The following is a 72,089-nucleotide window of genomic DNA, read 5'->3' as shown; positions in this document are numbered from 1 at the left end:
ACCTTGGTTATAATGGTCAAAACGAGAGAGAGAGAGAGAGAACAATGAATGTAAGAGAAGATATACAGAAAAATTGTGGGATCTGATTGGATATAATTAGATAAATAGTGTTATTCTCTTTTATATACCAATAAATACCTGTCTAACATCTAACTCAATCTGAAAAAATAATAACAATGAAATTCACATGTTAGAATAGAAACAACACAAAAATTTCTAAATATACGAGGAACTAGGTGTTTAAATGTTAGAAACAAAAAACAAGGAAACAACCCACTTTAAAGAAACATACTATATACAAAATAATTAGAGGAAAAATAGTCAAATATGTGGAATAAAGTTAATGGAATTCACCTTTACTAATTACTATAAGCATACCTACATTGATATATAAGATGCAAATTGTGTTTATGTATAAACTAAAAAGAAGTTCATGGAGAAGATAAAATAGAATCTAATCCATTAACGAGGAGAATAGATCAGAGAATAGTGTAGCTAGTAACATTCTATAGTTCCACGTGATCTATTATTCTCGTCCTGGTAAATAAAGTTATGTTATGTGGACACATTGCTTGCCTCTAATTTATTATCTATTTATTTTCCATGCAGTGTAAGATTTGCACTTTCAAGAAGAAGAAATGAATGAAGTATAGTGTACTAGTGCCGCAAGTTTTGTGGGTCAAACTCGTTTGCCAAAGAGAAAAAAAAAAAAAAAACAAATGAGAGGCAAATAACCAAGAGTACCCAAAAAAAATCTAATTGTAATATTATTGTCTTCTTGTTTAGTGAAAAATAGAAAAAAGATTGGTCTACACATTTACCCAGTGTATCAGGAATCACCCCCATTTTTGGAAAACAAATCACTCTCCCTTAGACTTTTGAGATTTGAACGAAATCAAATGATACTTCTACAAACTCAGTGTGCACACCTAATTTAATTTTACAGTTTCTACTTTTTCTTCGTCTTTCTTTCCATCTTGCATGTTCTTGTGGTATGCTTAGTCAATTAACCACATTGGAATATATGATATATCTTTGTATATATATATATAGCACCCAAGCATAAAGCCAATTTCATTCATCTTCCTCATTTCTCCACGTATTACAAAATTAGTGTTATTACTCTAGAATAAGGAGAAAATTTATTCTTCCAGGTTAGTGTGAATTTTAATTAACATGCATTATTGACTATTATTGTTAGATGAATAAATGGGTCGTTATAACAAATCATTCTATCCAATAAACTACATATATGTTTGTATTTTGTTAAAAAAAAAATTGTCATGTTATAAATATTTTTAGTTGTGTAGTAGTTTTAATTTACTCTTGATTAGATGTATATAATAATATTGTTGACCATTTTTTGTTCCAAAAAGAAATCTAAAGATAATTCAAAAATCAACCCTTAGAATAAAGCCCCTTTTCTCTATTGATTCCTTCGACATTTTCATCAAGACATATCTAACGAGATATAGTAGATATGGAATTTCATTTGATGATTCTCTTTGTTAAATATTTCTTTCAAGTTAGGTTTGTGGTTGACTAAGTCACAAGGAGAGAAATCTAATGACAAGTCGAAATTTATCGACCCAATTAAGAGCTCTTGTCGTAGATGACAACATGATCAACCGAAAGATTCATCAAAAGATGTTGAATGGTTTGGGAGTGGAATGCATGGGAGTAGCAAATGGAAAAGAAGCTGTAGATGTTCATTGTTATGGTCAAAGCTTTGACCTCATTCTTATGGACAAGGATATGCCCATCATGAATGGCATTGAGGTAATAAGCTAAGCTATTATTATAAGCTCATATTTTAAATTTAGACTCTATATATGTTCATAATATTTAGAAAATTAAAATAAAATGTTTTTATTGAAAGAATAATAAAAAAGCTTAAGCTTTTGATGCATTAACTAGTGCATTGGTTTAAATTTATTTATACAGTAGGTTAATTATGAAGTTCATACCATAAGTTGCATTAGTCTCTTAACTATAGGTCTAGGACAATTTAAATAATGGAAATGAGAAAAACAAAATCTTGCTCAAAAGATCTTTAATTTATGCTCCTTCAAAGGTTGTTCAACGCAAGAAGAGATAGAGTTGAGAGACTACTAAATTTTTGGTTCCTATAAAATTTCAGTTTAATTTTTTATTTTGGTCTAGTAATTTTTTTTAAAAAATTATTTTAGTTATTGTGAAGTGTTAACATAATAGTTTAAATACTGGTATGTTATGTATTTTTATATTGATTAACAAAGCAGTAGCAACAGAAACTAAAACTAAAGTCTTAAAACTAAAACTTTTTAAACTTTATTGGACTAAAATAATTTTTTTTTTGGTAGAAACAAGAACCTTATTTATTTAAGCCAAGTTGATGAGATGACTAGCTAGTTTCCTAGGATAGGTTTACTATTTATGAAAAGACTAAGGATAAGGTTCAATATAATGTTAGAGAAGTAATTTCTAAAGAAAATTTCTGAAGTAAAGAATAAAATTGAATGAAGAGTGAAAATTGTAGTTATTTTTTTTTATTAAATACGCATTGCATATGATATTTTTATTTTTTTTATTCTATTGTAAAAATTACAATCTTTACTTTTTACCTAATTTAATTTTTCACCATAACATAATTTTTTCTAGCATGTTGTGTAATGAGATTGTCACGTTGCTTTTACATTTATAGGCAACAAAAAAGCTTCGGTCAATGGGCATTTGCAGCATGATTGTTGGTGTGTCATCACGTTCAATGGAAGTGGAAATAAGAGAATTTATGGAAGCTGGCTTAAATGATTACCATGAGAAACCATTGACAACTGCTAAGCTTGCTTCCATTATTCATCATATCATCAACACCAAATAAATTATATATATATATATATCTTTTACTTGAAATGTGAATAATTTCAGGCATATGTATCCTATGTCATATGCAAAAAATTTGTCCGTTCCATTATTGGTCTTCTATAGTTACAATGATCATTTTATTTTTGGAAAGTTCTTAAATGATCCTTTTATTTGATAACTTTTCTTACAGCAGTACAATGTATTATATTTGATATCACTTATATTTTTGACATTCTTTAAATAGTTAAATACTGAATAATTCTCAAAGATTAAAAAAATGCGTCAAAAACTCTCAATGAGCACAATATTACATAAAAAATGTCCAAAACATAAAAAAAAGAAAAAAGGACTATCATAAATTATTGAAGAGAATACCTCCTGTTCATACTCTGGTTTGCAACTTAGTCAGGCCCAAAAACAGAAAGTCCAATCTATTAAGGTTTATACCTATCTCATTGTTATACCTGACTTGTTTAAATCGACCTCTATGCAAAATTTTAACTGCTTCTACAAATGTTTTCATATATTTAAATATAAAATCTTAACAACCTCTAGATAAAAAGAAGAGATAACTACCTACCAAAAAAGGAAGGAAGGTTATAAGAGTGGTCACTAAGCCACATTCCAACTATAAAAATACGCCTTCAAAAATCAGGTATTTCTCAACCCATAGCTCATAAATATGCATTAAACCTTTGCTAATTTAAGTATCAGAGTCCCTTGCAGGTACCATCCCCCATCCTCACTCAAAGACATCGGATGGCCTTGCCACACCAGAGGAGATGTCGAACCCAACACCTTAAGGAGTCTGGATTTCACGTTCAGCCCCAAATCGTCATTTTCAGATAATCCCCAGAACATTGGCACCGTTGTTGGGGACCTAGAGTTTAACACCCAACTATGGCTGATGATTACCTAGAAGATGGACACACAACATCAGAATCGAAAATTCAAGATGAACAAATTAATAATGATCAGCAATTGTCATCCCTCTCCCATCAAGAGATAGAGAAACTGATGAAGGAAGAGATAGAAACAATCCAGGAAACGGAGATTAGGATTTGAGATCCATAGACTTGGAACGTTAAGAGATAAAGAAGCAACAAAATTAATAGGTTTTTTCCACATGGACAACAAGGTCGACTGGAGTAGTTCGAGATCGAGTTGGAGTGACAACGCAAGTCTGAACGAGCTCTACGAAGAGAGCTATGACAATGTAGGGAGTTGGAAGAAAAATTAGAGAAATTGGAATCCGATCTCAAGGGTAGGAGATCTTGAGCTGATTGAAAAACCACAACTTTGGAAAGTGAAGATCAATTCTTAGAAAAAATCATGTGGGCTAAAGTCCTTAAAAACTTTAAAAGCTCAGACATGGACCTCTATGATAGAACGACCGACCCACGACACTACTTAAACAATTTCAAAACTTGCATGTATCTGGCTGATGCCTTTGACGCAACTCTGTGTAAAGCCTTTCCGACCACATTGGCCAAAGTGACGATAAAGTGGTTTGATAGCCTCCCACCAAGGTCGGTCACTTGTTTTGACAACTTGGCCAAGAACTTCCTCACTCAATTCTCCATTCAAAAAGATAAATCTAAGCATGCTCCAAGCCTCTTGGGTGTCAAACAAGAGGTCGAAGAGTCCTTTAGGTCCTACATAAAAAGGTTCAATAAAGAATGTTTGGAGATTCAGAACTTACCCACTGAAGCAACTATCATAGGGCTCGTTAATGTCCTCAGAGAAGGTCCTTTCTTATAGTCATATCAAAAAGACACCCGACTTCTTTATACAATATTCAAGAACGAGTTGAAAAATACATCAATCTGGAAGAAGCTATTCATATTATGAAACCTCAGCAAGATCGTCAAAATAACTACTAACTCAAGCACAAATAAAAAGACCACAAAAGAAAATGGGAGTGCGAAGATTGGGAAACACAATCAAATCCCATAAAGCACCCTAAATCGACATGTTCACATTATCATAAAAGGACCTGTTGAAGGTAGAACAACTAAGTCATTTTGGAAAAGACATTTCAAAGAAGTCTACCAGGTCGAAAAAGGCTGTAATGAACTCAATCTTCCCACTAAAATTTTTGCACAAGAAGATATCAAAGTTATCGCTATTAGCTATGATGATTCATTGGTGATAATAATATTATTAACCAATGTCAAACTCCAAAAAAGATATTGGTAGACTAAGGGAGTTCTACAGACATCTTCAAATTTGCCTTCGACAAGAAGAAAATGGCTTAAAGATGTACCTGAACACTCTATTCAGATTAGAAGAAACACCAATCCAACCGCTTGGGTACATGAGCCTTTATACCATCTTCGGTAAAAGTTTTAGAGCCCATACCGTCAGTGTTGACTACATCGTGGTAGACACCCTATCTACTTACAATCCATCAATAGGTCGGACAATATTAAACCGACTAGCTGTAGTAATGTCCCCTTCTCTTCTATGCATGAAGTTTCTAACAAAGGAGGGAATAGCTACCATTCATGGAGATCAATAGTTGGAGCATAAATGTTACAATAAAAGTATTAACTTCAGAAGCAGCCTCACAGAAAAAAAGTCAACACGTTAGAGCTCGAATAGAGGCCACAGGCACATCAGACAATTTTCCAACCTACAAATGGGGAACCATCTTTCCACATATCCACGACATTGAATCAATAACCCTAACATGGACAAATGAAGAAAGCCTAAGGATCAGACTCTATAATGATGTTGAAACCTCCAAGCTTACAGAGAAAATCCGACCCCGTCTCCAAGATACAACTTTAAAAAGAAGATTCCAAGAAAAAAGTGTCCATGATATACAATAAGAAAGTCATACGACGAAGCTTCTAAAATGGCGACCTCGCCTTGATTTGAAATGACATCTGGCCAAAATCAGGCGAAGGAAAGCTGGCAACAAAATGGAAGGATCCCAACAAAGTTACTTGGGAAAGAACTACCACAAAATATCTAACTTGCTCGAAACAATCTACCTAGATCATACCATGTCTACAACTAAAGAAATACGACAGCTAGAAAGCAAACCGTACTCCTTGATGCACTCTTTTCCCGACTTCAAGGCTTTACTAAAAGATTTTTAACGAGGCATCAAAATAAGGACTAGGAGTTCCACTTGTAAAAAGCTCCTAGTATCAACTGACCATCTATTGTAATTGCTTTCAAAGATTAATAAATCAAGTCACCTACATTTCTACAAGTTTTTATTGAATCTGACTTACATGACTTGAATTCGTGCTCGAAAAAGTGCGAAAATAGCTACACCAACTTTGACAGTCGAGGCTATGAAGCGACAAGGTTTGAGTTCAAGGATAAATTGTATAAATGAATTAAAGAGAAATCTAAATCGTAAAAACAATCCTATAATCCACAATTTGTCAAAAAATGAGTTAAGAAGAAATCAAAAATGACAAATTAAAAGTTGAAGCATGTATTGTAAGATGATAAAGCCCTAAAATGGGTAAAAGAAAACACAACAAGAAAAATAATCATCAAGCTAAACAACTCATACAAAAATGAGTTAGAAAGGAAAGAAAGAATTGTAAAAATGATTTAAACAAAATTGAAACATAAAAACAATCCTCTAATTAAAATACCTTGTATCAATAAAGATAATGAAGTCAAAAAGGACAAATTAAAAAGTATGCAGTAAAAAGAAACAAGTTATGAGGTCCTCCACAAACTACACTAGAAGTCAGAAGCGTGCGAGTTTCAAAAGGAAGCACAACACTTAGCAAAATTAAAGCTAACAAAGCTATTCAACAATGGATGTAACATAGAAGAGTGCAAACAAAAGCATGCTAAGAAAAGCAATGTGACTTAGTACAATTAAAGTCAAAATCTCCCAACAAAGGGCACAAATATCCAAAATATTACAATCTTTATTCAAAAGTCCACAACTCGGGGAACATACACAAAAGGAAAAAATAAAGGAAAAGCAACAAAAACATCAGAAGGAACGACCTCGAATGAAGGGTCGATAGTCGCAACATTCGAAAAGACCTCGGGAGTTCTGTCTTCAGACTCAGGAGCACCTTCTTCAGTAGCATCAGAGGTATGAGGATCCACGATTTGGCCATCCACCACGACCTTGTCTGTGTCGATCAAAGAAATGACCAAGTCAGGCACCAACACTCAAACCTGAGCCTTCAAATTTTCTATTGTAATCCAATCCCTTTTCAAAGCCTACTCAAGTTGCTCATAATCCTCTCTCATCCTCTCCAAGTCTTCAACTTCATGTCTTCATCGTAAAGTCGTACTTTCTCCCATTCAACTTTCTTTCGAGTCTCGAATTTAGCATCTCGGGCCTCGCCACTTCAGAATGCATATATATAAAAGAAACAAACCACAATCTATAAAAAGTCTACCTAGTTCAATTCAGACAAAAATTGGATTTTTTAAGAAGCAATGCTTTAGTAGGAAGATGATTGGGAGCTCGACCTTGAAATTCTTAAAACATATCAACCATTGTCACCTTTTCTCTAATAAAATCCTACAAGTCATAACGAATGATCTCAAGTTTAGAGTTCCAATAAAGATGGAACGTGTACTCGAACTTCTCGTTCAACCAAAGGTGATGACATAGCAACACTTACGACGATGACAACAACGACGTCACTGTACCAAAGGCGGCACCACCATCTCTGACGGGGTAGGAACCCCACAACACAACTAGCCACAACCAGAGAAAATCTAAAAGAGAAAGGGACAGAAATCATTTTTCCTATAAGGAATTATTTTTTCCAACGTCCGTTCATATTCAAAACATTGGCATCATATCAACATCAATAAGACAGAAATAACAAGTAGTAACGAAAAGGATGCGAGACTAACCTGGAAAATAGAGGATGAAGTGAAAAATGCTTGACGAAATCCGAAGCAATGATAATGAAGATGAAGGAGTAAATAATATCAAAAGTTTTTCAAAAAGGCAAAGAAGAAGAAGAGTGAGAAGAAACAGGCTATAAATAAATAGCTAGTATGGGGCAAAAAATTCATCTCACTTTGATTTGAAGGATGGACACAATTACCAAAGGAACTTAAAAAGCGCGCGAACAACTAAAGCAACACACATATCAATCACGTCAAAGTTTTCAACTTCTTGGAGCTACAAATCACGTTGAGAATACGACTTCAACCTTGAAGGCTCCAACTTCAACCAACCGACTTGTATAAATCAAAATGACTCAGGATAGATACTCGAACAACTATTCGACTCAGTGAAATGACGACTTGTTGGCTTAAACGATAAGATTCTTGCTCGAGATCCGAGTTTTCAAAATCCGACATCGAGTAAGAGCACTGCTCATACCCTGACCCGCAACTCAGCCAGGCCAAAAAACAGAAATCCAAATCTACTAAGGTCCACACCCATCTCATTATCATGCCCGACTTGTTCTACCGACCTTTGTGCAGAATCTTAAATACTCCTACAAATGTGCCCATATATTTAAATATGAGATCTTAACAACTCTTAGATAAAAAGGAAAGATAACTACCCACCAGAAGAGGATGGGAGATTATGAGAGTGGTCACTAAGTCACCATTTCAACTATATAAATACCCCCACAGAACTCAGGTATTTCTCAACCCATAGCTCATAAACCTGCATTAAATATTTGCTAACTTAAATATCGAAGTCTCTTACAGATATTATTTCCCATCTTTACTCAAAGACGTTAGATGACCTTACTACACCAGAGGAGATATCTAACCCAACACCTTAAAAAATCTGAACCTTACATTCAGATCCAAATCGCCAGTTTTAGGTAATTTTCGGACACCTTCCTAAAAGAAAAAACTCAAAAGCAAAGCAACTTTGAGACGTGATTCCAAAAATGAAATATGTCCCCTCTTCCCTGTAGAAAAATTGGATTCTCATGGGATATAATTTTTTTATAATTGAGTAAGTCTCAATTAGAAACGAATATTGGAACAAATATTACAATAGCAATTGAAAGAACAAAAAAATCAAGCCATACCATCGTCAAATTTTTCATAATTTATATTTTCTTTTCTTTCCGATCAATATTATTATTCTTATCTTGTTACTTCTACTATCCTATCAATGGATATGCATGTCCCTTAATATCTATTTACTCTTCCTCAATTGTCACATCAGCTTTGTAAGTAGCTATTCTTATTAGCGTCTCCTATATACTTCTTCTTCTTTCTTTTTTTTTTTAACACACAAAAAGGATAACATTTGTATGTATTTCTTAACTGTATTATAAACACACAATGAATAAGTGTCTATCTATACATATAAGGGAAAAAAAAGAGTAGATGCTAGCCAACATGTTAATGTTAATGTTAATGTTATGCAAAATAAGGGGGAAAAAACGAAAAACTAAAGAGAGATCTCTTATCATATTGATGAATGAATGTATACATAGAGGGTCACGAAATAGAGGAAGATCCTAAGTTCAAAGGAATTTATTTGAAGTCGCAATAAGTAGTAGTTCAAAAGAATATTAGCATCTATCCATTTTTTTCTTTTTGGTCAACAATATAAACATCTGCCTAATGTGTGTATATGTTTGGATGATGTTCCCATGTGCATGAACTTTTGTTGTCTGGGCTCTTTTTCAAAAAATTCTAAGGAACTAATATTAATTCAGCTAATTAATTCGAAAGAAATGAATATAAAAATATCCGAAATTAAAAACAATAAAAATCTAAAATTTAAGTAGAAAAAGATTGAAAAGTGAAATAAAAAAACAAATTTAGAGTTTAGAATTTAATATTTAAAGTTTAGAATTTAGGATTAGAGTTTAAAATTTAGGATTTAAGATTTAGGACTTAAAATTTAAGATATAGAGTTTAGAATTTAGAATGGACGGCGATAATAAGGTGGTGGCTAGTGGTAGTTGGAGGCGATGGTGGCTAGCTAGTTAAAGTTGTGATGTTGAGAAGAAGAAAGAAGAAATGAAAAGGATTAAAAACGTAATTTTTAAAAAATATTAAGTAGGTTTATTTAGTTAAAGTCCAATAATTTATTATTAGGTAAAATTAGTAGATTATTTTGCAAGATTCTAAAAAGAATCGATTATTGAACCGATAGAGTTATAAGTTTAAAACTTTAAAGACTCAATCAAAATTTAATTATAGTTGAATCAAATATAATAAAATAATATATTTTTTAAAAGTAACTTTTTATGTTTAGTATTTTAAATTGGTTAATCACTAAAAAAAGTGTACAAATTCAATTCGGTCAATAAACCAATTTTTTGACCAATTTGTTACCAACTAATTTTTTATCTGAACCGTACTTATCTAGCGACTTTTTTCGTTAATTAATTGAATCATTTGATTCGGTCCGATTTTTAAAATTATGCTTTTTTTTTAATGGTTCCCTAATAGATTTAGTCTTTTACTTTATCCATCTAATTATATTTTTATGTGTCATGTTTTTAATATAAATAAATTGCAGTGTAGATTTGAATTTTATAAAATAACAAGTAAATCATACCAGATTTAAAAGTTTTACTCTTCAACTTAAATGAAAATAAATTACACAAAGTAAGAGGATTTAAGATGAATACATAAATTTCCTCTATCCAATAATGCAATTTTAAGCTTGTTTTATGGTTTCTTTTTGTTGTTAAATCGTACCATAGTGTCCTCATAACAAGATTTTTCAAAAGTTTTGAATCTTACATCTAATGGGTGAGAAAACGACAATAGAAGGTCTAAGTGACAATAGAAGGGAGAGAGAGGGAGAGAGTGTGTGTGTGTGAAATACATTAAATTTACCGACGCGCTTAAATTACCAGTAACTGTGAAACACATTAAAAAAGCCGAAAATATCCCTGATATATATATAATATATGTGAGCCATTGAGAAAAATCTTAGTCGTCACATATTCAAAGCTTCGGTGCTTCACTGCTTTAGAGACAGAGAGTCTCTTCTCCTCTCCGCTCCACTCCTCGTCAAACCCTCAGCCCCTTCTGTCTCCTTCCCAAACACCGCTGACTGCCAGCCGCCACCTCCCACCCACTCGATCCCTCAGCACCGCCTCCCACCACCTGAGTGGCTCGGTCGCTCACTGCATGTCTCGAGCTCACCGTCGCGGCCACGTCGTCTTCTTCTCCTCGTCGCGTCATCGCCGGTCGTTGTCTTCTCCTCGTCGCGGCAGAGAAACGTTTTTCCTCGTCATGTCGTCGCCGATCATCATATTCTCCTCGTCATGGCAGAGCAACGTCTTCTCCTCGTCGCCAATTATCGCATCTTCACCGTTCGTCCGCCAAATCGCTGGTCTTCGCTAGTCTGCCCCTCTTCTCCTCGAGTAAGTCAGCTCTGTGACTTCTGAATTTATGTTTCTGAATTAGGTTGATCTGATTCAAGAATTTCTAAATTTAGATTTCTGAATTAGGGTAGTTAGATTCTGATTTCTGAATTTCTGATTCTAATTTTTAATTGATAATTCTGAGTTAAGTTAATGTGATTCTGAATGGATATTCTTGATTTATATTTCTGAGTAAATTTTGGGTTAATCTGGAATTAGGTTAATGAGATCCTGATTCTGAATTTCTAACTTTTAATTTATATTTTTGGATTAGGTTGATGTGATTCTGATTTCTTATTCTGATTTATATTTCTGAGTCAATTTTGAGTTAATCTGGAGTTAGGTTAGTGAGATTTTGATTTCTGATTTCTAATTTAGTTATAATTTATATTTCCGAGTCAATTTTGAGTTAATCTGGAGTTAGATTAAATTGGTAGAAATCGAATGGCGCAAAATTTCCCACTTTGCAAGCGATTGTTAGGAATTTTTTGGCGATTCCCATATCTATACAGTTGCTTCTGAGTCTTCATTTAGTACTGGTGGTCGATTTGTTATACCACATTGTAGTGGGTTCGTCCAGATACGTTAGAGGATTTAATATGTAATCAAGATTGGCTTTGAAATGAGCTTGGAACTACAACTAACATAGAGTTTGAGTGCCACACAATTAATAGCATTGAAGCAGATGTTGATGTAAGAAAATTACTAAATTATATACAATACTATTTTTTTCATATTATTGACTTATTCTTGATTTATTTTACGATTTTAACTTTTAATTATATTCTTTTTTATGTAGGATTCAAACAAATCAGAATCTACCATCACTATCTTTATATCATGAAAAAAGGCTTGAGGATTCTACAATGTGATGAGTTATGTTTTGTAGTTTTCGGATATGTTTGATACTTTGGTTGTTTTATGGATATGTTTGATATTGTTTGTTGTTGTTAATGTCTTTGTTGTTGTTAATGTCGTTATGTCTTTGGAGACAAGGAACATGTTGTTAATGTCTTTGTTATTGTTAATGCCTTGGAGACAAAGAACATGATGATTGATATGGTTTTTTTTTTATTTTTTTCAATTGTTTTCAATTTTTTATTTTTTAAAATCCGCAGATATTCGTAGAGTTCTCGATCCTTGACGGATACGGAATTCCCATTACCTGTGACGGGGACGAAATGGGGACGAAAACTGGATATGAAGGTGGGGGCGGAGGACATGTTCCCACCCCTGTCAATACCTATTATCATGTCTATAACATTGTTTTATTAATGTATTATTATCAACGCCTACCTAGACCGTCGGTAATATCATAGCATTAGCATAATTTATTAAAAAATCAAATAAATTTTAAATTAAGTTTATCAACTGTTAAGCCGTAAATAATTGCTAACGTTAATTTTATTATAAATTTTTTATTTATTGAAATTTACCAATGACAAAATCATAGGTAATTAAATATTTAAATTAATTTAAAAGAGAAAAAAACTGTATATATTACCGACGATCAAACCATGAGTAAACAGGTGACAAATTTAATTGTTTAGCAACAGCACAGGCGTCGGTAATACTACGTGTTGATAATGTTAGCGCGCGCGAGTCAAGTGGAGCCATTTAAGTCGCATGTAAATTTTAGTAAAATAAATTTAAAATTTTAAAAATATATCATAGATAACTATTTATTCATTAATGAACCTCTCTGATCATTCTATGCTGCCTATGAGCGAAAGCATTCACCATTTATAAGAATAATGGATATTTTGATTATTTTCTAATTTAGTTCAGATATTTAAATATTTAGATATAGAAGTCTATATTCAAGACTTTAAGAAATAAGATTTTAATTTTTTAATGCTTTGAGAAAATAATCTTCGTTAAAGCATGCACATATGTTAATTAATATCTTTAAAATATCATATTTTAAACTTCTGTTTTTCACTCAAGTACAAGATAATATAATCCATTTATGGCATAAGTTTCACTTATACTAGCATCATTGTACTTCCATCATAAAAAGATGCCAAAAACTAAATTGTAGTAGACTATAGAATCTTACTTAGCTTCATACCAAATGCTGCGAATTAATAATTAATATTCCACTATACTAAACCAAGTAATAATAATATAAATTTATTTATATGTTTACAACCAAAGTCTACATTGACACATTGAGCATTTTGTTCAATTATTTTTGTTAGGCATAAACGATTACCTAGCTAATTAATAGACATTGATTACGTAACATCTGGTAAATTAAAAAAATTAAAATGTGAACTTTTATTCTTTATTTGAAGGAAAAAACAAAAAGATGGACATGAACACATGTTCCTCGTGTTTATTATTGTTGTATTATTGTACGACACAGATATACTAAGATATAGATAGATCGAATTCTACACATAGGGTTTAAGAAGAAAAGTTATATTTTTAAAATTGGAAAAACACCCGTTCTTACGCCTGAACTTTATAAACACTTATAAAAATACTCATCAAACAAAAAAATTGATGTTATACTCGTTAAAAATAGGTTTCGTGCGACACAAATACTAAAATTTTAATTTTTATTGACTTTCTAATAAAATTTTTAAATTACTTTTATCCTTTATCTTCAACTTCAACTTTGCCACTATCTTTTTCTTCAAATTCCAAAGTTTCACAACCCTCACCACCACTAACTTAATCCGATCCCTTATTACCACTGTCTCTTCTCTCCTTCTTCATTGCCACTACTCACCGTCACCACCACCAACAATGCCATCATCACTTCTTAAAGGAACTTGTAAAAGACAACGAGTTTGTTGTGCTAAAAAATAAGATTTATGTAGCGAACAGTTTAGAGGAAGACGAAAAAAATAGCAGCAGAAAGCCACCCAATGAGAAGAATCAAAGTTTTGGAATCGTCGTAGTAGAAAGCGTAGTACAACTGGATTGATGATTGCAAGGACAATGCCACGGTTTTGAGGGAAGTTCTTGACACAAGTAACAAGAGAGTTGGTGTTGGTGAAGAAAGATCGAGAGAGGGGAGGCAGTGATAATCAGGTGGTGAGAGTTATGAAAATTTGGGATTTGGAGAAGAGATGGTGGTAGAATTGAGGATGAAGATAAAATATGAGAATAATTTAAAAATTTTATTAAAAAGTTAACAAAAAATTAAGATTTAAGTATTTTTGTCACACGAAACCTATTTTTCATGAGTATAATATTAGTTTCCTTATTTAATGGACACTTTTGTCACCATCGCAAAATTTATGGGTTTAAATAGTTGTTTTTCTTTAAAAATTTATTCAAAAGAGTTTAGTAATAAAAGTTTTATTTGGAGTAAATGTTCTTTTCAATTTTTAACCATTTGTTCGAAGAACAAAACGTCATATATATCCACAAGTTAAAAAATTTTTAGTCGATCTCTAACTATCCAAGTAATTGATCTAAACATCCTTTGTTATTAGTCTAAATGATTTTTGTAAATGGTAACCTGCTAATGTGTCAAAAACCTCCTAAATTAATACCAAAAGTTATTTAAACCAATATTTTAAATAATTAAAAATCAATTAAAATTTTTCAAATTATAAAAAGACACTTTATTTGTAAAGCAATAGCCATAGGAATCGAAAATAGTATTTACTCTTATATTTTGCTTAATTTTACTTTAGTTGTTAAAGAAAACGAAAGCGAAATATTAATAAAATGACCCAAAAATATACTTTGCAATATATTGTCCCATGCTTTGCAAAAAAAAAAAATGCCCTAAAAGTTTATTTAAGATTAGAATCAACCCATTTTGGAAAAACTAATTAGACTTTGTTAGATATGAGATTTTGAACAAAATCTTTTTTTTTTTTTCCTTTTTATTAGGATCCATTGCAAATAATAGATATCTACTTAGTATATGATCCATACGTATTGTCTATTGGATTTGGAGATAGAGGTATCAAATCCAAAGTTAGTGTCACGTGTACACTCTCAAACAATATCTTGAATATCACTAACATAGTATATATATTACGTACCAATTATGTGTCTTTGTTTCTTTTTTTATGTCTAGTCTATTATTAAAAATAAAAACAATAAAGGTGATTTGATAGGGAGAAGAAGTAGTAGCTAGTAGTGATTTGAAGATCCCAGTTGCAATTATTTGCAAGCTAAGGTAGTGATCATGGATTCTCATAAACTAACGGCGCTTGTTGTTGATGATGATAGGATGGTTCGAATTATCCATGGAAAGATGTTGAACAGTGTTGGGGTGAAAAATCAAGTTGTGCAAAATGGTAAAGAAGCCATTAACGTTCATCTCTCTGGTCAAACCTTTGACCTAATTCTAATGGACCTGGATATGCCTATCATGAATGGCATCGAGGTAATTAATTATTTATTTACATTTAATTAATTATTTAATTTGTGTTTTTTTAATAATGAGATTATTTTATTTTGATTGATATATTATTAGGCAATAAAAGAACTTCGATCAATGGGAATTTGTAGCACCATTGCTGGTGTTTCAGCACGGTCAATGGAATCACATATTCAAGAATTTATGGAAGCAGGATTAGATGAATACTTAGAGAAGCCTCTTAATATTGCTAAGCTTACTTCATTCATTCACAAATTCTATGTTACAAATTAAACTCTATTTTAGTTATATAGTTGCATTGTTGGATAATTCATGAAATTGAGGATGTGCTATTCACTAAGCTATATTGTTAGTTGGTTCTTATTGTTTTATTTTTTAATTGTTTGGGCTTTGCATTATTTAGGTCTTATATATTTCTCTTTTTATTTTTATATATTCTCATGAAGATTTTGGAGTTTAGGTGTTTCAAGTTTCTGTGAATTGGTGTATTCTGTATTATAAAATATTTAGAAGATAATAAAAATTAATCTAAAATTATTTTATTTTGTATTTATTATTTTCAGTTGTAATAAATATAGTATAGGAAAAATTTTAAATATACCGAGAATATTGGTACTCCAATTGTTTTAACTGTTGATTTCAATATATATTTTTATAATTCAGATCAACGGTTAAAACAATTGAAATATACTTGAAACTCTTCTTATAGTATAATATTATATGTAATAAATATAAAATTATAAGTATTAGATTAAATAAAATAATTTTTAATTATTATCTTTCTAGCACGTATGTATTATATATACTAGGCATAAATGTTTTGGTAAAAATGTGATAATATATAAAGGAAAGAAGCGAAAGAGAAATTTGATGTTATTTTGGACTTTTTTCTCTTAAGAATGAGGTAGAGTGATATCCAATCATTTAAATAAATAATTAAAAAATAACTTGTTTTAAATTGTAAAAAAAAAAAGAACATTTTAGACAAATTTATGCCAAATCAGGTTATACGAATCGTGCACAGATCTTTACTATTTTCTGGTTATACGAATGTTGATTTTGATGTTCAGGAGTTTACATATATATAGAAATAAATATTTTGTTTTGGATCTGGTTCTTTATATTTGAGATATACTAACTATTAAGTATTTATTGAAAATAAAAATTCTATCTATAATAAGATTTTCGTATGCCACTATTATATATATAATTTCCAAAAACAATAGAAACATTTCATTGGGGAGGGAATATACCTTTGACGATTTTATCTCTTTTTTTATTATTATTATAAATTCAAAATTTAGAAAATCTTCCTTTACCATCTTACATAATCTCACAACATATACATCTTTTATAATAAATACTATTTTAATATCAGTATTTTTTAATAATTAAATAAGAACTCTCTTTATTTTATTAATTGAAAAATAATTTAAATACACAATTAATTTTAATGAAAAATATATTTTTTATACAAATATTAAGAGTATTTAATAATGTATGAATAGTATTTTTCTTGCACGTAGCATGTTCGAAAACTATAGACTATAGTAGTAACTAATTTAATAGGTAAAGAATAATTTCAATGATTCAAAGCAAGATATTATATATGGAATCAGAATACGATGTCTCTTATGATAGTTAAGATTGGGGACTCAATAAAAACCTTGCATGTCCTCTTCATAGAGAAGAAACTATCATTATGGTGTGTCTATGTATTTGGCAACACTTAGAAGTATATTTCAAATTAAAATCGCACATTTTTATTATTTTACAACACTTTAATTTAAAATAAAATAAAAAAATATAATAAAACTAAAAAGTGTTGTCAAATAGCTAGTAAAAAATGTTATATTAATTTTAGAGTGATAATTAAGAGTTCTAATTCATCTTCTCTTAATTATCCATCTAAGTGATATTATAGTCATTATTAATGATAGTCATCATAAAATTAAGAAAAAATTCCACTCCCCTCTCCTGTGAGATATTAAAATGACACTCCTCTCCCCTCTATTTTGTAAATGTACATTTTTCTCTCTTCTAACTTTTAAAAAACCTCATCTTTAATTCATTTTAAACTTTTTGTGTTAACTTTATCCATTTTTTAGGAAAAAATAAATTATTTTTTGAAAAAAAATCCATTAACAAAAGTTTTATTTTTTATCATTAAATTTTACTTACTAAAATATCTTTTAATAAATTATTTTTTATTGATTGAATTGTATTTTTATTAAAATACTTTTAAAAAAATTAATAATTAAATTATTTTTTTTCTAAGATATCTATCCTTCAATAATTTTTTAATTATTAAATTATGATTTTACCAAAATTTTTATGAACAATTACTTTTATATTTTACTATTAATTTTTTAATATCAATATATATTATTTTAACATTAAATAAAAAATTTTACCACTGTTAATATATATAACAATTAATATATATTGATATTGAAAAATAATCTTACTAAAATTTTTTATTTAATGTTAAAATAATATATATAGATATCGAAAAATTAATAGTAAAATATAAAAAAATCGTTAACGAAAATTTTGGTAAAATTATAATTTAATAATTAAAAAATTATTGAAGAATATTTTAGGAAAAAAATAATATAATTATTAAATTTTTTAAAAATTAGAAGGGAGGAAAATATATATTTATAAAATAGAGAAGAAGGAAGTGTCATTTTAATATCTTGCAGGGGAGGAGAGTGAAATATTCTTAATTTTTTAAAAATTAATCGCATAATTATTATTAATAGAATGATGCAGATATGTTCATGCATGAGTTTTTATATGGGGCCACCAGTTTTATTAGATCAGTACAATATGATTACTTTATCAACCAAAATAAAAGGATGATATAGTAATGTTGCTAATTTTAACACGGTTTAGGGAATTATGGATTGAAAATCTTGGAGTACATTGTTTTGGTAGAATAAGGCAATCAACAATTTAAGAGAGTTCAGGACGTGGATGCTGCATAACCACACGCAAATTTAACATTACTTTAATTACTTTTTCATTCTACTTTTTTTTTTTTTGGTCATTACAAACACACTCACACACACAAACCTAGTTACCACTGCTAGGTAAACATCTTTAAAAAAAAAACATAAAATCCGCTTCGGATTAAATTACCAAAGAAAAAAACTGATCCAAGTGAACAAAAATAGGCCAGCCCACATAAAATCCTGTTGAGTAAAAATAACGCCCAAGAAAAAAAAGGATGAGGGTCTGAAAAAAATAACGCAAGTTGGCACAGATGGATGAGAGTCTGTGTCCCTTAACCATCTCTCCCGGGTTCGATACTCACTGGAGGATGGGAATGGAGCTTGCTTGTTTGGGAGGGTCGCCCACTTTGTGTGCCTCTCCCTGCAGTACCCGAGGGATTAGTCATTGGGCTTCCGGCCTGATGGATACCCTGGTGTAAACAAAAAAAAAAAATAACGCCCAAGCAAGACATAGTGGGGCGAATTCCAAATACTAAAACAGTAAAACTTCAGTAGTTGACCAAAATATACGGTAGTCATATTTTAATAGCATGACCACGTCCCAAAAAAAAAAAATCAAAAGCCTAAATAAATAAATAAAATATGACATTTGAATGGTTCTTTCATTCCTTTGTGTTTGCTAGATGAACTTTTAATATGACAAACATAGGAATTCTTGATCTATTTATTCTCTATTTAGCCCTACCTTTAAAAATTTTGAGTCCAAATGGATGACCACACTAATTCCATATTATTAATTAGGCAACTAAAATAATTAATTTGAATTGGTCTAATAATTACTTTATTAATTAGTCTATTTAAATAAGTTTTAGAGATTCAAATTTTGCCTTATACATATAGCAATTGATTGACTAATAACAAATTTTTAAATTCTGGTAGATTAGAAGATACTATAAAAAACTTAAAAAAAAATAACTAAAAGATATTATATAATATTCTTTTATTGTAATTAAAATATTTTTAAATTAAACATTTTTTTTATTTTTTTCCTTTCTATATGTCCTACTTTACTATCTCTTATTCGTCTTTATATATTGTATTTTATCAATCAAACAATTAAGATATGTTACAAATTATTTTATAATTACAATTGATACAAATTATTTTTTCTACGATTAAAGAGTTTTTTCTTTCTATTATATTTTACTAAATGAAATTTGTTCTTTATATATTAATGCAAAAAGGAATGGTTTTGTAGAGAGGTAGAGGTGGATGTGATGGTGATAATATAGTGGATATACGTTTCGGTTCACATGTAAAATTGCTAATTTTAGAAATCAGTATTGAAACAAAAATTCGATTGAGAACCGTTTAGTAGAACCAAACTGAGACTCGATCAGTTTTTTTAAAACCATACCAAACAACGTTTTGAAATATAAAAAAAAAAAATTTGTAAGCAAGAGAATTCTAATATCAACATTGACAGCTAGAGAGTAAAGTTTCAAAAATAAATTTCAAACAATGGCAATAATGACAGTTCATACGGGTGGTTTGGAGAGTGAAGTAAAGAGGGAGAAAGTTGGAATAAAAACTCACGGCAAAACTTCTACTTTGTAAGAGGCAATTGGTGGTTCATATTGTTGATAGTGTGGTTCTTCATAGGCACATGATTATATGAAAAACTCTTGTCAAAAGCTTGAGAAAAGAGTAGGAGATGATGCGAGAGTTGAGAAAATCAGGACTAGATTAGTGTTAGGTCTTGGTTTTTTCTTGAGAAGTCTATACCAAAAAAGATATTTTTTTTGTTACCATATTATTTTATAATTTTTTTGGCTAGACCAAAAAATACCAAATCTTTCACCAATATAAGATGAGAGAGGGTAGAACCACCTTAAGAAGAGTTTAGAGAAAAGTTTTATAATTTTCTCTAGCAAGCTAAAATGCATATTCTGTTCTTCGAATGGTTTCAAGCATATAGCATCAAACATAACATAGATTATCCTTTTAAACATGACCAATATATCTCGTTCTATAAATATCATATCAACTTGAAAAATATAGGATGGAGATTTAGTCAAATCTAAATTTTTTTAACAGAAAAATTCATCCTTATAAATACCTTAGACGCAAAGCATAACTCCGTTATGGCTTCACCTTTTAAAACAGAAAAATTTGAATGAACCCGTTGAGCCTAAAGACATAAAATATTATGAAAACAGGTCAACTATACAAACAAATATCTTCAAACATTAGGGTAAAAATTTAGTTCTCAAAATTTTAGCATACAAGAAGCCTCAACATCAAAATCTCTAGAAAAACCTTTATTTAAACTTTTAGAATTAACCACAAAGCCAAACAAACATCATGGTAAAATTTAGAAGATTAAAATTAACATTATTTATATAGTTTCTAGAGTGTTTGAGAATATTCTAAATAATTCTGGAACGTTTTAGAATGTTCTAGAAGGTCTTGGAATACCCTAAAAGGTTCTAGGAGACTCTGAAAAGTTATAGAGTATTCTAGAAGAATGTGGATGTATATAAAAATATGAAGAGTAGTTTGAAATAATCTAGAAGTATTTAGAAAGTTGTGGTAAGATAGATATTTGTAATGAAGGTTCTGGATAATTAATATGGACTGTGATTAGATTTAATCCTAACCATCTATTAAGAAAGTGGATGGCTATAAATAAAAAGTGAAAGTTAGAGTGTGAGTCATTTGTAACAAAGACTTTATTACTCAAGTTTTCTTTCCACCGAAATTTCATTTCTCTTGTGTTCTGTTATGTTCTTAACTTTCTTGCTAAATATTGAGAGTTAGGCTGACTTAGTCTTAGCTCAAGAGGTTGAATAAGTTCGAGTTCCGACACAATAGCGTTGGAGTGTGTCCAAGACCGTAACACAAAACCTCAAATCCACTATATTAAAACAAGAATAAGGAGCATCGGAAGTGTTACAAAAAATTGATCATCTTCTTAGCCAAATGACTATCCTTAAAACTTTCAAAACCACAAAATCATCCACAAGAGTCACTAAACAATCAGCAAAAACAGCTATTAATATCATTCATAAAGAGTCACAAGATTCTAAAGAAAGTCTAGATTCACCTAGAATCAATCCTATCATGACAATTTTCATTATAAAATGGAAAGACCTTACAAAACCTTTTTTCTAATCTTACATTACTACACCTGATCTAGCTCTCGAAGATAGAGAACTAGACTTCAACAGTTTCAATGCCAACAATATTTATAAATGGAACAAAAACGGTAAAACTGAGTATAATATTAAGCATATATTACAACATATGACCATAATTTGTACAACTTATCAAACTACCTATGAAAATTTCGAAGAAGCAATTGTAAATGTTATTGTTTTCGGTTTCTCAGAAAAATTCGAAAGATGGTGGGATAATTATCTCATAGAAGATGAAAAATCTTCAATCCTTTCAGCTATCAAAACAAATGATGACGGTGATCTCATCTTTAATAACAATGGAGAAATTATCTCTAATGCAGTCGGCATTTTAATTTTTATCATATCAAAATAAAGCCTTATCTGACTTTAGATGGTATAAAGATATCTTTTTTAACAAGAGTTAAAAAAAAGAGTTTATTCAATGAGAGTGCTTATATATATATATATATAAAATGTTAGAAGATTATCAAAATTTATTATTTTTTGTCATTAATTAGCTATTAATATTTAAAAATATGGAATAAAGTGTATTGTTAAATTACTAGACTAAAAAAATTAAGATAATAGTTAAATGATGACTAAAATAATAAATTCTGATAGTCTTTAATATTTCTCTATCTATATATAAAAGAAGGGAAAAAAATATGTAAATACGAATACCTGAACACTTGAGTGAAAAATTATTAAAAATATTTTCTTAGATTTGATTATAAAATTAAATTGCTTGGCGAACATATTGCTATTTAATTGGTTTTATTTGACTCTGCCGTTGACTCGTTTGTCCATTTTCTCTGCTGAAAATTCCAGGAAATGAACACTAATAAATTACTCGGAGGACCGTTTCAAACTTTGCTTCGTTTTCTTCAAACGCGTGAATGGTTGGACCCCTCAGATTCATGATCTTCATGTAAATTAAACCCGACAGAAGCAAAAGAAGTCGAACACATTGTTATATATGCAAGTCAACCTAGTTAAGTTCTGTCTAATATTCTATATAAAACCAACATTGATCAAAGTTAACAACAAACCAAGTATCTAAATTAACATTAACATCCACATCAATTATTCCTTTAATGGAGACAGAAGAGTTAACTATTAATAATACAAGGCAGGCATTCTATCAAGCATCATTGAATAACAACAATGGTGGCTTAAGAACCTTAATAAACACCTTGAATCTGAGCAGAGTTTCATTTTCATTCTCTCCATTCGGAGAAACCCCATTACACATAGCAGCTGTGCTTGGAAATCTGGAGTTATGTGAGATTCTTCTAAGCAAGGAACCAAGTTTAGCGACGGAAGTGGACTCAGAACACGGACGTTGTCCTCTTCATCTTGCTTCAGCTGAAGGACACACTAAGATAGTGAAAGCTCTGGTTATGGAGAATTCAGACACGTGCTTGATCCAAGACAAAGATGGTAACCTTCCTCTTCACTTGGCTGCGTCATTGAAGAGTTGATAAGATTGAAGCCATGCTCTGTTTGGAAGATGGTTGATGTGTTAGGTGTAATCACCTTGAGGCCTTGAAATTCATAGTGGAATCAGTGCATGGAGCCAAACAGCTCCTATATGCCATTGATAAAGATGGTAACACACTTCTGCATTTAGCAGTGAGTCTTCGCCAAATTAAGGTACTATAGTGATGCATACACCAAACCAAAGCTTTCATTTAATCATGTATTGTTGTTGTATTAGTAATTACATGGAAGCAGAATCCAATTGGAAAACAACACTAATTCGTTTGCTGTTTGGTAAAGAAATTGATTACTGTCAATGTAGGATTAGCCAAGTAGTAATCAGAACTTTTTGTTTAACTTGTTTGCAGATCATAAGATACTTACTTTTGCTAGCCGAGATTAGAACAGCAGCAAAAGCTATGAACAGGAAGGGTCTAACAGCTTTGGAAGTATTGGATCATTGTCCAAGAGATTTCATAAGCCTCACCATTGAACACATTCTAATTGAATCCAGAATTCAAAGGCTAAGAGACATACCAATTTTTATTCCACAACAACCAGAGCACTCATCACCACATCTTTACCAAGAGCAAGAAGAATCACATGAACAACTAAGCAGTAAATGGAAAAAATGGGAGAATTTCTACACAAAATATCTACAATACCAAGGAAATTGGATAGAAGAGACACGTGGCACACTCATGGTGGTGGCAACTGTGATAGCAACACTAAGTCCACCAGGAGGGGTATGGCAAGAAAATACAAGAAATGGAGGGCATAGCTGCAAATCCTATGGTGTGTGTGAAGCAGGAACTGCAGTTGTAGGGTATGTTTGGTCAGAGGACTATGTGACATTCATGTTCTTCAACACTATATCTTTCTTTGCATCACTTTGTGTGGTGCTGATTCTCATTAGTGGGTTCCCACTTAAGAACAAGGTCGTAATGTGGGTTTTGACCATTGACATGACCATTGCTGTAAGCTTCATGCTTTTGACATATCTGTGGGCATTGGGTTTGGTGGCACCTGATCATCTTTATTATAGATTTTATAAAATTGGATTTCTTCTTGGGGGTTCTTGGTGTATCATACTCTTAGGTGTTGCTTTGATTCAAACAGCTCGCTTAGTCTTTTGCATTAAGAAGAGGAACATAATTAGGGTAAAGTATTAAATGCCAAATTTTGTCAAGGTTATGTATTACATACTTATGACGTTTTAGCAACTCAAGTAATTATTATTAAAGATGGGATAAAATATTAAATTAGTCCTCTACGGGGCGTAATTCTATTTTGATCTTTAAGGTTTAAATAGTATTATTTGAATTCTAAAAAATTTCATTTAACTTTAATGTAGTCTCACTATGAGGTCAAAATTAAATAATTAATGAAATATCCTACATGACAGCAGTACAATAACAAGGTCAATAATCTGGAAAACAAATACAAGTTCTAATGACAAAAAATCAACCATGAATGTATTAATACATTTATTTGTTATTCTCCTTAGTTTTATAGAAAATATTTTATTTAAATAGTAAGAAAAATGATAAATAAATATATTGATACATTTAAAGTTAATTTTGTATCTCTAGAGCGTGTACTTATTTTTCAGATTATTAGCATTGTTCTTATATTGTTGTCATATAAAATATTTCGTTAATTATTTAACTTTGACTTCATAGTAAAACTATATTGAAACTAAATAAAACTTTTTTAAATTCAAATAGAATACTTTAAATTTTAAAGACTAAAACAGAATTATGTCCAAATATAAGAGATAAATTTAATATTTTACTCTTAAAAATTTATGCTAATTTGTTATTCCCTTTTATTCGGACATTTTCGCTTAGCAATCCAATTTATGCTTGGCAAATATCAAATGTCGAGTAAAACAGTAAACAGTTTACACAAGCTAGCGAAAAGTTTAAAACAACACTTTACAAGGCCAGCATGGCCCAAAAAAGTACAACTAATTACACATTACTTTTTCGGGATGTCAACAATCTGACCATCCCAGATAGTCTTAAAAGCTCCAATGGTGGAGGTGTCGAACTCAGAGAAAGCAGCTTGACCTGGGCCTTGATCGCTTCCTCGGTCCCGGAAATCACCTCGCAAGCATTCCTCACAGTCTCCTTGTTCTTCTTCTTCAAACCAGCAACCTACCCCTTCGGCCCCGCGACCTCAATCTTGGCATCCCTTGCCGACTTGACAGCCTCCTCCAGGTTGGCCTCCAGGGCAACAACCTTGGCCTCCGCTGCAACAGTTTCACCGCGAGTAGAGTTGAGCTGACTCTCCAATGTCATCTCTCGGTCGGTAAGTCGGGCCACCGTCTCGTCGGAAGTTTTTAACTTCTCCTCCGAGGTGGCTAATCTCTCCTTCAAGGCTCCCACCTCAGCTCTCATGCTTTCGACCTCTCGCAAGGACTGACCGTCCAGTACCCCAGCTTGGGTTAGGACGGGCTCTGCCCTCCTTGCGATAGTCGCAGATCTCAACATGCACCGCTAGATCCACCTAGCCTGGGCACCAAGATCCCCCTCTTGGAAGAACTCATCGGTGCCCAGCATGAGCTGTGAGTCGATGAAACCCCCGACATCAAAATTCTTTTCCATAACAGTAAGCGACCCCTCAGGGCTGGAGGTCAACTTCCGCTTACGGGGGTTCTCGACTCGACTATCGCCACGTCGGGACCTTTCCCGGTAGGCTCTACCTCAGAAGGGACCACGCTGCTACTAGGAGCGGCCGTTGCGTTGGGGCCGGTAGGTCCCAGAGGGGGAGGTGGAGCTGATTGTACTTCAGTAGTAGGGGAGGACGAGGGGTCGGCAGTATGGGTGGCCGAGCTGTCCTCACTATGCCTGGGAAGAAACTGGGCCATTAAATCTTCAAGTTCAGTCTTCTCGGCGGCCATGGATACTGCAGTAACGACACACAACAACGCATTAGTAAAAAAAAGGGAGAAAGCGAGGGGCAACACTAAAACCAGCCGACCACTCACCTACAAAGCTTTTACCCATCTCTTGGTCACCCATCAAAAGATGCAGGTTGACATTATTTTTATTAAAAACGGCCAACAAGAAGTCGGCCACATTCTTGTCCTCCTGGATCATCCCTTTGTATGTCACCTTAGTAAAGGCATTGGACCCAGTCCCGAAACTCCAGTAGGTCGGGATACGGCGCTCCCCCTCCTGAGTCAGCCAGAATGGGTGTTGGTTTTCAGTAGGCCGTACTTTGAAGAACTTGTTTTTGAAACCGTGAAACGAATCTTCGAACAACCCGAAGATTCACCTACCCTGAGCAGCCCGGAAGGACATGAATCCCTTTTTATGCCTCCCCTCTTTGGAAGGATTCGTCAAAACGAAGAACCACAAAAACACTTCTGCGGAGGCCGACAACTCCAAATACTCACAGACCGTTTCAAAGCATCGGATGACGGCCTAACTATTCGGGTGTAGCTGTGACGGTGCCACGTCGCATTGATTTAGAAGTGCCATTTGGAAGGGGGAGAAGGGGATGCAAACCCCCAGGACGGTAAACATTGCCTTATACATCCAAATTCAGTCGGCAATTCGAGGGGTGTTCAAGTTAAGATGACATATCCGTTCGCGATCCGCGGGAACAAACACTTAGTAGCATTCCTCCTCGGGACCTCCCCTGCATAATTGGTCGGCTTGGTGGAACTCTGTGAGCTCCTCTAAGGTTATTTGAGAGAGTGTATCCTTCACGTCTGAGGTGACCCAGGCGTATCGGTCAACACGGGGCTTCGGAAGGGGAAGTTGCAGCATGCCTACAGTAGGGGCACCACTTCAAGTCAGACTAATAGGTCGGGAAGCTGGGAAAACCGAAACTAACACTATATACCACAATAAGCCTATCTACAATTAAACAAAGGCTAAAAACCAGAAATATAAATGGTAACCCCCTCTAAAGCCTAACTAACAGTGGCGTGATTCAAACAAAACGCATGCATAGCCTAAAAGCTACAAAAACGCAAGGGGATGGCAACAGTAAAACAACAGTAGCAGTAACAACAGCAATCATTCATTAAAAAGGGAGACGCTTACCAGGAAGAAAGTTGTTAAGTGATTTTAGAAACTTCTGAGGAATCAGAGGTGGACCAATGCAGTGGAATTTAGAAAGCTCGAAGGGAAAATGAGAAGAAGCAGCACAAGAGTGATTCAAGAATGAGGAAAGAGAACGTGAAAATAAGGAAGAAAAACTAGAAACAAAGGAATAACTGACACGGAGAAGCGCAAAGATCAAGGATAAAGTGAACTTTTCACTAAGGTTTTCAAATCAATCATAATGGCATTTAATGTCAGGCGCAGAGAACGAGGCAATGAGTGACTCCCCCGAAACGGACGAACCTCACCCGCGCGTAGGAGACACACCCTTGTCACGAGCAGTCGACTCGGTGAGGCCCCAACCAGGGAGAAAGTAGAATGAAACGCGCCAACAACGGCGCATGCAGCCATAGCTGACGCCTTGGGGCCACTGTTCTAGTCCGGCCCAGTTGGCCCTGTGCTCGGGTCCGCCGACCCGACAGGTTGGGGAGATCCGAGCCAGAAAGCGACCCAGGCATTGTCACCCTTTCCACCTGGCACTTGACAGCTGGGGAAGGAAGCTTCCCAGAAGGTGGGTCTTCCAGTGTGGGACCTGCCCTAGTACAGACTATATAGGGGGAGGGCTTACCCCCCCTAAAGGTATGACACCTATCCCTTACTTTTTCTGTCACCTTGTACGAATTCTGACTTGAGCGTCGAAGTCTCTTTTGCAGGTGGTCCCCCCCCCCCCCCCAACGTCACACCGACCAATCGATAAGATCCTCGAACCCTCCTCCTCTCTCCACCACACTAGTCCATGAGATTCAGTCACCCGTAAACGATCTGGATCCAGATCTCTCCGTCAATTCAGAGTACCTAACACCTCCGACCTGTTCAGAAACCGAGCAACCGAATAATTTACAAATGTTGTTTTTTCTTTTTTGGTTTTTTATCAACACCATTAGAGCAATGGTTGGTGCAAATTAAAGAAGAATCCTTCCATTTAGCTTGAGTTCTTTTTTAGTTGTAAATTATTTGGACCTACAAATTATTCACACACATCACAAATATATTTAGGCTTTCAATCCAAACCTAAATATTTGCAATCATAAAAATATTATTAATTTTTTTAACTCAACAATAACTAACGACCAAAAATAATAAATTTGATCACCTTCTAACATTTCTCCTAAGAAATTCATATATTACTCCGAGGACCGTTTCAAACCTTGCTTCGTTTTTCTTCAAACGCGTGAGTGGGGTTTTTTCTTAAATGAAAAAAAACAATAATTCCAAAAAGTGTTTCATTTTTTTTATTATTATTTAAAAGAATAAAAACCGTGAGTGGCTGGTCCTCAGATTTGTGATTATATATAATCAATACTGATGAAAGTTAACAACAGACCAACTATCTAAATTGATATTAACATCAACATTAATTAATTCCTTTAATGGAGACAGAAGAATTAAATATTAATGCAAGGAAGGCATTCTATCAAGCATCAATGAATAACAACAATGGTGGCTTAAGCACCTTACACACTGAAACATGCTATTTTGACGACCATTTTCATTTTCATTCTTTGTTCGGGGAAATCCCATTACACAAGCCGCTGTGCTTGGAAATCTGGAGTTATGTTGACTCAGAACAAGGACGTTATCCTCTTCATCTTGCTTCAGCTGAAGAACACACTAAGTTAGTGATGAAAGCTCTGATTATGGTATTGATAAAGATGGTAACACTTCTGCATTAGCAGTGAGACTTCTTCAAATAAATCAAGGTACTATATTGATGCACACACAAATTCTTCAATTATTTTTATTCACATCAGTAGGAGTGCCATAAGTATCTACGATACAAATTGTATTGTCATTCCTATTTATATATTTCATACATATCATCTCTAGATCGCATTAGGGATATGACCAAACAATTATTTCTAAGAATTTATGTCTAATTTATTGTTCCCTTCCATTTGGGTCGGTTTGGTTACCAAGCCAATTTAAAATTATAACATAGTTTCAAATTATTGAAAGGTTCTTAAAATACCAAAAAGTGTATTTTTAAGATTTAATTATTTGTTGGTTTCTATAGTTTTATTAAATTTTTAATTAAGTCTTTCTATATATATATATATATATATATATATATATATATATATATATATTTTATTGAATTTTTATATCAAAAACGTTAAAATTAACATAATATTTCTCTCAAAATATATGCGGTAAATAATCTAGTTAGATTTTTAATTATGAATACATTTAATTTGCGAAGACATGTTCAGTTAATTATAACATTTTCTACACTAAGAAATACTTAATTATAAAACTAAAAGTAGTGTAGAGATCCAATTGAAAAAAGAAAAAAAATAGAAATTTAATTAAAAATTTGATAAAATTATAAAGACTAACAAAGTAATTAAACCTATTTTTTAATATAGAAATTCATGATTAGGTATAATACACTATTTAATGTATTAAAATTAAGTTCAAATAATAACTAGCTAGAAAATGTAATTTGCCTTATATTTATATAGTTGCCTATATGGTTCTTGTAACACAAATAAACAAAGCTTAAATTATAATAACACTTGGATCTTGTTACTATCGTTCTGTTCGATGATTTCACTGATTGATTATATACACTGTTTCAGGACACTAAAAGTAACTACATTGATGATCACATTGCACCCAACATTATTACAAAAAGAATGGAGGTTTTGAAAGCAGATTCAAATCTACAAGACAATGCAATGAGAGAACTTTATGAAGCATCAATAACAGGATGTGTAATGACCTTAAAAGCACTGATCCAAAGGGACCCTCTCATTCTCTTTAGGGTTTCACTATATCCCTTTCATGAAACCCCATTACACATAGCCTCATTGCTTGGACACCAAGATTTCTGCAAGATCCTTCTAGAAAACAACCCTGCTTTCGCCTTCGAGGTGAACTCAGAAGGACGGTGCCCTCTTCATCTTGCTTCCGCTAAAGGGCATGTGGAGGTTGTGAAGATTTTGTTGCAGATAAACCAAGAAGCTTGCATGGTTAGAGACAAAGATGACATGATTCCTCTCCACTTCGCCGCGATGAGGGGACACGCGGCAGCAGTTGAGGAGCTGGTAAGGGCAAGGCCGGAGTCCGTTAAGGAGAGGATTGTGACCGATGATAGCTCCGTTCTGCATTTGTGTGTTCGGTTTAACCATCTTGAGGCCTTGAAATTCTTGGTTGAAACAATGAGACTTGAAGCTGCAGAAGACAACCACCAAAGTTTGTGTGCTAAGGACAAAGACGGTAACACTGTTTTGCATTTAGCTGTGAAGAACGGGCAATTTAAGGTACTACTAACCAATAACTTAATAATTACTCATTTGAAAGTTGTTAATAGAGTATACGTTGTTACTTAATGGTAATAACACAATAATTTTGGTGCCCTTTTATGTAGAAAATGAATGATTATCAATGTTAGTAAAATATTACAAGTTTTGCAGAGCATTGAATACTTGCTTTCGGTATCGGAAATGAGTCCAGCAATAAGTGCCTTGAATGAAGTTGGAAGCTTATCAGCTTTGGACATGGTGCACTCCTATGCCCTTAGAATTAACCAACTTTTAACCAGAGCAGGAGCACTCTTTGAAAGCTCTTCCAATACGCTTGTTGTACAAGAATCAGAACCCTCATCAACAGACATTGATAATGCACACTCATCCTCATCAGAAGGAAGCATAGGTAGTATTCAGAAAAAATGACACTGACGTTCTGATAAAGTTAAGAAATACCCTATAGTTATTTATGTGTGGCTCTTTCTCGAAATTAACAATAGTATATCTAAATCTCTAATAGATACTCCTGCAGAACAACCACAGATGTTGGCAAGCATGGATCTTCAACCACAACCACACCTGCCACTGCAATCAAGCACAGGACACCCTTCAGAGTCATCAGAACCTCAAGAAAGCAACATCGCTCTAGCACAATCAGCAGATACTCGTGTGGAACAACCTCTGCCCTTGTCAAGCATGGCGCCTCAACAGCAACCACCACAACTGCCACAGCAAAACAACATTCGTCGATCACAATCAGCACCATCCTCGGTAAGTAACAATAACCATCCTTCACCGCCACCACCCCCCTCGTCAACAGAAATAACACCACAAGATGATAAGAACAGCAGATGGAGTAGCAGGGTTGAGCATTTCTGCAAAAAATACCTGATAAGCCAAATCAACTGGATGGACAGCAGTCAACTCATGGTAGCAACAACCGTCATCGCAACCATCACATTCCAATCAGTTCTAAGCCCACCAGGAGGAGTATGGTCAGCGGACACACACGATGGCGGCTACCAATGCAACAGATATGGTTACTGCGAAGCCGGAACGGTGGTTCTAGGTTATGCTCAATCATCAGATTATATCAAATTCATCTTCTTCAACTCTGCTTCATTCTTTTCCTCTCTGTGTGCGCTCTTGTTAATCATAAGCGGGTTTCCACTTAACAATGTAGCTATGAAGTGGATAATGACATTCCTGATGGTGGCTTCTGCGTCCTGCATGCTGCTAACATACATGTGGGCCCTGGGAATGACCAGCCCTGATCATATTTATCATAGGCTTAGGAGTCTGGGGTATTTGTTGGTCGGTTTATGGGGTTTCTTGCTTTTTGTTATTGGCATCTTTCAGATAATAAGGTTCATTCTTTGGCTTAGATCAAGAAGGTCGTCCTCCACTCCCTCAACAAGTACTACTCGGAATACTACAAATGCGCACTCACATAGTGGCATCTAATTAAGCTAGTTATTGTCAAAACATGCACATCTATTTTCTAATGTATTACAAGGCACTTCTCAGGTTCTTTCACTTTTTTTAGTTAATATTTATGTGCCAACCTAAAACATATCATTCTCATGCGACGAAGGTAATAAGCCACTTTGGTGCTATCAGCGTCACTACAAAAATAAGCTATAGGGCAACGAGGTGAATTTAAGACTGCTCAAAGTACTTTCTGGATATTATAACATGGATTATGAAAAATGCTCCCTCATCTTTTAAATGATAAACGGAAACTATGTTGAATTGTAGTTCAGATCGTAATCCCTGAAAGCTCTAATTTACGATACAGGCGAATAAACATCGTTCACACAACATAAAGAAGAACGACCATAACCAACGACAGAAATCAGAGAAATTGAGGAACATATTTTACATATACAGTCCTTCTGGCACCCCTTCTTTCTTCTTGAACATCACTTTATCCTTTGCCTTCTTAAAGTCGGCATGTGTTACCTACAAAACCAGGAGGGGGGGGGGGGGGGAGGTTTAAAAATTTAAATAAAAGCCTAAAATGATATAAAACAAAAGGAACATAGACAATGGCATCCAAATAATTCAACAAATTTCACACAAAATCATGTACACGTTACTACTGGAATGAAATGATCAATCATATTGCATATAGGTCGAAATCAATAATTTGCTAAATTCTAATTTGACCTTGTTTGTTTCCAAACAGGAGATATACAGGGTATGGAAATCGTAGAGGTCCGAACGATAAGTACCATTCCCTAAAAATTTTACAGAATTGCATTGTTTTAGCCAATAACTGAAAACATAAAAGAATATGATTCGAACCTTCATTCGGCGCTCTCGTAGAGCAAGTAAGCCAGCTTCAGTGCATATTGCTTTTATATCAGCCCCTGAAAACTCATCCTTAGTCATAACAAATTCTTCTAAGTTCACATCATCAGCTAATGTCATCCTTGATGTGTGTATCTACATGAAAACCAGTAGAAGACCTTTTAGTCATGTGATTAAGCAAAATATGCCTATTAAAATATATATATAACATGGAATCATCAGAAACAGCATTTCGGTTGTTGCTATCACAAAATTAGTCATCATGCCTACCTGGAAAATGCGTCTCCTGGTTTTGATGTCAGGGAGGGGAAACTCTATTTTCCTGTCTATTCGACCAGGTCTCAACAGAGCTGGATCAAGGCTTTCAATTCTGTTGGTTGCAAGGATCACCTTTACATCTCCTCTTGAATCAAAACCATCTAACTGATTAAGAAGCTCCAACATAGTCCTTTGAATTTCGCGTTCTCCACCTGAGTGAGCATCATACCTGCAGAGTGTGTTAAAATATTAATAAGCAACGGTAATGCAGGATAAGAGTCATAAGCAGGTCTCCACAATATACTCTTCCACTAGTTTATATCCTCCCCCCAATCTTCCCCAGAAAAGACACACAGATAAAATTTGACCAGTCATTGACTCCAACAGTTAATGTAAAGCTTTTAATTGTACTTCAGTTTTTAATTGGATCAACAGTTTAACAATATCATATGCTTGAGAAGAACAGGACAGTCAATGCTATGTCAACTAACTTGTGCACAATGAGTGTGTTGGATTCAGTGTCTTGCAATTGCCCTAAAACAATATTTTATACAGAGTAGGCTTTTTAGTATCCTCAAAGGGAATGGCGTGCATTATTACATAGCTAACTTTTAATGACTTAACTATACCTTCCGTGTCTATGCGAGGATCATCCAAGGATGGCTGATCCATTTTCTATATTCTCTTCCATTGTGTGTATGTGTGTGTCTATATATATATATATATTAACAAGATGAAAATAATTCCAAGAAGATCCACCATGTAAACTCAACGCCCTAAAAAAAACCAAAAAAAAAGAAAAAAAAAAGGTGGGGGGGGGGGGGTTATAATGTTGGTGTGCAATCATTACCTCTTTGTACCAACTGCATCAATTTCATCAATGAATACAATTGAAGGGGAGAGATCATCAGCTACCCGGAAAAGTTCCCTCACAAGTTTTGGACCATCTCCCAAGTATTTTTGTATTAATTCACTACCAACAACTCTTAAAAATGTTGCTGATGTTGAGTTTGCAACAGCCTGAAAGAAGAAGAGACTTCGTGTTAGAGCCAACAGCCTATGCATGGCACTTGTGCAGAAAGGAAGAAAGAAGAAAAAAAGAGAGGGGTGGGAAGAGTACGGGAAAGGTAGGACAATAAGACATAGATTAGTCGGTATTCAACAAATGAAACTAGTACTTTTTAACTGAGTTATAGAGTTAATTCTATCTCAGTGACCCAATAAGAAACAAAGATAAATGGCCACCTTTGCAAGCAAGGTCTTTCCAGTTCCAGGTTCTCCATATAAAATGACCCCCTTAGGTGGTTTGATACCAATGTCTTCGTACAGTTCAGGATGCGTGAGAGGAAGCTCAACTGCTTCTTTAATTTCCTGTATCTGGGCATCTAAACCACCAATGTCAGCGTAGGATTCCAAAGGAGCTTTCTCAACCTTCATGACTGAGACCATTGGATCAACTTCATCTTGAAGAAGCCCAACAACAGATAGAACCTGATAAAATGGCAAACATGTTAGGATAATCATTGTATCACCAGCATTTAACTATATCAACCATATAAGAAGCAAAGACTAATTCTAATTCATTTACACAAACAACCATCGTGCCAATGCCTACATTACTCCGAATCATTAATTTCCCCTGCTAGCTATTCAGAATTTATATCATCTTTGTTGGTGATTTAATCGAGTCATGCTGATTAAAGATACTAGAAACTATACACATCTGTCCCTGTGGTATGAACTGTTACGAGGTAAAAAGACACTTAACAATTTTTTTAAAACTAATAATACCTCCCAAAATTGTGTAATTGTGCATTAATGATTCAACAAGCAGCATTTTCCATGAAAATATTAGTACTTTAAGTCTGGAAAGGTTTTATCATATCCACACAATCCAAACACCAAACCCTAATTTCTTCCATCACTCAATCAAACCTCAACAAATAAAGCACAAATCAACATCATATAAAAAGTAATAGACTAAGAGAAACAAAACCCTACCTTGTTATGCATCAAGATGGCGCAACCGGGTTCAAGCTGATCCTTATCGACAAAAGACAAGATTCCAACATAGTACTCAGGGCCAACCGATGACGAAACGATTGCATGATTCTCATCGATGAGCTCCTCCAAGTTTCCAACGGACATGGGCGAACCGCGAAGGTCATCGACCTTGGATCGGTCCTCTTCAGCCTTCTCCTCTTGCGGCTTCAGTCGCTCCTGGTTGGCCACGAACTCCTCCTCCATCAGAAGGTAGTCCTTAATCCTCTCCAGCTTCAGCAGCCTCAGCTTGCACTTCGAAACCGGCGTCACCGTCGGAAGCCGCGCCGCCGCCTCGGGCCCCTTCTGCTTCCGCTGTTTCCTGCCAACGCGAGCTGGCGGCGCCGCCGGCTCGAACTTCTTGTCCTTCTTGTCGCCGCTGTCTGGCTTCCTGTCCCCCGGCATGCCCTGCCGGTTGAGACCGCCCGGAGTTCCCTGACCCATGATCGGTGAGTTTTGGGGAAAAAGTGTAGAGAGAGAAAGTGTGAATGTGAAGATAGTGAGAGAAAGAAAGTGTTGCACTCCTCTTAGTTTTTTTTCGGTCACACACTCCTTAGTTTCAACTCGTCTGTTTTTTTTTTTTTTTTTTGGCCTAACTAAGTAAGTTTAATTTTTATCCTCCAATAAATATCAAATTTGGAAGAGACACTTAAAAAAGACTTTGTGGAGTTTTTAAGATAAGAAATTTTTTTTAGTTATATTTTTTTAATTTATAAAAAAATAAAAGTAATTTTATGTTTAAATATCTCAAGTAAAAAGATTTTTTTATTTATCAATTATATTTGGGTATAATAATATAAAAATAATTTTTTTATTTATTATATGAAAAATATATTTTTTTTTAAAAAAAGATCTTTTAAAAAAAATGTAAATTACAACTTCTCAAAAAATATATTTTTATTTTTCTAGTGCTTTTACTTCTACTATTAGAAATTTGCCAAATACGTTAAAAAATAAAAGAAAAATCTTTAAAGTGCATCAAAATGTCTTTTTAATTGAACAAAATAAAAAAAAATCTAAAAACATGAAGAACGTAGTTCGAAAATACATTGATTAGGATTAAATTAAATTGCATTAAATCTAAATAAAGTAGTAAAATATCTTTGTTAGGATCAGAGGACCTTTGAAATTGAAAACAAAAATGCTGAAATGTAAAGTTAAGCAAAGAAAATTAAAGTTGCTTGAAAGGTAAATTTTCAAGAAAAGTAAAGGTTATAGAAAACGTAAATGAAAATGTAAAAACAATGAAAGGAATCCTACAAAAAAATGATTTGAAGCAGACTCAGTAAGTCGCCAGTAGGGGTGTACATGGGCCGGGCTACATCGGATTTGGCTTAACCCAGGCCTGACCCGAAATATAGACCGGGCCTAAATTTTAGACCATAACCTGATCCTAGACCCGATGAAACCTACGCACTTTCGTGTCGGGTGAAAACCGGGTTTTTAGTATGTAAAAATCACCTAATCTCCAACTATTATTTCACAATTCACACAGTAAAATTCACTTAAAAAAATATAACAAGAACTAACCCTTCTTTAAAATTAAGGTATAACCATAATCAATACTAATATTGTCTAATAACATCAAATATTTAAATCAATACAAATAACACAATATTATGCATTAGTCTAAAGTCTTATGCATTTTAAACATAAAACATTAACTTATAATCTTATAATGACTCATAACACAAAATATTAATGTTTACAATATTTAAATTACACATAAGAATAACCATCATCCATCACTAATAACACAAAACATTAATTGTGTATAATGACCAGGCTATCGGACCGAGTTCGAGCTACCCGAGTTATGGTTCGGACCTGACCCAAAATAATAACCGAATCTATTTTTGAAACCCTTACCCGGCCCTAAACCCAATGAAATCACACTAAATTAGCTCCTAAAGTAGTCGGGGCCGGGGCGGACCAGGCCATGTACACCCCTAGTCGCCAGGACGGATGTGAGTGTGCATGAATTTTTTCTGAAGTCAAGTTCCAAACCTGGTTCCTTTTCAACCTCCTACTTATTTATAGAAATCTTCGACTAATCATATTCAAACATAACACCCACGTGCATCAATTCTTGAATAACTATTCCCTCTCCTTTTGCCTAACATAAGTAACTGTTTCAAAACTTGAGTTCTTCGATTAAGTATATGAACCAGTTCCTCGACTAAATACATCAACTGGCTGTTGCTTCACATTTTTTGTCACAACCCTTCGAAATATAAACTTATTAAATTTTGAATATAGTTCCTCTTCAAAATTTAATATTTTCGATTAACAGGTGCAAAGATATTTATTAAGAAATTAGAAGTACTAATAGAATAATTCTACATATTTAAGTCTTTTGTGAATCAAATCCAATCAAGTTAAACAATAAAATTTGAAATAATGTTAATCATAATTGAATTTTGTTTTAAATCCATTTAATTGAACTTAATTAATAAAAAGTTTTAAATGTGTAATGTTATTGGTACTTAATAATATAGGTAGTTAATTTTATAACCACATAACTCTTTTTTAGTTTGTCGTTTTGTGAATGATATTAAATTATCTTTTACTCTGAATACTTTCTTAGCACTCTCTTTTAGAATCACTACATTTTGAGTAATATTTTTCTTATATTTTTAAGGCCAAAATGCATATTTAAATCGAATGAAATAAAAAATTACACAAATCAACCAAAAGCAAAAATTATGGATCTCCCAAAAAGATAATTTTATGTAAATCGAATGAGACCTAGTCAATTTACACAATCCAACTATAATTTGAATCAGGTCAATTCGAATTAGTAGTGATGCATATAAATTGAATTTGACCAATTCAAATTATGCATGCATAGAATATACTACTAAATTGAATCACATTGTTTTGAATTATGCATGCAAGGATGTCACTAGTAATTCGAATGAGTCTATTTCAATTTATACATAGAACAGTCTTTATATAATTCGAATTTGGCTTATTCAAATTATCAAGCACCCACATATATAAATATGATGTGAACATGAATTTCTTCCATTAGAGTGAAACACAATGGCTAGTGAGGAGAGTTTTTTAGTGTTTGTGCACTGTAGAGGGTCGATTAAGAAAAAACATGCTCTGGTATTAAGTTTACTAATAAGGATCTCCTCAGTGTTTTTCTGAAATCTACAACGAGATTCGCTAAGTTCCTAAATTCTATAATCCAGAAACTGGGGTTGTAAGGCGTGAAACGGGTTAAGAAGTGATTTTATCGCATTCCGATTTCAATTTTTCAAGATGATGTGAAATACGATTCGTTTGTCATAAGGAGTGACGAGAATTTAGAGGTTCTGTTCTATTGTCGTCGGCAGTTTTCCGAGGTCAGGACACCTGAGCTGTTGGCCAAGTTTGTAGATATAGTCTCTAGCTCAGGTGGTTCGAACCGAAATCCCCAAGCTCCAACAACGATAGCTTTTTCTAGTTCGAGGCCTGTTGGTGCCTCTTCATCCGTGCCTGTGATTGCACCTCAGGCAATGGTGGTTGCTTCCCTGTCCTTTGCAGCTGATCTCAACTGCAGTGGTGACAGAGAAGTTGGTATTATTGATATGGTCCCGGTTTTATTACAGGATGGGACACTGAATGGTATAGATGATGTATTGTCAGATGATGATGACGCTGATGATATGGAGCCGGACATCATTGCTGATGATAGCGGGCATGATATAGCAACGAATAATCCATCTGGGGTTGGTGGAATGTCCAGCTCAGGGACTCAGCAGTACCCCCACACTTTTTATCTTTGGACTTGGATGCCATGAGACAGGAGGGGATTCCTGGCAAACTTGTTGGGTTTAGTGCCAGAGATACACAGGGTACCAGAAGTCTATCAGAGTTTCAGGTTAGTCAACAGTTTCAGGACAAAGAGGAAGCCGTGTTAAGCGTGAAGACCTATAGCATCCGAGGCGAGGTACAATACAAAGTGGTGGAGTCCGATTATTGCAAGTACTTTGGAAAGTGTAAGGAATTTGGCAACGGGTGCACATGTTTGATTAGGATCAGTCTCTGCCAGTGTAGAGGCATTTGGGAGGTAAAACGGTACAATAGACCCCATACTTTTCTGGCCACGTTGATCTCGAGTGATCACAGGAGTCTTGATTATCATGTGATCTCAGCCTTCATACTGCCAATGGTTAGAGCTGATGCAGTTGTAGGTATTAAGGTATTGCTGAATGCGACAGAGGCACATTTTAGGTTTAGACTGACTTATAGGAGGGTTTGGTTGGCTAAGCAGAAGGTCGTGGTATAGATTTATAGAGATTGGGCACGAGTCATACAATGAGTTGCCGTAATGGGTCCTTGGTGTGCAGATGACGATGCCTGGTAGTATTGCAATATTGAGAACGAGTCCTGTACGAGTGGGTGGGTAGGTGGACCAGTCGCAAGCCTATTTTCATCGGCTTTTTTGGACATTCCCAACGTATATTAAGGCATTCCGGCATTGCAAGCCATTGGTCAGTATCGCTGAGACCCACCTATACGGCAAATACGGGGGTATGTTGCTAGTTGTGATTGCACAAGACAGAAACTCCAACATCTTGCCTATTGCATTTGCATTTGTGGAGTGTGAGAATGCTGAGTCATGGTCATTTTTTCTATCCCACCTCCGCCAGCACGTGACTCTGCTATCGGGTATTCTGGTGATATCAGATCGACACAACAGTATCAAGGCGGCACTTGAGGCTTCTGACAGAGGTTGGCTACCACCTGTTGCATACCATGCATTATGTATTCAACATGTGGCATCAAATTTTTCCTAACTTTTAAGGGCAAGGATGCACATAGGCTTCTGGTGAATGTGGCACATGCCAAGACTGAGGTTGAATTTGATTACTGATTTGATATTCTACAAACTAAAGACCCTGCCATGTGTGATTGGGCTAACAGGATTGAGTATGCGATGTGGACTCAACATCGGGATAAAGGTAGGAAATTCGGACATATGATGACGAATATCTCCAAGTGTGTGAATTCGATACTGAAGGGAGTGAGGAACCTTCCTGTTTGTTCACTGGTGAAGTCCACGTACGGCAGGTTGGCCGAGCTATTTGTTTGCAACGGGAGAGAGGCAGAGGCTCAACTGAGAATCGGACAGCATTTTAGTCAACATCTAATGAAGGCTACAGAGGATAATCTAAAGATATCAAGGTGTTTCACAGTAACTTTGTATGACAGAGATAATTCTGAGTTTACTGTCACCGAGACCATGCCTACTGGGTCCTTCTCACTTGGTAGTTACAGAGTGTCACTCAGGATACAGACATGTGATTGCGGATATTTTTAGGCACTTCATTATCCATATTTTCATGTCTTAGCATGTTGTGCGTATTCACGGTTCACTTGGCATCCCTATGTGCATCAGGTGTATCACCTTAGCTCGGTGTCCAGCATGATGGGATTCACCCCTCCGGTCCCTGAGGGTTTTTGGCCACCGTAATGGACTCACATTCATACGGGATTCCTCCAAGAGGCGTACGACTGAAGGGCGTCCCAGGACCACCAGGATTCGGACTACCATGGACGAGGCTGACCCGAACAGGCCAAAGAGATGTGGACTATGCAAACAGTCAGAACACACACGTAGGACGTGTCCACAGGGCGGTGTCACCACGGGTACCAGAGTCGATGTTTAGTCGTTAGTTTCATATTTTCATTTAAGTATGTTAAGATTTCCACTAATCCAAAAACTCGTGAGATGGGCCTGGGTCTGCCATGACATCAAATCGAAGGACATGATCTGCCCGGTCGTCTCAATGAAGGTGCCAAAATTACAAGCTGTATGAGAACCACCGATCACCACCTCTGCCATCCTTCGACATCAAGAATTTGATGTCGAGTGCGGCTCGTGGTTGAGGCTGTACTCCACCAAACTGTAGTAACACCCGATCTATCTGGTGCCGCTCGATCACAGTAAAATAGATCAACGTTGTCACGGACCTCCATAATACCGTATGCTAAGGCTCCAATATCTCTGGATGCACAATCTGAACTACATCATGAGAGCTATACGGCATCCAAATGAACTGTGAATTGAAGTAGTTATCAAACGTCACCATTAAATATACATTGTTGCCAACATAAGAGACATTTAATCTAGATAGAGTGGTTGAAATACTCACATCCCCAACCTGTAAGAGGTCTATCCTGAGCCTCTAACTCGCAACTCGAGGTCCCTTCTCGCCCGCTGTAGGGTTGTGACCTAACCACCTGCAACCCAAACACAGGTTATCACTAAATGAAGTTAACACAAAAAAATTGTGACAAATATAGCGTTTGAATAGAATACTGCCTCGAGGCCACTCATATTCAGCGGGTCTGAATTCAAGGAACCACCAGAAGATCCATGACTGAAGCAGCTATAATAGTCTGGCTAACTTCACAACATGTCTGTTCGCCGCACGACATAGACACTGGTATAACCATGACAGAGCAGCTGATCCCCAACTGTACCTACCCATGTCCTCAAGCCTCGCTACGTATGGCAGGCACCAAATGTGAATGCAAGTCCGGACTTGTCGCCAAATAGCTGAGTGTCCAACAGCATTATGATATAGGCCCGGGCATACCTCCTAACAGTGGCCTCATCGGCACCATCAGAAAGATCTCCGAATGTGTCTTGAAACCAATTGCATCTCACCGTGAACTTGTCGATGCAATTCGCAGGAGGCAAAATAGCCAGCAGCTCCTCGAACCACGCCCAAGCTGGGCGACCACCCTCGATGTATCGCTCAAAATCTGTCAGGCAACCACTGACATAATGTCCATCAATCGGCAGCCCTAACTAGTACGCCACATCTTGCAGTGTAATCGTACACTCCCCGAACGACATATGAAACGTGTTCGTCTCCGGACGCCATCACTTGACGAATGCACTAACCAGCGGCTCATCCAACCTAAACCAAGTTTCGTTCAACCTCACAAGATGGTATAAACCGGCCATCTGCAAGTACGAAACGATCCTCTCCTCCAGACGCATACCCTGCTGTTGTCACATGCTCGTAATACATCGGTGGGACTGCATAAAGAACGTAACAGGTTATCTCTCAACTCATAACATATTTATATAACACATCAACTAACGCATATCTTAATCTAAAAAATACAACTTGTACACAACCAAATAATGTTACACATTAAAATGCAAAATAACATCACATATATACATCAAACTAAGACCTAATAAAAAAATATTTTCTTAAAAATAGTATAACATTAACATAAAAATTTACTTCAATTACTACTATTCATGTTAACAAAAAAAAATCCTAATCTAAATAAATTTCACTCCGCATTATCTTTATTACTCATACTCATCTACTTAATTGTAATCAGTATCCACATTAAAAATTGATCCGTCGAACGTCTAGAAACTAATAAACCACTAATATAACCACTCTATCTAACTTAACAACTGTAAATAATGAATAACATTATAAGAAACAAAAAACAAAAATATAAAAGTAACACATTAAATTCTATTTTAAAAAAAAGTGCGCACTAATCTCTTCATTGATGACACCAGCTATATAGGCGACTCCATCCAAACGATAAAGCCGGTCCGGGTTATCCCCCATTAGCGGAATATGATGTTGAACACTTTATTAGAGTCGTAGGAAAAGACTTTTCTCTGAAATTTGGTGGGGCAGTGGTTTAGAATTGTAGTTCGAATGAGTTCAATTCAAACTCTATTTATAGGAAAAGCTTTAGTAATTTGAATGAGTGTGATTCGAATTACCTTGGGCTGCCTATACTATGGGTAAATTGAAACAGCCTGTTTCAAATTACCATGTACATCAAACCATGGGCAATTTAAATTTGGTTGATTTGAATTAGTGTGGCTCACATGCATGTATTAATTTAGTAGTATTTTCCATGCATGCATAATTCGAATCGGTCAAATTCGATTTATATGCATCACTACTAATTCGAATTGGCCTGATTCAAATTAGTGTTGGGTAGTGTAATTCGAATAGGACTCATTCGAATTACATAAGAATGTCCGAAAAATATATGTAACGTTTTTGCTTTTAGTTTATTTGTATAATTTTTGTCTCTATTTGATTTAATTGTGTATTTTGCTCTATTTTTAATTAGGAGAACTAATTTCTTTTGCAATTAATTAATAATTTTGTTTAGATAATATCAAGCTTTTGAAAACGGAATTGGGTTATTAAATCAGTAAAATTAAAAATTTAAAAATTTAAAGATTCAACTGAAATTTAATTAAAATTAAATTAGATATAATATAATAATATATTTATATATAATATATATATATATTTTAATTTTTATTATTTTAAATTGATTAACTATTAAAAAATAATAAATTAACTGATTCTTTAATTAATTTTTTTTATTCTTTGACCGATTTATTGTCTCTAATTTTTTATTTGTACCGAATTAATTTACTACTCGATTTTTGTTAATCCAATTGAACTAATAAGCTCAGTTCGATCCTCAGAACCACCATGATGATATATGTTGGTCCTCTTTAGTCTTTAATTCTAGTGGATGATATTGGGGACACTACACTACTCAAATATATATGGACTTGGACATACGTAGTTCAATTCACTGTTTATAAAGACCTACCTTGACCATGTATTTATGTGCGTGTACAATGCATTTACCATAACTAGAGTCTGCTTTATAATATTTTCCATGCACATTTTTATAATAGGATATGTAATCTATTTATTTGATAAAATATCTAAAATGAGAAAAGAAAAAAGGTAAAATAAAATAAGAGAGTGATAGATAGAGTGAGGCAGGGAGCGACATAGAAAGAGAGGTAGGTGATGGTTAATTACTTGACTAGTTGACATGTGACTGTGTGAGGCTCCAATTCAATTCTACCATTGAATTGGAGTGACTCGTGCCTACTACCACCTGCCCTGTGTCAGTGCTAAGGTAGTAAATGTAACACGGTCCCTGTTCCAATCTTCAGGTACCTTCATTCAAAACTTCACCAAACCCCCCTTTCTATTTACTCAATAAAGAAATCTTATCTTGCATTGTTTTGAATTATTTCAGCAAATTAATTAATGTATTGATTTGCACTGGTGAATGGTGATGGTCTTAAATTTGATATTGAAGCATGCACCGGTACCCTACCTATTCTATATAGCTGGGTATTTAATATAAAGCCTATTAGATTATTATTCTCTCACTCATGAAATTCAAACTCTCGAATTCAAATATTAATTACAAAGTTTCAAGTCAAGAAGAATCAAATAAGTTGATCCCTAGAAATTAGGAAGAGTAATGGGAGACTAATATGATGTTTCGAGGGAGATGAACATATATACAAGCTGTCGGAGTAGTCTTAAATGAACAGTAGTAGCTAGTAAGCTAGCCATCATCACCGGGATTTTCTTCACTGAGTGGGACCATTGACCTTCAAAATCTCCGATTAATATTATTGGTGTTGGATGGTATTTGGTATATACTAATAAATAAAATTCATGTCACAAGTTATTTTAATTATAATAACGTTAGAGACAAAAATAATAGATAGGTAAATTTTGGTTATATTTTGTTAAATTTTGTTTGCTATCAAATGTTTATTATAATAATTAATAATGATTAATTGCACACATATCTTTGTCATTCCCTTTATCACTAGTCAAACAACATAATTGTACGTGTTCGATGTTCGATCGGCTATTGGTACATGACTTGATTTTTTTTTTTTAGACTTTTTAATGATATCTTCTCTCTCAATAGACCAAAAATTAATAGACTTGCCTATCTTATTTGCACATTAAACATGTTTTAACCAAAATCTTAATCTTAATTACTTGGGTTAGACCTCCAAGAAGTAAATAATTTTAATTAATTATCGTTACATTGTCGGTGTGCTAATACGAAGTGCTTTTTGTTTTTTCTAAAGAACAAAATCAGAAGAGGTAAGATTCTCGTTAAATTTGTCAACATATTTTTTTGTTATTTTTTATTATAAAAATAATAATCTTCACTTTTCGTTCAAAAAGTAAAATATATCATAATATTAAGCGTATTAATAAATAAAATTTTTTTGGGACAAAATGTTTTTAGTAGTTTTAGATATTATTTGACAAACATAAATATTAAAATATTTTTAATAAATAAATTTTTATTAATTCATACATGCAAATTCTAAAAAATATGGATGCAAAATATATTAATTTATGTGTATAAAAAATTCTGATAAATATAGATACAAATTATATATTTTTTGTGTGTAAATTTTTTTATAAATATGGCATATATAAATTATTGCTAACTAATTATTGATCAAAAATAATAATATTTACTGATTATTTAGCATTATTGTAAATAAATATATGCATAAATAGTGTAATTTTTAAAAAGATGGAGATTTATGTGCAATTATTTTAAAGTTGATAATTAAAAATTATTAAATAATTTGAATTTTTTATTAATTTATTAGATAATTTTTTATCATCAACCACATATGAAAATAAGTATAAGTAAGCTTTTATCAATATATATGACAAGATGAAAAGCCATATAAATGATTATATTTCTAATATTATTATTAAGAATTTTTTAAATAAATATTATAACTATTTTTTTAATGTGTATTATATGTAATATTTTATTTTTTATTTTTTCTACCGTAAAAAATAATGTTTCCTTTTTATCATTAATAAATACTCTTTATAATTAATTGGGTTAATTTACTAGTTCGCTTAAATAAGTGTTGTGAGTTTGAATCTTGTTTTATACATGCAATAAATTATTGGTTAGGAGTAAATTCTTAAAAATAGAGCTCTGTTCCTTAATAAATTAGTCTTTAATCTATTGGGTTAGTGGATACGAGAAAAACCCAAAAAAAAAAAGAAAAAAATACTCTTTATAATACTAATTTAATTCGCGGGACCCTTATTGTTAAGGGATCACATTGCATAGTGTACATTGCAATATTGCAAGAAGAATGTGGGAGCTTTCTTAGAACAAGATGGTTTCAATTGCATGCCTTTTAGTTAACTTCTGTTATAGTATTATTTAAATCACTGTTATGTCTGTGTTCATTTATCTTCCCTCTTTAAAAATGAAGGTACTGCATACATATTGATTAATACACTACATATATGAAAAGCCGAAAAACACAGAAATTAAAGATAGAAGTTGCTAAGCTAGCAACCACTTATATATGATAATGGTGAGTAACATGCATGGACGTAAAAAAACGTAAATTAATTAATTAATTAAGGACATACATATATAGAGCGCAAATAAAGTACGACACAGATACATAATAATGCAACACTAGATTACAACACTAACATACACTAATAAGGTACGTAAACTCAAACAAAAACATTCAAGGATCATAGCATCATATTCATGTGTTTAAGGGAAAGGAACAACACCGGTGCCAGTACCGCCACCTAGGCCGCCGCCGAGACCACCGCCGAGACCACCACCACCACCCATAGTACCGCCGAGTCCACCAAATCCACCCATCCCGGTGGGAAGGCCACCACCACCACCACCACCAAGACCACCACCGAGACCACCACCTTGTCCACCACCGTATCCTGCGCCTATTCCAGCAGCGCCACCTCCAAAGGGGAGTCCGTTGTTGCCAATCCCGGAATAACCACCAATACCGCCGAAGGTGACGACGTTCTTCTGGTCATTGAGGCCAGCATCGCTTGGGACGTTTCTGCTTGCACTTGCTGTGGCGACAGCAAGAAGAAGAAGAAGAAGAGACACAAAACAGCACCTAGCCATAACTTCTTCTGTCTTACTCTAAGATAGATGTGTGTACTAAGAGTGCTTGGAGTGTCCTTTTTAAAGGCAAAAAGCTAAGTGTCTTTGCCAAAAGGGGTAGTTGTGAATGGTAAATGACGACTTTAATATCTCTGTAAACGCCTTTGCTGTCATCCAAACCATTATATATTATTAAAAGATGACTTATTTATTACTTTTGACCTTTTAGATCTAGAGTTCTAATACCATATTATGATACCACTCATTCCAAAAGCTTCAGCTGATAAAAAAAGGTGACACTAATACTTATATCTCTAATACTCCATAAACTTTTATTATACATGTTATACAAATATTCCATTAACTCCTCGTACTTTCTCTTAATTAAATACTCACCAACTGTATCAACGCATTTTTATATGCCAAATCAGTTGAATACCAACCCCTTAATCTCTTCTCTCATTCCTTCAATTTAATCCTTTTGCCCTATCTCCATCACTTTTCTAACCACTTTTGCTAAATCTCTTTTTCTTCCATCACCATCACATTCTTTCTGCTACGTATTTTTTTATTTTTCGTTTACACAACAAATTCAAAAGTTTGTGCTTTAATTTGTTTGTCTTAATCACGTATTTCCTTTCCGTACATTTTCTACTCACTCTTTTTTGTTTTGTTTTTATTTTTTTTTTGTTGCAATAACTTTAACGGTAGTCTTTTTATCATTAGAAATGTAGTCTTCTTTTCCAATATATTATCATATGATATTCTTAATTGCTCCATTGAAAACCCGAATTCCCAAGTCACTGAATATTGGATTCCACATATTATATAAGCTATCAAAAACATAAATAAATAAAATTAAACTTCATTTAAGCTATCCTTTCGTTGAAAAAATGGAGTTGTTCATTCTGATTTTGTTCTTCGTGAAAGTCATGCATGAATAATGGTCTCTTTCACATGAAATTCTAACCTGATTATAATGAGTTTGAATTTGAATTTTTAAATTTGATTATTTACCTTAAACGTATTTGATTATAAATAGAGTTCGTAATATGATTTTGGAATGTATTTTATTATAATCTAATTATAGTATTATACCATCAACTTTGATTTTGATGATTTAAGAATTTGTATAAGTAAAAAAATATAGTGACTAATTTTAGTGATAAATTTTAGTATATATTTATATTTAAGTATATATATGTTGATTAATTTATTTTTAATGTATATTTTATATTTTAATATATATTTTATATTAATAAATAATTTAATATATATACATAACATGATTGATATTATATACAGATTAAATTATTCAACTATTTCAGATATATGTGTATATACTCTATTTTGTAATTTTTAGAAATATTAGGTTCAACGTTTTCTTATTAATATTAATTAATAATATTATTTTAGGTTAATATTTTATTTTTATATTATTAAAACTTAAAATTTAGTTTTTAGCATCTAGGATTGGTTAAATATTAATAAAAAGTAATAGCTTTTATCAGTCATATACATTGAGTCATATACATTGTTCATGACTTCATGTATTTTTTCCAATTGAACATACATGTGTGTATATAAAAGGGTAAACCACTAATATCGTTTTTTTTTATATGGTAACAAAAGTACTCTTATTTTTGTTTACGACAACAATATTTTTAAAATATTTAATGTTAAATACATATTTTAAAAATGTGATTTAAAAATTGAATTTTAATGCCATTTTTAACAAACATATTAAAAAAATAAAACATTTTTATTCTTAGAGTTTGTTGATTTGACGCTGATTATATCCTTTTATAATTTATTTTTTCAACGGTCAATATTACATTTAAGAAATGAAAAAAATAATTCTAGAGATTAAATTTTGATATTTTAAAATAATTATTCAAATATTTTTTATAAAATTTTGAATATAATATCTGAATAGTTTACCAAATATAAAAGTTATTTACAACTTATAATAAATAATATTCTTTTTATTTATTTGTGTTGTAATTTAAAATATTTTGAAACTATTTTTATCAATCACGATTTATGATTCTTTAAGAAATTTTTTGTCGTTATCAAGAGTAATTATTATTTTTGACAACGTTCCCAAAATAGGGATAATTTTAATTATTTATTTTCTATATAAAACTATAAATATGGCTGCTGCTTTTTTATTTTCAAAATTATTCTAGAGTAATTATATCATAAAAGCACATCCTCGATGAAGAGGTCATTTATTTGTGAGTAGATGAAAAAAAAGGAAATTTTTTAAGATTAAATTATATTTTGTGGCTAAGACTATACGTTGCGTTTAAATTTAAAACTTTTAAATTTGATCACTAGTTTAAATGCATAAAGAAGTATAGGGAATTAATAGAGTATCTGTACAATGTGTATAATAGGATTTAGAAATGTTCGATTCAGTAAGATATCAGATATTTATTATCCCTAGTACCTGAATAATTATTCTAGATAGTATGAGTGTATTGTGTTTGAGAAATTAGTAATATTTTATCAAGATGTTCATTTTTTAATTTATATTGGGCCAAATAAACAATTCATTGTACACATTATACAAATACTCCATTGACCTCCTAACGGAATTCTGTATGTATATATGTAAGAAAGGTTTTATTTTAAAATTCGGACAGGTCAAATTAACTCTGAAATAAAATTTAACTTATTACAAAAAAAATTACAAAGTCAAATCTAATAAAATATTATCCTTTAAAATTAGACTTATTCTGAGAGTTATTTGAAACGGATGGATTTGGATCTAAGTGTGAGGTCTAAACTTCTTTTAGAGTAGCGTTTCTCGTCTTTTGATGTTGGGATAGATGCAGCCATCCGAGTTTCTCATGAGGAGGTGCAAAATAGTACTTGCAAGGGATTTCGATACTTAAATTTAGTATGAATTTTAGACAAGTTTTTGATAGATTGGGTTCGAATTATACCTAAAGGTGTCACAATATTTATAAGTATAGATGTGGAGTCAATAACCATTTTTTAGAGTAAAAAGGTGGTGGATAATTATTTTCCTTTGGTTAGAGAGATTGTTAAGATCTCCTTTCTAGAGGAATAAGAGAAACCGTAGGAGTTGGTTACTTATTTAGATAAGTAGATTTGCACTTGTATCATTGTGACCGACCTCTACGAGGTTAGATGGGAGCCGATTCACCTGATGTCTGTGAATTGGGCTTTATTCATTTTGGATATGACTAAGTAGTGGGTCAATGTATGAACAGTGTCCTTACTTGAGGCTAAACTTCATTATTGGATCAAATTTAAACATTTTTAGAGGTCGAACTAGATCTCTATCACATTGGATAAATCGTCTTTCTTAAGTTAAGTCGGGTATTTGATGTGTTTATAGAATAGAAACATTGAGTCCTTTCGTAATTATTTGCACATTTTTTTCGATTACTTTAGTAACCGTGCACATCATTAAATGAAAAGGTGATTTGACTGTTTTACCCCTAAAATTTTATATATAATCAATCCATTTTCTATTTTTTTTGGCTTCTTTTTTTAAAAATTTTTTTTCCTCCTTCCTTTTCAAGTCTTTTCATTTTTCTTATTATGGTCCCATTAAGATTTTTCTGTCTTAGTATATTCCGTTACTTAATCTTTTATCAAAGTTGGTTCTTCCTTCTTCATTTTTATTTCCTACAACTATGTTTCTTGTTGGATGATGTGTTTCTGATATTATCATTTTTTATGTTTTTACAAAAATAATTTCTTGTAGTAATCTTTTAGGTTGTTCTTCTTTCTTCTTTCTTTGAAAGTTATTCCACTGTTTATGAATTTATATTGAATGTGGGCTTTGTTTCGTGCCCTAAAATGGTGTTGTTTTTTATTCTGATAACAACATCATTTCAAATTTTAGTAAAATGTGTAACTCTCCTTCTAACAAAATATATTGCTTAAATCACGATATTTCTATTAAAAAAAAGATTACGTAACTTTTCTTAATATTAACTATTTAATACTAAACTTTTACATTACTAACTCGTTTTCGATTTTAGAAAAAAGCCAATAAATTTTGTCTTTATTTTTTAATAATCGTCCATCAAAGATTTCTAAATAATATTATTCATATAATTATTAATAATATATTATAGTTATTCAAATTAACAATAAATACAAGCCTAGCCCCTTTGAAGAAAAACAGAAATTTTAACTAAAAAAAGCAAGAAAAAAATAAATTCTAACAATAATAACTTATCGCAGTTAAACTCTTCTATACATCTGAAGTTTCGTAATAAGTCTTTACATCTGTAACTAAAAGGGTGGAAAATTTGGATAAAAACAAACCACTCATTTTCAGTAGAGAATGAGAATGCCATAAAAACAAAAAATAAATGTACATAACTCACATATCTTTCGAGAATAATTTTTTTTATTAAATCTTTAAAATTCTGAGTCTTATTTTACATGATTTAACAGTTTTTTTCAAATTATATTATTTTAAAATAATATTTAGTTACATTAATCAATCCTCAGTTATATCTGTCCTCAATTACCTCAATTCGGTCACATTTATAAACTAATAAATACAAGTAAGGTACATAATACAAACGTACAAACAATTTATATAAATCAAATAGTAAAAGATTTCACAGATAACATAACTCAACAATAGAAGGCATAACCAAGCAATTCATACAAATACATATTATGAATAAAAAATCAGATTTTCTATCCGCCTGACTAAGATCTACAAGATAGCCATTACTTGTTCAAACCAACAATCTCTGTGTGATCGATCTGCACTCACCTGAGGTATTACTTGAACGACCCGGTGCACTTGCCGGTCTATCTGTGCAAATATTGTGGAGCCAGTTTCGCACACCAAATTTTTGGCGCTGTTGCCAGAGATTGTCCGGATTTGACAAACTACCAGATTATCTTATTGCTTAGATTAGGTACTTTTTATTTACTTTTATTTGTGTCTTTTGTTTTCTTTTTCAAAATTTTTTTTAAAAATCTATCTGTTTTTTGTCTTTTGTTTGAGTCTAGTGTCAGTTCTTAATTTTGGTGTTCTTTGTGTGTCTTTATTTTCTTTAAATTTTCGAAAATTAAAAAGAGTGTTCTTTTTGGTATTCAAGTTGTTTTTGTTTTTTTTCTTTGTTTGGTCTTAAAATTTTTAAATTTGGTGTCTTTTGATTATTTTTTTTTAATTTTCGAAAAAGCTAGTGTCTTTGATTTAAAAATTTTAAGTTTAGTGTGTTTTAGTTGTTTTTCTCTTTCTTCATTAATTCAAAAAAAAAATATATTTTTTATCTTTATTAAAAAATTTCAAAAATCTTGTTTCTTTTTATTTTGATTTAAAATTTTTTAAAGTTCGGTATTTTCTTGTTAATAAAGTCAAAATTCAAATCTTATCTTTTTAAATCTTTTCAAATCTTTTCTTTTAATTTGATTATTTTCTATTTTATATTTCTTTTAAATTTTAAAATTCAAAATTTTTTCAAATCTTTATCTTACCTTATCTTAATTTTAAATTTCAAAATCAAATCTTTTCAATTCTTAACTTATCTTGTTGACTTTTCTTTTCCAATTTTAAATAAAAAAATTTAAAATCAAATCTTTTTCGATTCTTTTATCTTATCTTATTTTCAAATCTTTCTTAATTAGTTACTTGTTTTCTCTTCTACATTTTTTAAAACTTCCTAACTAATTTATCTCTCTTCTTTTCTGAAAATCACACTAAAATTTTCAAATCTTTTTAATTCAATTAATAATTAAAATAAAAACAAAAATATTTTAATTATAGTTTACCTTTTTACTTTTCAATTTTCGAATTTCTCTACCCTTTTATTCAAATTCTTCATCTCATTCCTTTATCTTCATTCTTCTTTCTTCTTCACATCTCACAAGGAGTTCTATATACTTTGATATAAAAACTCCCATTTTCTTTCTTTTCCTTATTTATGAGTAGGAACAGAGATAAAGAACCTCTCTTTGATCCTAATTCTGAACCTGAGAGGACCCTAAGGAAGCGTTTACAACAAGTTAAAGCACAATACTCCGGAAGAGACCTCGCAAAATTTTTCGAACAAGAAATTGAAAGTACAAACATGGCAGCCGAACAGAATAATGAAGGAGATGTAAGGAAGGTTCTTGGTGACTTTACTGCACCCACTTCTAACTTCTATGGGAGAAGTATATCTATACCTGCCATTAGAGCAAATAACTCTGAGGTTAAGCCTCAGTTAGTTAGTCTTTCTGATGTAACAGAATTGTAAATTTTATGGACTTCCACTGGAAGATCCAGATCAATTTCTATCTGAATTCTTACAAATTTGTGACACTGTTAAGACCAATGGATTAAATTCTGAGATCTCCAGGCTTATGCTTTTTCTTTTTGCTGTTAGAGACAAAGCTAAGATATGATTGGATTTTCAACCTAAAGAAATCCTAAACTCTTGAAAAATGTTGGACAATACTTTTTTGGCCAAATTTTTTCCACCTCAAAAGATTAGCAAGCTATACGAAAATATTAATTATACAAAAATATTCAATTTGAGACATACTATTATCTTTATGCTTAAATAGATATAAACTTAAATCATATGGTGTGAATACATGTTTGCAATAATATTCAATTTTCTTAAACGTATTTTCAACATAATGAGATTGAAATAATATCAAATTAGCACTTTTTCTTATTATCTTTATTCTGAGAATAATATTTATAACACCCATATCCTTTATATTAAATTGATGAGAAGATAAAAACTTTTTAGTTTCATCTACCTTTTTTAAGCATGTTCAAAATATTAAGAAATTATCAATATATACACAAACAATAACACCAACATTATTATTAAATTTGCTATATATGTATTTATCAGATCTATTAAAAATCTTAACTTCATCAATTTTTTTTATGTCATTATTTTAAAACTTGCTTTAAATAATAAAGAAATTTGAAAAACTTACATAACTTATTCTTGTTACCTTTTATCATGCAACCTTTGAGTTGATCTATGTAAATTTTTTTATCAAGATCTTCATTTAGAAACGTAATTTTTACATTCATTTGATGTACAACAAATTTAAATCTAAATACAATAATAAATAAAACTCTAATAGATACAGTTCTAATAACTAGAATATATGTATTAAAATAATCTGTATTTTTTTGTTGTTTGTTAACTTTTAACTATTAATCTAGCTTTATATTTATCCATATTACCCATCCAGCTTTAATTTCTTCTTAAATACTCATTTACATTCAATAAATTTTTCATTAGAAGATAAATCAACTCATTCCCAAAACACGGAACATCAGTAAAAGACATAGCGGAATCATTAAAAATAAGAAAAATAACATAATCATCACCAAAATTATTTTTTTTTTCCAACTCTTTTAGTTCTTATATATCTCAAAGAAAGGTGCATTACAAGATTTGATTATGGTTTTAGATTTAAGTACATAAACACAAACACAATATCCAATAAACACAGAATCACATATGAGAGTCCATCAACATCTTTGATTTCTATTAACATGTACTTCCTTAATTAATATATAAAGACTCAAGGTTTTAAAATTTTCTTGTATGTGTGACTAAGTTTGAAACAGAAACATATATATAACAAACCCTAGATATTCTTCTATGGCATTGGCCTCAACAACATTAAAGTAGTGGAGGTTGTGCAACTTGTTAGTGTTGCAAGTGTGAGGAGTGTTGAAGTTAGTCCCACATCTAAAAAAAGCATGGAAGAGTGAGGAGTTTATAAGATGAGAGACCCATTAACTTGACACCTTAAGGTTTTGAATTGGATGTGGTGTCTTCTCATCTTATGTTCTCTCGCTTGATTCCTCCCCGAATCTCACGGGAAGCAAGCATGGCTAAAGGTTTGACTGGAAGCATGCACGATGAGCACGACAGGAGAATAAGCTAAGAGGACGATGGTGGGGGAGCAGAGGGTGTAACACCTTTATACTAAAATACCACGCTTTCATTACGCCACTCTGCTAACAAGGACATTGCAGAGAGACTTGAAGTGGGGTTTCTCTATTTTTTTTTTAATATTTTTAGATTTTGTTTTGTTTTCTTTCCGGTGAAACGTCGTTTTGAGATTTTTCAAAAGAGAAAGTATAAGGAGCGAAGATTTAAAAAATATTAGAGATATGATTATTAGTGTTACATTGTCTTGTCAGGTTACGCTTTTGGAATGAGTGATTTCAGGACATAGTATTAGAGTTTTAGATTCAGAAAGTCAAGAGTTCGAACCTTGGTAACTAGTTTTAAATTCGGTTGGTTTTCGATTCAGTTCGATTGATCGACTCTTGACTGATTTTTCAATTTATAAACTATTTTTAACATTTGTTGTTTTTAGTGTAGACTGAATTACGTCTAACTGATCATTTTAAACTAAATTTTAAAATCATAATATTTATATTTAATAAATTAAACTAAAAATAATTTTAACATGTACAAACAACAAATATAATGATAAATTTAGATATTAAAAAATATTAGAGGTCAATACTTTTTCATCAATATCAATTGACACTTGACTAACATCTTATTTATATATTATTAAAGTTGATAATTTAAAATTTAGTACTTAGTGTTTAGCGTATTGGCCAAATATTGACTAAAACAATAAATTTAGTGCTCATAGATATTTATGAATTTCTTTTACAGTTTTTTACAATAGTCTTTACTCAAAAGGGAGAAAGAGTTAAACCTGGCCATTCACGGACATCAAAAGTTCTCAACCCCAAAAAACCATAGAAATATTACCAACTACTTTCCTGTCAAAGTTAGGACACTAGATCTCAAGAAAAAAAAAAAGAAAAATAAAAGAAATATCCAACCAACGAAAAGATCAATATTTGATTCATTCCTTTTGACATTGCCATAAGACGAACAAATAACAACCAATGATGGATGTTATTATTTTTTTTATGGAGTTTTTTCTTTGATACTCTTTGATGCATGTTGCTTTCTTATGGAGTTTCTAGTGCTCCTTATTCATACAAGTCTTTTTTTCGTTCATTTTTACTTCTCTTTGATGCATGTTGCTTCTTTTTTTTTTATGAAATTTTTCTTTGTTTTTATTTAGTTTGACTTTATACAATTTTTATTGTGAGTTATTGAATTACTGTGTACTATGTTTACTATTGTTATAATTTTTTATGACATGAATTATTGATTTCATAAGGAAGCCCAAATTAAATAAATTAACCCATCTGAATCTTTTTAGAATATTCATAGAAAAATAAAAAAAACAACCAACGATACTAATCATTTTTTAAAATGCTATACAAGCAATTAATAAATAATAAATCCTAGTGATAAATATATTGATGCCACAACTTTTAAAAATCAACTTTCATACTTCTTTCAAAATATAAAAAACTTTACCAAATCATTCCAAAGTAATCTATATTTATAATTAATAATTAAACTTATATTTATTAAAAAATTATTAAATTTATTATTTTTTTAAAAAAAAGTTTCTAACTTTGTTAATAAAAATTAATTAAAAACAAATTAATTATGATATACTAAAAATTAGTCACTAAATTAGTTATTATAAAAATTATATATTAAATATAAAATGTATATTAAAAATAAATTATAAAATATATATTTATATATAAAAATATATAATAGTTGATTCAATGATTATTTTTTTTATTATTAGCTGATTAATTTTTAATTTACATTAACATTTTTGAAAATAAATCATTTTCGTCCAAGGAGGTAGTTCTAACGGGCCCTAAACATGTTTGATAATTGGAAAAGTGATTGGACCGGGTCAAACTGATCCGATAGTTTTGAAACGTTGATTGAACCCGGTAAACCCGACCCGTTTGGGGTAGCGACGAGTTCAATGCATGACCCACGAAAGGAAAGCTGTAGCTATAGTAGTGAGATGCTTCCCCACGGCTTCTGCTTCTGCCTTCTATCCTCTTCCGCGTTTCTTTTGACGAGTGGAAAAGAGAAGAAAAACAAATTAGTTTTTTTTTTTTAATTTTTTAATTGGGTGTAGAAGGGATTTTAGGGTTTAGAAAATCAATAGCATATGGTTGCAGATGATATGATTTGATATGTAGGAGAAGTGCATCATCAACGGCTTTGGTTCTCTATCTTCTTATGCCTATTCTCTAAGGTACACTTTAAAGATCCCAGTTGATTTTCCTTTTGGGTATCTGTTTTTTGTTTCTCTAAACATTGATTTTCGTTTTTTTTTTCTGGAAAAAAACCGGTATAGAAATATAATAGTGATTCATATTTCATACTTTATACTTTTTTTTTTAGGATTTATGGAGATACTTGGTCTAGGGTTAGATATAATGTTCCTTCAAAGGCCCATTTTTGGTTTTTATTAACCCTAACAAATACCAATTTTTTAGGCTTTGATTTTTTGTTTGAAAAAAAAAATGTTTTTGATACTCGGGAATTTTAATGTGTGTTTTCTGAAGTGGGTGTGTGAGGATTCTGTAATCTGATTTATAAATGTTGGGTTTTTGATAGTGGAGAATTGATATGATGTAGGTGTGTATATAAGATTGTTCTGTTGAATTGAGTTATGGAATGGCAACCTTGAATCCAGCAGCAGCAAGAATTTGAGGTAACATGGTTGATTCTCTTCTCACTGTTCTGTCAATGGAGAGTCATCACCCATCCACACTCCTGTCCATGGATTCAAGTGCATCTTCTCATGAGGAACTTGATTTGGAGATGAATCCACAAATCATACTTTCTCGTCCGCCCGATATCAATTTGCCCCTCTCCGCAGAGCGCAGCCCCCCGCCACAGCTGTGGAATTCTGATACCTGTGATATCCTTGATGTTGGACTTAGTACTCAGGGATACGAGGCCGAGACTTTTCTCAACCCTCCTAAAGCTGGCAAGAAGTGCTCAAAGCGAATTGATAGCATATGGGGAGCTTGGTTTTTCTTCAAGTTTTACTTTAAGCCTGTGTTGCATGAGAAATCAAAGGCCGTGGTCATAAGGGACAGCAATGGCATTTCAGGGTTTGACAAAACTGATCTTAAGCTTGATGTCTTTATGGTTCAACATGACATGGAAAACATGTACATGTGGGTTTTCAAGGAGAAGCCTGAAAATGCATTGGGAAAGATGCAGCTGAGGAGTTACATGAATGGGCACTCTCGGCAAGGGGAGCACCCGTTTCCATTTAGCGTTGAGAAGGGCTTTGTTCGATCCCATAGGATGCAACGGAAGCATTATAGAGGTCTTTCAAACCCACAGTGCGTCCATGGCATCGAAGTTGTTCCATCACCCAATCTGTCAGGCATTGATAAGGAAGAGCAGAAAAGGTGGATTGAACTCACTGGCCGAGATTTTAATTTCAAGATTTCTCCTGAAGCAAGTGATTTCAGCTCGTGGAGAAATCTTCCCAACACAGACTTTGAACTTGACAGACTGCCTCATCCAATCAAGACTCCTAATCCTCACTCTAAGAAAATGCTTAATGGATCCGGGCTGAATTTATCATCAACAATTCTGTCTAACCACAGTAATGGTGACAACCATGATCTGTCTCCTGTCAGTGGCAAGAAGAGGAAAGACTTTTTCCTTTATAGTAATTACGAAGAATGTTACTTGCCAATTAATCCTCCATCTGATCGGATTGCAAATATATCTGTTCACCCAAGCGAACCGGGCTGGTTGAATGACTTTACTGGTGTGATGAAGAATGTTTGTGGACCCGTTACAGCTGCAAAAACCATATATGAGGACGAGGAAGGCTACTTGATTATCATCAGCCTGCCATTTGTGGATCTTCCAAGAGTGAAAGTTTCGTGGAGGAACACTCTCACCCATGGTTTCATAAAAGTTTCTTGTGTGAGCACATCCGGGAAGCAATTTATCAAGAGAAATGATAGGACATTCAAGCTTACAGATCCGTCGCCAGAGCACTGCCCTCATGGGGAGTTTGTCCGTGAAATCCCTCTTTCAACTCGAATTCCCGAAGATGCCAACATCGAAGCATACTATGATGGGCCAGGATCCGCGCTCGAGATCATGGTGCCAAGACTTCGGGCAGGAGCGGAAGAGCATGAGGTTCGTGTTTGCCTCCGGCCTCATCTGGGAGGAAATGATCTTAATGTTGACTTGAGTTAACAAATTTGGGTTGCAAGCATGGTCCTTAAATCTTAAATCATTGTTTTACTAACTTGTGTCCCTTTGTAAACTATAATACAAATGTGCACCTCACAATTTTTTTCCCCATCCATACTAACTGCCATATGGTTTTACTTTTTGGGGGATCCATGCATCTATTATTGTTAGCTTTCGATTGTAATCATTCTTTATCTTTGAACATCCATTCCTGATCAGTTTATATGAAATTATTTAGTGTTACCTTACCCATGTTGGCATGTTTTGGATTTCAGTGAAGCAGCACACATGTTCTTGTATTAAATTAAAATGCCTTGTTAGTGAGTCATGTACGGGACTCAATTTCACAGTATAAAAACATGAGGAGCACGAGAGGATCCAAATCCGATAAAATATAGGTTAGTATGGGTCAAAGGTGAATGATCAATGATCACCAACTATATATCAGACTTAAAGTAGCAGTGTGATTAGCTTGTTTAAAATTTTCAGTTTGTTGATGATAGCTTTTGACTATAGCATTAAAAAGGGTGAGGAAAAACGAGGCTAATATTTGGGATTCGGATAATTGATATTTCTTTTTTGGATTTTTTGAAGATAAATGACTAATTTATTGTAAATTTAAACTGATCAATAGATCGTTGCATATAAGACGCTGATTGAATTTTCAATACTTAAATTTTGAAAAAAATCAATGCTTCTGTCCATGTACATGCATCAAGAGCATAAATTATTTTTCAGACATTTATAATGCATATACGACCACTAACAAAGGACAAAAAATGGTATACATCACAATTAATGATTATTTGGAATTTTGTCATTTGGCATATTAGTGGATAATAAAATAGGACAATTTTATTTATTTAATTTTGTCAAACAGAATTTATTTTTTTTTAGGTATAATATTAGTTTAATTTTTTTTGTGGTTAATTCTGTTAGTACTTAAATTTTTCATAATTAGAAATAGTTATTTATTCTTTAATATATATCTCTTTGCACTTTTTAGTCAAGGCAGCAATTAATATTATTACAATAATGCTTAGTGTATATATAAAAAATTAATTATTAATCAATCATTCGTAAAAATATATATTAACATACAAAATATATATGTGATAATTAATTTAATAATTAATTTTAATGTATACAAAATAATTTTATTTTATTGAAAGTTGCAGTCATTTTCTCATATCTCTACAATTTTATCAAAATCATGATTTAAATCTATAATCATTTCCCTTATTATTAGAAAATTAAAATGTTTGTTGAAATTTAGGTTAAAATTTTTTTTTTCTCAATAAAAAAGTGATCTATACTTATTAATTGCTATAGTCTTACATTAATATTTTCATTAAAAATATCAAAAATATTTTGTATATACAAAAGTATTAACTATTAAATAAGTCATTATATATATATATATATATATATATATATATATATATATATTATTTATATTTTTAATGTATATTTCGTATTTCAATATCTATTATATATGAGTGGTTGATTAATAGTTAATTTCTTAGGTATACATAATCGTATGTTTAGTTTTTAGAGGGGATTTAGATATGCAATTTAATTAAGGAATAATCTTAGTAAACATAAAATAAGTAGTTAGGTATATATGTGTAATGAAATGACTCTTTTATTTAAATAATTTTTTTTTTCAGTTTAAATATGTTCTTACTTAGAATAAGTTCACAAAATGAAAGTTAAAAATCAAAGATCCTAATTTTAGTGTGTGTAGAATCATGCTTACAAGACATTCTAATACTAAAATTAGCTAAGTATTTGAATGGTATGTCTAGATATGGGTTTACTTGCTGACTGCCTTTTCTTTTATTCTCGTATTGTCATGTTACTGTTTTCCAATATTTGGTACCTTTATGTCGCGTCTTTAATGTTTGGATTTGATGTTTTTGTGGCTTGATGATGCTGCCATTATCGTTATCTCGTAACGTCGGATTATTATTTAATTGGCATTCCATTGTGTTATTATTTGTTTAGAATAATGCCCCCAACTCAAATCCATTGACTTAGATGTTTTTGTAAAAGGTTCCTGAGTTTATGAAGTCGAATTTTGGGGATGTCCTTTGGTTTGGGACCCTAAAGGGTCTATAAGAAAAATGAATAGTTTTTTTTAAGGAAACTGAAACTAAGACGTTTTTTGGCACTGTTGCAACTCTATAACTTTTTTCGTTTTATGAACTGTCAGCTTACTCAGAGATTCTTTCTCTTAATTAATTAATGCAACATTAATTTCAAATAAAATAATCTCCCACTTCACTTTACTTCTCAAGCAAAAACATTTCTCTTTCCAAACTCAAACAATCCTTCTTAGTTGCTCTCACTTTTTGTTTCTAAGAGGCTTTCTTCCGTTCGGTCTTCCTCCTCTGTTGCATTCTTTGTTGCATCAGAGGGGATCACTCGAGTTTTCTAGTGGATTCCATAGCAACCTTCTGACAAAGTTAGTGATGGCCTTTATATTTTTCTCTCTCACTGTTATTTTGCTAGAGAAATTTGTGTTTCAGGTTTTCGTATTATAGTCTTTCTTGTAATTCCTGGTACTGCTTGCTTAGAAATTTCTTTGTATTTTCTCTAGATTCGCCACCTTTGATTAGGCTTTAAATTTGATTAGGCTTGACGTAGTAGGGCACCACTATTTTAAGTTTTCTGTCTTAGTAGTGATAGTTTCTGTTTTTGCCCCAATTTCCACAATTTTTTGTAGCTCCAGAAATGTAATGAAACTTGCATTTTTTTAAGTAAGCTTTTGAATTTTTTGGCCCTTGGTAACATATTGGTAGTAATGTATTGGTGGTGCTCCTGTAGGTTTTTTCGTGATGGCGAGGAAAAATGTTATCATGAATCGTGAATGTGTCAATGCTACTATCCAACCGAGACCCCGACCTGTCCCCTTCCGCGAATGAACAGCGAGCTTGAGGTGGATCTCCTGGGTATCCAAGGAGTTTAAGACTACCCCTTCCACCATGATGCAAGAAGAGCTTGATAACCTAAGGGAGACCAGGGTTATCTTTGACTCCAACCTGAGTAATTTGTACACCTTCTCCGTTCCTAGGTCCGAGGATTAGTTATGTCCTATTAATGAGCATGCCGGCACTGTTTTGGATTGGTTGTGGATGTATGAGACCATCTTCTCCCAAATTGGGATCCGGTTGCCTTTTTTCGACTTCTAAATGAGTGCGCTGACTCACTCTGGATGTGCTCCTTCTCAACTCCACCCAAACAGCTGGGCCATTATCCGTGGTTTCGAGCTCTTATGCTCGTTCTTCAATATCGAACCCTCTCTTAGAGTCTTCTTTTATTTCTACACTTTGACAGTTTCCTTTAGGTCACAAGGTCGCGAGTTCATCTGTTTCCGAGGTGTCCCGAACAGAGAAATCTTTAATTTGTTTGAGGAATCCTATCACGGTTTTAAAGAAAAGTTTTTTAAGATTGACGGGGAGGAAGGTACAACCATTTTCTTTATGACTTTAGAAGGTGCAAAAAAATTTAAATTGTATTAAAATTATAATGTTTCCTTCTCAAAGATCCGAGTTAGCATGTGAATGCTGCAGATATTTTTAGCATTAATTTGCTAATGATGTTGTGGAATGAGCACCCTCTTGTTTTAAGTGACATATTAATAAATGAACAGGCTTCTTGGAGCGCTAACAGTATGCGTTATTCTTTGGTCTTTTCTGCATCCATGATTTTGTATGCTTATGACCTCTTTACCTTATGAATTTCCATTGTTCTTATTTCAGTTGACATGGCAGGAGGATTTGCTACCATTGTCGAGATGAAGAGGAGGTTGTCAACTCAACCATCGATTAATGTGGGTGGTAACAGGGTTTCTTCCTCTGCTACTATAAGCCGCTAGCCGCAATCTCAGAGGATTGAGGAGAATGGAGAGGCGTAGGGTCCCGAGGATCATATTTTGGAGGAGGATTCCTACAACAACTCCATCTAGGAAAAATTGAAAAGCACTGGCCAAGATAATGCCACTGTTTTTGTCCCCACCTCATTTAGACATGTATTGGATAAAGGATTTTGAGCTCCTAACTTTGTGGATCAACATTTCATGGATGAAGATACAAAGGCAGTACTTGCTAAGATGCCTTCAAAAGACACCCTTCCTCGAGTTCAGAGGATGCTCCTCCATTCTTCGATATGTTCGAGATGCCAAAGTAGAGATTTTGAGTCTCCGCTTAAATTTCTTATCAAAGGACAAAATGATTGCTGACGCAAATGCTCAAATTCAGAAGCTAAATACCTCCGTTACTGTTCTTCAAGATAAGCAGACCTCCCTTGAAAATGAGGTAAAATGTTTGAAGAAGCAAAAGTTGCTTCCGACTTAAGAGGAAAAAATATGAAGAAGCAGGTTTCCAAGTTGATAAGAAAAATTGAGGAGCTCAAAATTGCGGTAAAAAAGGCAGAGCAAGCGGCTGTAGATGGAGTTTTTGATGTTGAACAAAACATCCTTGATCAAATCAAACTGAGAGCTCACAACTTGGACATCTCCAAAGTCGATGCTTTCAAGAAGGTGGTGGATGGAAAAGTTATTTCTATTGTATAATTTTGTAATATTTTTTTAAGTTTTATAAACTTAGTAGTTCTAAACTCTTGGCACTTTTGTGTGTAATACTTTTTGCAGTATTTCTCCCGTGGAACCAGGATTAACTTTATGGGCAGTACCTTTCCCATGAAATCAAGATTAACTTTATATAACTTAACGTTTCTTACCATTTTGATATTTCGTGAATATTGGTTTTTATTTAGTATTTATTGAATCATTTCTCTTTGAGCTTTATTTTCAACCTGAATTCGACTTTATACATACTTAGAGAGATATTTCAACACTTAATTCAAGCATTCAAATTCTCATAGTATAGCAAAAGGAATCTTACTTACTAAATACAAAAGAGGCCTTATTAAAAACCTAGGAGCCTAGGAAAAAAGTGCCTTTATTCTTTGATCTATCTAGAGAAAAAAAATTCTGGAGAAATTCTTAAGAGTAATACCTCTTCAAATGAGTTGTATTTCAGCTTATCGGTATATCAGAACCATCCAACATCTCTAGCTTAAAAGCTCTTTGCCTAGGACTTCTTTCACCCTGAAGGGTCCTTTCCAATTCAGAGCTAGCTTACCCCGCGTTCCTAAGATTCTGGCATCAACCTGTCTTAACATTAGATCCCCAGCATGAAAACCTCTGGGTCGGACCTTGGTATTGTACTTCTTGGTCACCCTTTTCTTCAAAGCTTGATTTGCTAATTTAGCCGTATCTCTAATTTCATCAATCAGGTCCATGCTTTCATGATGTCCCGAAGTCCCCAAAAGTATTCTTGGATTAGGCTCTCCGAGTTCCACTGAGATTGCTGCTTCTTCGCCATAAGTGAGTATGAAAGGTGTTTCTTTATGGTAGATTGGATTGTAGTTCGATAGGTCCATAGGATTGACCATACCTCGTCAGCCTAGGAACCCGGAGACTCATCCAATCTCTTTTTCTACCCATTTAAAATTACTTTATTAGTAGTTTTAGCTTGTCCATTCGCTTGTGGGTGTTCTACCGAAATGAATATTTGCCGAATTCCTAATCCATTTAGTAGTTCTCGAAATCTTGAATCTGTGAACTGAGTCCCGTTATCTGTGACTACAGCTTCAGGAATCCCAAACCTTGCAATAATTTCTCTCCAAACGAACTTCTGACATTAGGTAGAACTGATACTAGATAGAGGCATGGCCTTAATCTATTTGGTAAAATAATCTACAGCGACTATGAGATATTTTGCTTGACCTAGTCTCTATGGGAAGGGTCCTAGTAAATCTAAACCCACTTAGAAAATGGTCTTGTTGGGATGACGGATACAAGTTCGTGAGGAGGTTCTTGGTGGAGGTTCACGTGTAACTGGCATTTGTCACATTTCTTTACATATTCCATGGCATCTTTGATAAGAGTGAGCTAGTAATATCTTGCTCGGATGACTTTCTGGGCTAGTGACTTTCCTTCCAAATGATGTCCATAACATCTCTCATGAACTTCCTACGATACATACATTGTTTCTTGGGATTCAAACATTTCAATAATGGTTGGGATATACCCCTTTTGTATAGCTGTCCATTTATCATAGTATATTTAGCTACTTTAAGTCGCAACTTCTTTTCTTCTTTGACATTACTGGGCAAAGTCCCATGTTCTAAATACATACGTATTGGATCCATCTAGGTACTAAGATCGAAGGAATGGGAAATTGTGACATCGGGCTTTGTTATAGTACGTTCTATCAGTACCTCTTGTATTAGACTACGATTTTCAATCCTAGGCTTAGTACTTGCTAGTTTAGACAACACATTAACTCGTGTATTTTGTTCCCTAGGTACATGCTTAATTATAAAAGGAATAAAAGAATTGTACCTCTTGTTGCACTTTTCTCGTACCTGGCATTCTCCATTAACTTGGGACGTCACCAACTGCGAATCACAAAATACGGTCACTTCTGTGGCTCCACACGCGACGACAGGAGGAACAAATCGAGGAGAGCCAAACCTCCGAACAGAGCCTCCACGCGACAAGGCACTCACGGCCTGTACCTGGAGCGAGTTCACGGACTGAGGGGTTAAAGATCGTAGATCCTAACTTCGGTGTGTGTAGAACCAGGCTGAGAGGGTAACCTACAAGACACTCCGATTGCTAAAATTAGCTAAGTGTTTGAGTGGTAGGTTTAGATCTGGATTTACGTACTGAGTGTCATTTCCTTTTATTCTTGTATTGTCAGGTTACCGTTTCTCAGTATTTGGTGCCTTTATGTCGCGTCCTTAATGTTTGGATTTGATGTTTTCGTGACTTGATAATGCTGCCGTTATCATTATCTCGAAATGTCGGATTATTATTTAATTGGCATTCCATTGTATTATTATTTTTACAGAACAAAATCATTATAGAAAAAATTGTGTTTTTCATGCAATTTTATTTTTTGATAAGTAGTCCAATTTTGTAGGTTGTGCCAACGAAATTAAAAAAAAAATCACTTTTGTGCTACTAACTACGAAATTAGAAACAATTTTTTTCTACCTCAATTTCATATTCTTTTTCAACGAAATTAAGAAATAACATGTTTTACCCAAAGTTTTGAAAATTGAACTGGTCATCGAACCGCTTTAGTTATTGATTCATTGGTTCAACCAGTTCAAACGTAGTTCAACCAAAATAACCATTTTATAATAAAATAATAGATAAAGTATAAATAAACACATTAAAACATAATTACAATTTACTTTTATATCAACAAAATGTTATTGATAGCTAAATTCATTGTTTGCATTCTCTTACAGATTATATAACTCGGTTTATTGAACAAACAATAAAAACTCAATTCAAAACATATGCACAAAATAACTCAAGGTAGGATAATGCTAATACAAACTAAAATTCTTACACTAAAAAGCCTCTTCAAACATTGACGAGGTGAAGAGTTATTTAGCTTGACCAAACTTGAATGTAGTTAAACGGTTAAACCTATAATCTGACTTACGAGTAAAATTAAATTATACATTAAAATGATATATTAGTACTCTATGTGAATTACTATATTAAAATCTATAAAGAAAACAAAGCTTTATTATTGAGTATCTAATCCTAGCAAATCTCTTCTCTGAGAACCATTAAGTATACATATGTTGATAATCAGCTCTTAAATAACTATGCTTTATACTAACAAAAAAATTTTGGCTTCTTGTAGAATAACAAATGAAACCGTCCAAAAGAAATGACACCAGAAAACCCATAATCACTGATCAGTTAGTTAATCACTGCTTATTAATCTAGTTACTATTGTTATTATACAGGCCACAGGGAATGAAAATCATAATATGACAAATATAAAGGCACAAAACAAAAGCATCTAAGTACAAGAACAAAAAGAAAATAGCAAGACCCAATATTTTGAGCAACCAAATGAAAATATTTACATGCCTAAGGTAAGTCATTTGCTTACTTTGACCAACAAAAACTAGAAGATAAAATGAAAAAGGAACAAAAGAAAAATAATGTTCACAATTTGTTATTAGTGTTAGAAATGCTCCTATGAGTTTGCGTATGTATCAAAACCTTACTTCTGCAATTCTCCCTAACCCAACATACTTTCATCAACACCCTAAAGTTAGAATCTTACTAGAAATTTTGTTATTCAAAGCAGTCAAAAATTGTCCATGGCCATTGCATATATGCAGTTAAGGCATCTTTATCACGTCTTTAACAGATTTCAATTTTTAACAATTATTTAACCCAGTAAGTCAGTAACAACAACAAAGTTAACTAACAACAATTATTCAACAATTATTATTACGAAAAAAATTAATACATAAGGCTAGAAGCTAGAACAAAGCAGAGCTGGCAGGGACAATAGCTGGCAAGACAGTGGCTGGCGTGGTGGTACAGATTGGTGCCTATGGGAAGTGGATGCGCCACGGAGGCAACAGGCGAGACTGACGATGACGGTTTCGGTTTTTGAAGCTCAAATGGTAGTGGCTGGACGTTGGCTAGATATATAGAAGTTGTGCCGATGGCTTCGAAGATTGAAGTTGCAACGGCGACGGTGGGTGGATGGAAGTTACACTGGTGGGTGGACAGAAGTTACGCTGATGGTTTTGATGACGATGAGACGAAGGGGAACTGGAGAATAGAGGGGTAATGGTTAAGAAAGTTAGGGTTGGAAAAGGAAAACGTGACCGTTTTTAGAAATTTTTTAAAAACCGACCAAATCACAGTTCGATTTGACTGACTGGTTTCTAGTCAATTCGACAGTCCAATGCCAGTTTTTCAATCTTTTGGTTTTAGCTTCTTTTCGAATCGTATTTAATAACAGTTCATAGTTCGAACCGGTTTTCAACGGTTACGAAATTGAGGAATAATATTGACATAGCAGTGGCCTTGAAATAGAGCAATGCAACAGAAAAAAAAAAAAAAACTTTTGCATGAACGGAAAATTAACAATATAAAAATGAGATTTAAGTATGACCATCGGATGTCTGCCGCCTTGTGTAACTAATTTGCCTACAAAACCACATCCACGTTTAGGTGCCGGTTCAACCAAGGTCGTGTCACTGGGGAATGAAGATCTTTGTGGCCTCCCCTTTATCCATTAGCTACATTAGGGCATTAGGCTTCTCTCGTTGTCTATAGTCTATACTATTCACCGTACCCCAAAAGTTTGTTTTGGTTACATATATGATATATCTATTTCAAAATCATTCCATAAAAATATTCTTCCTCAATTTTACTGGTAGTGGTTGCAAAAATTGAGATAAAACACGTTATTCTTCAATTTCACTACCAATGGAGTTAAATTGAGGTATAAAAAAATCATTGGAAATTAAGAGATAATATACACAAATATCATTCTTTGTACAATGATTTAAAATGAAATATAATTTCTAATAATAAATGCTAGTTCATTAAAAGGACTAGTATGTATGTATTTTCAAAATAAACTTGTATAGATAGCAACTACCAACTAATGTGCATTTGGGTGAGAAGTGAGAAGAGAGTAGTATAGTTAAGTATGGCCACCCATAGGGAAAGGGAATCCAGTACCCTGGGTTAGAGGGAGCTATATACACCATTAACCAATGGGGGGTGGGTCATGCTGATTCATCTCCCTCCCTATAATCTACATTTCAAATGCCACTTGGTCGTTTCAATTCGTTTTATTTTTCTGTCTCCATCTTCTTATTTTAACACTTACATGATTTCATTGTCTTTGATATAATATATCTCGTTATCATTACATTAGAAGAAGATATGTTAGCTTCTTAATAGTAAAATAGTGCACACCCGACAATTCAAACAATAGCAACACCACTATTTTGGATGATTAACATTCCACATGAATAACGTTCTCATGGTCCAAAATTAAACATGTACTTAGTTCTGCACAGCTCCACAGTATAAGAAAGCTTTAATGCAACGGACAAAGAAAAATATTAGAGACAAACACTTGTTCCGACAAAGAAAAGTAACTGATCATTCCAAGTAGAGATACCACTAGCTTTTCTCAAAGTATTTTCCAGTCACAGGGATTAATCTGTCACAAATAGAATTTTTTTTAACGATTTGTTATGGCCAATAATAAAATGTTATATATATAAGGTAAAATTCGAATACTCAACACTTATTAAAGTAGGTAAGTAAATTAACCACTTGACAATCCCAAATTGATTCATGCTTTTCCCTCTTGAGGCATAAGTCCTATTAGTTATTCCCCACTAACTTTGTTCTATTAACAAACATAGTACAATAGGAAGAAAGATAGCAGAAGTAAGGGTTATGGCGCTATCAAATCTACGAGAATAATTTGAAAACAAAAAAAAAAATAAATAGTTACTATAATTTTTAATGTGTGGTTTCTAAATTTTATATGTAACTTTTTGGGTGTGCCAATTTTTATGATCCATTGCTAATGAATTTTTTTTTTTACTCCCCAACATAATCGGAACATTGCGTCCTCTTGCTCTCGAATATTATTGTTCGGTTTAAAATAAAATATAGTATATGACAAAAAAACCTATAATTTAGTAATATGGCACGACATTTATTACTTGTATTAGCTAGGAAAATCCAAATAGTGTCCCTTTCTAATGCCTTATTGTCATTACTCATTACTTATTTGTCAAACCACACTTCACACATATGCCTTTATTAACTCCTCATCAAATACTTCACAAGCTACCAATTCAATTCACAATCTCAATTTTTTGTACTTCAAATTATATACTCCCTCTCATTGTTAGTTAGTATTATCATGTCAAAGATTATAAACACAATTAGTAGCACAAGGGCAGAGGTGTGGCAAGCACGCTTAGGATCAGCCCTAAGGACCACTCTAGCATGCACCATAGTAGGTTGCACCTCCCTCTACGGCCCTGAACCCCTCCGGCGCTATCTCGAGTTCCCGGCCTTCTCGTATGTTACCACAATCCTCATAGTCTCCGACGCAACACTCGGTGACACCCTAAGAGGTTGTTGCCACGTCCTCTTTGCCACTGTCCAGGTCATGATCGTTTCTCTTCTTAGCCTTCATGTGATAGGACCTACCAACTTCTCTAACCACACGGCCGCGATGATGGTCGCGGCCGGTTCATTTTTAGTGGCGCTTCCTGGATCGTTGGAGTTGGTGGCTAAGCGGATTGCATTCGGGCAATTAGTGATTGTTCATGTAAGCGCCGCGATAAATAGCGCCGCGGAAGCAGGGGTGACGGTTTACCCAATTCATGCTGCATCCTCCACAGCCCTTGGAGTTGTGGCTTCAATCCTTGCCATGTTGTTACCATATCCTCGCCTCGCCTATTATGAGGTAACCTAGCTTGTAGCAATATATATACATACATATATGCAAATTATGCATTAGTTCATGTTTTGACATATTGAATTTGGAATTAGAAGAATAATCCTTATGAAATCTTGTTAGGGAAACCTTTTTACATGTATCATCGGGAAAAATGGTAATTCTTTTTGCGATTATACTACATGTACACTAAAATCAGCTACTAAATCAATTATCAATATAAAATACATGTAAAAATATAAATACATATTAAAAATAAATTAAATCACATATATATTTATACACAAATATATTAGTAGCTAATTTTTGTATACAAATAATATTTTTATTCTTTTTGACATCAATTTAATTTATAATTATGTTTGGTGTGCATCTAAATCAACCATTAATATAAAATATATATTAAAAAAATTAAACTATACGTATATTTGTATATAAATATACTATGATTAATTATAATATATACTTAGCCTTTTTGTTTAATATAAAAGAATTTTTTTAAAGAAAATTACTTGTTTTTATTACTTATTACTTATTAGTGATGAGTCCACTTTGGGGTATATGCCTATCATCCCTCGAAAATACTACGAAGTAGTTCCATGAAATTAGTAGATGGATGACATCACACTAGAAGTTAAAAGCTTTTTTATGTCGAATATAATTTTAAAATAAAAAGTGATGTAGCACTATTTTTTTTGTTGGTAGAGAGTGATATATAACAATTATTGTTACTTTAGTTAGAAGACTTATTTGATGTGATATTCTCCGACGGCGGTGTATATAAAATTATTACTTATTGAATAAATTTATTTGTATACTTTCTTTATTTATCTATTTTTATAAACCCCATACTTAATCTGAAATTTATATTTCATACATTACTTTTTTCTAAAAAAAAAATCTGTTAAACAATTAATTTTTTGTTTTCTTTCATTTGTTTCAAATTAGCGTTATAAACTAACCTTCATCCTTATTTGTGAAAGAAATTAAGAAAGCAACTTTCATTTATTTTTGAGTAAAATTTTTTTTCGACCCTATGTTTTTTTAATGAGAAAAAACTCTGAATAATTTTTGATAATTATTTTGAAAAGCAACGAGATCTTCAATAAAAATAAAATATTTTTTATTTTTTATTTTGTTTTTTATGAGACTGATTAATTTATCTATTAATATTTTTTTGTATTAATAAAATAAGTCTAAATAACATGTTAAATTATCAATTTATCTATTAAAAATCAATTAGGATTAACAAATTCTTTTTGTTGAGAGTCTCATTATCTTTTAAGGATAATTGCCAGGATAGTTTAGTTTTTTTTTTATATTTTTGTTACTTTTTTCAAATGTATTAGCTAAATTTATTGTGTAAAACTAAGAAATATTAGTGAATTTTAAATTGTTTTTACTTATAAAAATTAAATAGAGGATATATTAGTGACTAACGTGTTACACAAACATATTCAGAAGAGATATCATTGATAGAGGGACTAATCAGTCACACGGAGTTAAATATCAAGAGTTGAAAAGAGTTTGTTTTTTGGGACCTCGAAGTCCTTCGAAAAAATTATTAGAGGTCAAGATGAGTATTCACCCTTTTTTAATTTAGACAATTCACATCTTAATGATTGAAAAATGACAATCTGTCTATTATCATTTCTTTTCATTAGACGCATGAGCCGTTATCCTTCCTTTTTATTAAACATATGAGCCCTTCTATAAGAATTTTTAGCAAAGAATGATGAAAATACTTACGCATAACGTAACTTGTATGACCCGCCCTTTATCAATCA

General features: G+C 32.9%; 9 protein-coding genes across 10 annotated transcripts in view; 6 read left to right on the top strand and 3 right to left on the bottom strand.

Annotated features, from left to right (window-relative positions):
- Window positions 1–968: 968 nt before the first annotated feature.
- LOC112698033 (two-component response regulator 24) lies at window positions 969–3,028 on the top strand. The gene is made up of 3 exons (XM_025751461.3): window positions 969–1,154; window positions 1,531–1,779; window positions 2,684–3,028. The coding sequence occupies exons 2-3, from the start codon at window positions 1,567–1,569 to the stop codon at window positions 2,858–2,860; spliced, it is 390 nt and encodes a 129-aa protein (XP_025607246.1). The 5' UTR covers window positions 969–1,154; window positions 1,531–1,566; the 3' UTR covers window positions 2,861–3,028.
- Window positions 3,029–15,312: 12,284 nt separating this feature from the next.
- Window positions 15,313–15,780, top strand: LOC112698032 (two-component response regulator 24-like). Its single transcript, XM_025751460.3, has 2 exons — window positions 15,313–15,513; window positions 15,604–15,780. The coding sequence occupies exons 1-2, from the start codon at window positions 15,313–15,315 to the stop codon at window positions 15,778–15,780; spliced, it is 378 nt and encodes a 125-aa protein (XP_025607245.1).
- A 6,957-nt stretch (window positions 15,781–22,737) lies between these two features.
- Window positions 22,738–24,393, top strand: LOC114924087 (uncharacterized). The gene is made up of 3 exons (XM_072197068.1): window positions 22,738–23,060; window positions 23,170–23,296; window positions 23,491–24,393. Exons 1-3 carry the CDS (start codon window positions 22,738–22,740, stop codon window positions 24,292–24,294), a joined length of 1,254 nt encoding a protein of 417 aa, XP_072053169.1. The 3' UTR covers window positions 24,295–24,393.
- Window positions 24,394–28,560: 4,167 nt separating this feature from the next.
- LOC112806035 (uncharacterized) lies at window positions 28,561–32,024 on the top strand. Of its 2 annotated transcripts, none has more exons than XM_025747327.3 (4): window positions 28,561–28,940; window positions 29,820–30,503; window positions 30,657–30,894; window positions 31,021–32,024. In XM_025747327.3, exons 2-4 carry the CDS (start codon window positions 29,877–29,879, stop codon window positions 31,950–31,952), a joined length of 1,797 nt encoding a protein of 598 aa, XP_025603112.1. In that variant the 5' UTR covers window positions 28,561–28,940; window positions 29,820–29,876; the 3' UTR covers window positions 31,953–32,024. The 2 variants fall into 2 exon arrangements, with proteins under 2 accessions (XP_025603112.1, XP_025704137.1); XM_025848352.3 differs by having other exon boundaries at window positions 31,009–32,024.
- Window positions 32,025–32,188: 164 nt separating this feature from the next.
- Window positions 32,189–35,746, bottom strand: LOC112695120 (26S proteasome regulatory subunit 4 homolog A). Its single transcript, XM_025747328.3, has 6 exons — window positions 35,061–35,746; window positions 34,305–34,550; window positions 33,910–34,079; window positions 33,072–33,288; window positions 32,796–32,936; window positions 32,189–32,450 (listed from the first exon to the last, which is right to left on the bottom strand). Exons 1-6 carry the CDS (start codon window positions 35,541–35,543, stop codon window positions 32,367–32,369), a joined length of 1,341 nt encoding a protein of 446 aa, XP_025603113.1. The 5' UTR covers window positions 35,544–35,746; the 3' UTR covers window positions 32,189–32,366.
- Window positions 35,747–46,249: 10,503 nt separating this feature from the next.
- On the bottom strand, window positions 46,250–46,984 carry LOC112806034 (uncharacterized). Its single transcript, XM_025848351.3, has one exon. It carries the CDS (start codon window positions 46,869–46,871, stop codon window positions 46,488–46,490), a length of 384 nt encoding a protein of 127 aa, XP_025704136.1. The 5' UTR covers window positions 46,872–46,984; the 3' UTR covers window positions 46,250–46,487.
- Window positions 46,985–56,727: 9,743 nt separating this feature from the next.
- On the top strand, window positions 56,728–59,211 carry LOC112806033 (uncharacterized). The gene is made up of 2 exons (XM_025848349.3): window positions 56,728–56,984; window positions 57,371–59,211. Exon 2 carries the CDS (start codon window positions 57,452–57,454, stop codon window positions 58,964–58,966), a length of 1,515 nt encoding a protein of 504 aa, XP_025704134.1. The 5' UTR covers window positions 56,728–56,984; window positions 57,371–57,451; the 3' UTR covers window positions 58,967–59,211.
- Window positions 59,212–64,039: 4,828 nt separating this feature from the next.
- On the bottom strand, window positions 64,040–64,423 carry LOC140173465 (uncharacterized). The gene has a single exon (XM_072197057.1). It carries the CDS (start codon window positions 64,421–64,423, stop codon window positions 64,040–64,042), a length of 384 nt encoding a protein of 127 aa, XP_072053158.1.
- A 5,226-nt stretch (window positions 64,424–69,649) lies between these two features.
- Window positions 69,650–72,089, top strand: part of LOC112806030 (uncharacterized) — a 6,988-nt gene continuing 4,548 nt past the window's right edge. The window contains exon 1 of the mRNA XM_025848348.3: window positions 69,650–70,311. Within this exon, the coding sequence (XP_025704133.1) occupies window positions 69,760–70,311 (552 nt within the window). The 5' untranslated portion in view covers window positions 69,650–69,759. The remainder of the gene's footprint in view (window positions 70,312–72,089) is intronic.

The sequence above is a fragment of the Arachis hypogaea genome, chromosome 6 (assembly GCF_003086295.3).
Source record: "Arachis hypogaea cultivar Tifrunner chromosome 6, arahy.Tifrunner.gnm2.J5K5, whole genome shotgun sequence".
Taxonomy (NCBI): Eukaryota; Viridiplantae; Streptophyta; class Magnoliopsida; order Fabales; family Fabaceae; genus Arachis; species Arachis hypogaea.
Note: the sequence above shows the minus strand (reverse complement) of the source record. Positions and strands in the feature narration are given on the sequence as shown.

Bases quoted from the DNA above. Each gene is read 5' to 3' on its own strand.
- LOC112806035 (XM_025848352.3), top strand. From the start codon at position 29,877: ATGGAGGTTTTGAAAGCAGATTCAAATCTACAAGACAATGCAATGAGA. The intron at 30,504-30,656 runs GTACTACTAACC...CAAGTTTTGCAG, and splicing joins TGAAGAACGGGCAATTTAAG to AGCATTGAATACTTGCTTTC. The intron at 30,895-31,008 runs GTAGTATTCAGA...AATCTCTAATAG, and splicing joins CTCATCAGAAGGAAGCATAG to ATACTCCTGCAGAACAACCA.
- LOC112806033 (XM_025848349.3), top strand. From the start codon at position 57,452: ATGGTTGATTCTCTTCTCACTGTTCTGTCAATGGAGAGTCATCACCCA.
- LOC112695120 (XM_025747328.3), bottom strand. From the start codon at position 35,543: ATGGGTCAGGGAACTCCGGGCGGTCTCAACCGGCAGGGCATGCCGGGG. The intron at 34,551-35,060 runs GTAGGGTTTTGT...CCATTTTATCAG, and splicing joins CCATCTTGATGCATAACAAG to GTTCTATCTGTTGTTGGGCT. The intron at 32,451-32,795 runs GTTCGAATCATA...CTGGTTTTGTAG, and splicing joins TACGAGAGCGCCGAATGAAG to GTAACACATGCCGACTTTAA.
- LOC112698032 (XM_025751460.3), top strand. From the start codon at position 15,313: ATGGATTCTCATAAACTAACGGCGCTTGTTGTTGATGATGATAGGATG. The intron at 15,514-15,603 runs GTAATTAATTAT...ATATATTATTAG, and splicing joins CTATCATGAATGGCATCGAG to GCAATAAAAGAACTTCGATC.
- LOC114924087 (XM_072197068.1), top strand. From the start codon at position 22,738: ATGGAGACAGAAGAGTTAACTATTAATAATACAAGGCAGGCATTCTAT. The intron at 23,061-23,169 runs GTGCTTGATCCA...TTGATGTGTTAG, and splicing joins GTTATGGAGAATTCAGACAC to GTGTAATCACCTTGAGGCCT. The intron at 23,297-23,490 runs GTACTATAGTGA...ACTTGTTTGCAG, and splicing joins TGAGTCTTCGCCAAATTAAG to ATCATAAGATACTTACTTTT.
- LOC112806034 (XM_025848351.3), bottom strand. From the start codon at position 46,871: ATGGCTAGGTGCTGTTTTGTGTCTCTTCTTCTTCTTCTTCTTGCTGTC.
- LOC112698033 (XM_025751461.3), top strand. From the start codon at position 1,567: ATGACAAGTCGAAATTTATCGACCCAATTAAGAGCTCTTGTCGTAGAT. The intron at 1,780-2,683 runs GTAATAAGCTAA...TTACATTTATAG, and splicing joins CCATCATGAATGGCATTGAG to GCAACAAAAAAGCTTCGGTC.
- LOC140173465 (XM_072197057.1), bottom strand. From the start codon at position 64,423: ATGGTCAATCCTATGGACCTATCGAACTACAATCCAATCTACCATAAA.